We start from the raw sequence: 72,089 nt of genomic DNA, 5'->3' as shown, positions 1-72,089 counted from the left end.
GGCAAAAAGGAGAAAAGGAAAGCAAGAGAAGATTAAAGGGTGCCAAGAATGACATACTCGGCGAGTACATCGGCCTTACTCGGCGAGTACAAGATGAGATGCTAGAAGATATGTACGACTGTTAATTTGAAGACGGATAAGTATTGACCTACTCGGCGAGTTGATTCTGCTACTCGCCGAGTAGCCTCTGTTTTGAGATATCTTTATAAGACGAATCCTTATCACAGGGGACGGAACCTCTGGCGAATTTTGGAGAATTAGCTGCGACTAAAAGGTTCAGAAGGCGTTGAAGAACCCTAAGCTTCAAGAGTTGGAAGAATTCAAGCAATTAGGTTAATTCTACCACTTAGACTTAGGAATTAAACATGTTTGCTTTCAAAAACTTTGTTTCTTTGCTTGTTTCTACTGCAACTATGAGCTAAACTCGTTGTTGTTTCTGTTTGGGGAATACCAAAGAACTCCTATGGTTTAATTATTGAATTTTGTTTAATTGTCTATTGGTGATTTGTTAAATTAAGTTTGTTAAAGAACCTTATGTGTTAATCACTACTATTCTCTGTTAATTGGAAGGCAATTAGGTTGCATGAACATCACTTAATTGTTAACCTCATATGTCTATGTGAATGCTAAAACATATGCTTGGAAGTAATGATTATGAAACTAAGATTAATAAGAAAATAGGAAGATTAATGTGTGAGCTTGTTGAGAAACCATCAACAAGAGGTTAATTGAATTAATAACTTAATTGACCATTACAAATCTTATTTAACCCAAATAATTAATCTAGGGAATTAATTAGTTTAAACACTTGATCAACGCTTAAATTAGTTAATTGTCTAAGGGTTAGGAGTAATGAACATGAACCTAACTATTATCATTGGTAACCAATAGCAATTAATCTATCTTAACTTAAATAACCATAGGAGTGAATTGGTTGAACCTAAATAGAAACATCTTTATCAAATTTGGTGAATAGTTGTTGCTTTAGTTAATTAGTTAAATTTAGTTTGTTTAAGTTTCTAGTCTTGCAAAACTAGAGAAAAACCATTTACTTTTATTATTTGTTTTAGTTAAAATTAGCTATTAGTTTAATTTCCGTTCCCTGAGTTCGATACCTTACTTATCAATCTATACCACTTAAAGACAGGTTCACTGCCTTTGTGTGCTCAATTTATTAAAAAAAAATAGGGATAAAACTAGTTGAATTTACACACATCAAGTTTTTGGCGCCGCTGCCGGGGAACGGTTCCAAATAATTAAGCTAATTCCTAATTTTTTCGATCCTTTGTGTGAGTTTACTTGCATAAAGTTCATTTATTGCAGTTTAGTAAATAGTAATTAGGTTTTAGTATCTGTTTTAGTTAGGTTTAAAACTTAGAATTTTTTTTTGAAAAATCACTGCTACTCGCCGAGTGCACTCGCGCCTACTCGGCGAGTAACAGCTTATTTAGGACTTTTTCTTTTAGTTGTTTGCAATCTTTTTGTTCTTTTTACGCTTTTATTTGATTAATTTCAGGACTTTCATGACCAGAGGAGCAAACACACCACTGGTACCCCCGTTTGAAGACCCCGAATCCGAATTGAAAAGAAACAAAGGGAAGGACGTGGAGAGTTCAAGCACACCAAAGAAATCACCATTGTCCAACTTGAAGACTGTTTTCGGGAAAAAGAAGAGCAGCAAATCAGGAGCTCCAAGAGCTTCCTTAATAATTGAAGAGCCAATTCAAGAAGAGATTAGATACGAAACCGAGGAAGAAGACGAGGCAACTTACGAGCAAGACACCAAAGCGGAGGAAGAGTTAGCATTCACTATGGCTAACATTGATGAAATTCCCATGGGAGAATGGAAGAAGAGGATGCGCGACGACCATGGCCCGGGACTTGTGCAACCCGCAATTCCCGCAACTGCCACCTTTGAGCTAAAGGGTCATATCCTAGCTTCACTCAAGGAGATACCTTTCTACGGGAAAGATCATGAAGATGCCTACAAACATTTGGATGAAGTAAATGATGTTGCTGATTACTTCAACATTCCAAATGTCACCCGCGAAACTCAGCTGCTTCGGATGCTTCCGGTAACCTTCAAGGGTGCTGCTAAAGACTGGCTCAAATCACTTCCTCCCGGGTCAGTCACTACTTGGGCCAGAATGAAGGAAGAATTTATAGATCACTTTTGCCCACCATCAAAGATAGCCAAGCTCAAGAAGGCCATTGCAAATTTTGAACAACAAGCTGGAGAGTCGTTATATGAAGCATGGGAGAGGTACAAAAGTTTGCTACGAAATTGCCCACACCATGATCTAAATAGCCAACAAGAAGTGTCCATCTTTTATGATGGAGTCAATGTTACGACCCGGCAGCTGCTAGACTCACAAGGCCCACTTACGAAGAAGCCACCCCCGGTGATCAAAGAATTAATTGAAGAATTCTCTAAACACTCTAGAGAATACCACAACCCAAGGAATGATGTCACGAGGGGAGCCGCATATGCTGCTACTGAAGATTTATCCGCGGTCATGGCCATGTTAAAAACCATGGATAGAAGAATGGATAAAATGGATCAAACGATCCATGCCATACGGGTGGGCTGCGAGAATTGCAATGGACCTCACCTCACTAGAGATTGTGATTTGGATGAGCACGGCAACAAAAAGGCACAAGCATGCTATTCGAGCGGTGACCGATATGATGAAGACTGGCGAAAACAGAAGGAGTGGCTGCCTTATGAAGAGTACAAGAAGGCCAAGGAGGAGAAGTATAGGCAAAAAGGGAGAGGATTCTACCAAAAAGAGGAGCCGGTGCAAGAGAAGAAGTCAAGCTTGGAAGAGATGCTAACTAAATTTGTGGCTGCTTCCGAGAAAAGACACAGTGACCACGATGCTGCTATCCAAGAAACAAGAACAATGCTCAGGAATCAGCAAGCATCCATCCATAATATAGAAACTCAGCTTGGGCAACTCGCTCAACAACTAAACCAAAGGTCACCGGGTGAGCTTCCTAGCAAAACCGAGAACAACCCACGAGGCGCGCAAGTGAACATTATTACCACAAGAAGTGGGAAAGTTATTACTCCCCTGGCCCCCATTCGTACTGAAGCGAATAAGGACTCACAGAAGGAAGGAACGGAAGCACGAGCTGAAAACCAACATGCACAATCTGAGAGTCCTACTCGCCGAGTAGGACCGATGAACTCGGCGAGTATATCTGAAAAAACGTATAATCAGCCACCCTTGAAACCACACCAGCCTCCAATGCCGTACCCAGCCCGAGCCAAGAAGGAGAAGCAGGAAGAGGAGTATCAGAAGTTCCTCGATCATATTAAAACTCTTCAAATAAACATTCCTTTCATCGAAGCCGTCATGCAAATGCCCAAGTACGCAAAGTTCCTTAAGGAACTCCTCACTAATAGAAGAAAGATGGAAGAGGTGCAGAAAGTAGTATTGAATGAGAATTGCTCCGCCGCCATGCTAAACAAACTACCAAAGAAGAAGGGTGATCCGGGGAGCTTAACTCTACCTTGCCAATTTGGCAACTTGGCAGCAATTCATGCTTTAGCTGATTCGGGAGCGAGTGTAAACCTTATGCCATACTCGTTCTTCAAAAAGCTGGACCTCCCGGAGCCAAGGCCAATTCGGATGGCAATTCATTTGGCAAACAAGACGGTTACTTTCCCAAGAGGCATATGTGAAGATCTATTAGTGAAAGTAGACAAGTTTGTCTTCCCGGCTGACTTCATCATTCTCGATATGGAGGCGGATCCGCAAGTACCAATCATCCTTGGAAGACCCTTCCTCAACACCGCTAGCGCCATCGTAGACATGAGAGACTCAAAGCTCACATTGCGAGTTGGGGATGACTCAGTAACATTCGGGGTAGACCAAGCCATGAAGTACTCAAGGAGTAGTGACGACACGGCATTCTCAATCGACATGCTTGACGAGTTATTGGAAAAAGACATACCTGAAGATTCCAGCAAGTTTGCAGCTTTGGAAGAAGTGGTTGATCCAGAAAAAGACTTATTAGAGATTGAAAGACTGTTGGAGGAAGCAGAATATGAAGAACTCAAAAACCAAGCTGAAAGCCCTACTCGCCGAGTAGACCCGATCTACTCGCCGAGTACACCTGAAGAAAAGTCAGCAGTCGCGAATGCCGCCATGAACTCGCCGAGTACCATACCTGCACTCGGCGAGTACGCCACTATGCACACTAAATTGGAGCTCAAAACACTGCCTAACCATCTGGAATACGCCTTTCTGGAAGAAGGAAATCAGAAGCCAGTAATTATAGCCTCAGATCTCTCCAAGACAGAAAAGGAAGAGCTTGTACGGGTACTGAAGAAAAGGAAAAAAGCCATCGCATGGAGCATCTCCGACATAAAGGGAATAAGTCCATCCTACTGCTCTCACAAAATACACTTAGAAGAAGGAGCCAGGCCGGTGGTGCAACATCAAAGAAGATTAAACCCGAACATGCAAGAAGTCGTCAAGAAGGAGGTGGTAAAGCTTTTAGATGCAGGAATCATCTACTCCATCTCCGATAGCCCATGGGTGAGTCCGGTCCAAGTGGTGCCCAAGAAAGGAGGAATGACGGTCATTACCAACGAGAAGAACGAGTTAATTCCAACGCGAACGGTAACCGGTTGGCGAGTGTGTATCGATTATCGCAAGCTAAACGATGCCACTCGCAAAGACCATTTTCCCCTTCCTTTCATAGACCAAATGTTAGAGAGACTTTCGGGCCATAGCTATTATTGCTTCTTAGACGGGTTTTCCGGGTATTTCCAAATACCCATAGACCCAATGGACCAAGAAAAGACCACCTTTACATGCCCCAGTGGGACCTTCGCCTATAGACGCATGCCATTTGGCCTATGCAATGCACCTGCGACATTTCAAAGGTGCATGACCGCCATATTCCATAATATGGTGGAGAAATTTATGGAGGTCTTTATGGATGACTTCTCTGTATTTGGATCTTCTTTTAATGACTGCCTCACAAATCTTGACTCGATGCTCGCTAGATGTGAGAAAACCGACTTGGTCCTAAATTGGGAAAAGTGTCATTTCATGGTCAAGGAGGGTATAGTATTGGGACATAAAGTCTCTAAAAAGGGAATTGAGGTGGATCGGGCAAAGATAGACACCATCGCTAAATTACCCCCGCCAACTAATGTGAAGGGCATTAGAAGCTTTTTGGGACACGCAGGTTTTTACCGGCGTTTTATTAAAGATTTTTCTAAAATTACGAAACCTCTAACACAATTATTATTAAAAGATGCACCCTTTAATTTCACTAAAGAGTGTTTAGAGGCATTTGACTTTTTAAAAGAAAAATTAACTAATGCCCCAATCATTATAGCACCAAATTGGAACTTACCCTTCGAGATCATGTGTGATGCGAGTGACTATGCACTAGGAGCGGTCCTTGGACAAAGGGTTGACAAGCATTTTCAACCCATTTATTATGCAAGCAAGACCTTGAATCCTGCCCAAGAGAATTATACCACTACTGAAAAAGAACTGTTAGCCGTAGTTTACGCTTTCGATAAATTTCGCCCTTATTTGGTTTTATCTAAAACCACTGTTTTTACTGACCATTCGGCTATCAAGTATTTGTTTTCCAAACAGGATGCCAAGCCAAGACTAATACGATGGGTGCTGCTTCTTCAAGAATTCGATATAGAGATACGAGATAAGAAAGGAATGGAGAACGTAGCGGCCGATCATTTATCTAGGCTCGAGAACCCGGCATTGCAAGAAGATAAGGATGGAGACGACTTCCCGGATGAATACATTATGGTGTCCGTGGGAGAGGAACCATGGTTTGCGGATATAGCTAACTATTTAGCTACCAATTACGTCCCGAAGGATTATAGTAGTCAGCAAAAGAAGAAATTCTTTTCGGAGATCAAATATTACTTTTGGGACGATCCATACCTCTTCCGAAGCTGCGCGGACGGGATTATAAGAAGATGTGTGTTCGGAAAGGAGAGTCGAAAAATACTAGAGCAATGCCATAGCGGACCCACGGGAGGACATCATGGAGCACACTATACCGCGAAGAAGATCTTTGACATTGGGTTTTATTGGCCTACAATCTTCAAAGATGCAGCCCAATATGTCAAAGAATGTGATGCTTGCCAAAGGGTGGGAAGCATTTCCTCCCGTAATGAAATGCCACAACATAGCATTCAAGTGTGCGAGGTGTTCGACGTGTGGGGCATAGACTTCATGGGGCCATTCCCCACATCCAAAGGAAACAAGTACATTCTCGTGGCGGTGGATTATGTGTCAAAATGGGCGGAGGCGCAGGCTTTACCTACAAATGACGGACGGGTAGTGGTACGGTTCTTGAAAAGACTATTCTCCCGGTTTGGTGTTCCAAAGGCCCTAATTAGTGACCGTGGTACACACTTTGCCAATGATCAATTGGACAAGGTGCTCAAGAAATATGGGGTGACCCATAAGTTCTCCACATCATACCACCCGCAAACGAGTGGGCAAACGGAAGTTACCAATCGAGCTTTGAAGCGTATCTTGGAGAAGTCGGTGGGAAGCAATCGCAAGGAATGGTCGGATAAATTGGATGACGCGCTATGGGCGTTTCGTACCGCTTTCAAAACACCTATTGGTACTACACCATATAGGTTAGTTTATGGAAAGCAATGCCATTTACCGGTTGAAATCGAGCACAAGGCATATTGGGCGCTAAAAAGATGTAACTTTGACATGGAAGAAATGAAGACAAACCGCTTAATGCAAATGAATGCCCTTGAAGAACTACGAAATGAAGCCTATTCTAGCTCGTGGCTTTATAAAGAAAAGACCAAGAGATGGCATGACCTAAGAATCAAAAGCAAAGACATCCATGAAGGCCAAAAAGTACTACTCTTCAATTCCCGCCTAAAACTCTTCTCGGGAAAACTTAAATCAAGGTGGGATGGTCCATTTGTGGTCAAGACGGTGTTTCCTCATGGGGCTATTGAATTGATCTCGAGAGATGGCACGCCATTTAAAGTCAATGGCCATCGAGTGAAGAAATATGAAGAAAGAGTCCCCCGCAATGAAGGAATGGAGGAGCTCCTGCTGTGCGGAATCGCAAAAACATAGAAGGGGCGGAGTCCAGCTAATGACTCCATCAAAAGAAGCGCTTCTCGGGAGGCAACCCGAGCTTCACGTTTGCATTTTCTTTCCCTTTCTTTATTTTTTCGTTTTTTTTCATTTCTCTTCATTCATTCTACTTCTCTAAGTGCTTGAGGACAAGCTCTACTGAAAGTGTGGGGTGGAAAGGCTAAAATAAAGGAATTCACATAGTAAAATTGGCAAAAATTTAAAATTTTTCAATCTGAGACATATACTCGGCGAGTATGTCGGCTATACTCGGCGAGTAGATGTTCGTTTACAGCCAAAACTTCATAACTCGCGTCCGTACTCGGCGAGTATATCCAATATACTCGGCGAGTAGACAGTTTAAACCCAGTAAAATAAAATCTGTAAAAAATTGCTTTTGTTCAACGCTTCACCCCCATACTCGCCGAGCATTCTCTCTCAGCCGCCTCCTAAGAAGTTCCTCAAGATCTAGTCAATTTTCTTCCAATTTCTCTTAATTCAAGCACCAAGGGAGCATGGCAAGGAGAGGACAATCATCAAGAGGAGGAGGCCATGGTGATATGCCATGGTTATCTTTTCAACATATAACCTCCAAGTCTTCAAAAACCAGAGCTTTAAACAGAGTGGAAGCTTTACGACAGAAGGAAATTCATTTGCCCACGGTAGTAGATTGGGGTTGGATGGGAAATGTTGGTCTAGAAGAGGAGCTCACACCATACTTAGTGAAAGACTGCAATTTGGGTTATGCCACCATCACTTGTGATGGTTGGTTACAATTATTTAAAATCCAAGAGCCCGTCTATGCGGAGCTATGTTGGGAATTCTTTGCTACCATCTCATTCCGAGGTGGTAACGAGTTTTTCAACCCAAATACGATTTCATTTTCTTTAGGGGGAGAGCTGCGGCAATGCAGCATGGTGGAGTTGTCTTGGCGGTTGGGAATTTATGACCAAGACGTAGCGATGACAGACTATTTTGAAGCCTTCTTGGAAAACACCTACAAAGAACTTCCCGAGGGGGTGGTGGCGTCGACTTGGTGGAGTACAATTGCAAACCGGGTCTATATACCTTCTACTGCTCAAGAAGGTCATATTCGTTCGCCAATCCATCGACTTATTCACCGGTTCGTCGCGAGCACAATCAACATGCGAAAGGATGGGGATAAAGTCCCCACCCTTGATCTCTTTTATATGTGGAGTATCATCACCCCCGATGTTTTCTGCAACCTTCCATATTGCATCACTAAATTTCTTGCGGAGGGAGCGGTGAAGGAAAAAATCAATTCAAAGATCAATGGGGGTATCTTCGTCACGCGGCTCGCGCGATCATTTGGGATTTTGGAATTACCGCAAGCCCAAATGCTAACGGTTATCCACCCTCCTCCGTTCAATACGGCACTCTATAGGAGGGCTCGGATAGTGGAAAAATTTGGTGACTCCTTCACTATTCCGAATGAGGACGAGCCGATGGTCCCCGAGGAGCCGGGAAGGCGGGTTAGGCCGAGGAACGAGCGGGTACGTGAAGACCCACCGGTGATTCCGGTGGAGGATAACGAAGGGTGGAATCAAGTGGAGTATCGGTGATACTTGGATGATATAGGGCAAGGAGTCAATTACACCAATCAATCCTTTGATTATCTTTTCCAACAAATGCATATTGCCCCGCGGCCGGGACCCGGTTATCCGTACATAATGAATTGGGACGAACGGATGCAACGAAGGGGTGGAGAAGGTGGAAGTGGAGCTGGAGGAGCCGGGATGGACGAGGAGGAATGAAGATTTTATTTTTATTTGTTTTGTTTGTTTGTGATGTTTGTTTTAAAAACAATTGTGAACTTGTGAACTTGGTGAAGTGGTTTGAATTTTAGTGTTACTGTTAGTTTTCTTTTCAGGTATTGAAGCTAGGATGCATGCTATTTAGGAATGGTCAAGCGAGGAATGAGAGCCTTTAGGAATGCTTATGGAGTTTTGTTCCTAGGGTCGAGTCCGTACTAATCGAGAATTTATTAAAGTGTTGCTGTTTAGAGAGTTCTTGGAGAGTGCATTTATATTGGCATGACAACACTAGAGTAAAGAGAGCCAGCATTTAGACAATTTCTGGAATTATATGCTCTACTCGCCGAGTGCACTAATACTACTCGGCGAGTACATCTGCTTCTGTGCGATCTGCTTGTCTGATACCTCCTACTCGCCGAGTTTACTCGCATACTCGCCGAGTAGCCTGCTGCAGGAGGATTTTTTTTTGATTCGTTCTGGTTATTGTTCATGCGCCATTCATACATTCTTTATGCACTACTACTGAGACTTGTGCAACAACCAATTTTCCTTGGAGTTTTCGAGCTATCAACCGCATGAGACATATGACACCCATGCCATGGATGAGCTGTTCCCATGGTTAAAGTCACTAGAAGATGGAGTTGAAGACGAGAGTGTCAACCTAGCGACTGCTACCCCAGGGGAGTTTGTTCCAACTTTCTCTCTATTTGCATTTTTTTTGTTATAATATGCAATGAGGGCATTGCATAAAATAAGTGTGGGGTAGGGGGTTAGTCACATCTTAGAACACTTAGAATCTTAATTTAGGCTAATGTTTAACTTGTTGAATATTTAAAATGCTTAGGTCTTAAATTAGAAAATTTTGGTAAAAATTAGGATTCCATATTAAAGTTGTGTTAATAATTGCATGAGAACCCAAATGTTTAGTTGAGCCTATACACGTTCTAGTGCATTTGTGGCTTCCTTATTTCAGTGAAATCATGAGACAAAAACACGACCCTGCTCAGCCTGAGGGATGCAATATGTTTAGCAGCCTAAACCTGAAATGTATCCAGGAAGATTTTTATCATTAGCCAATAAAGGTTGAGATTGAGCGCCCCTGCTTAAGCATGTAGGGATTTGAGTGAAAAAAAAGTGAGGAATACATGTAAAATAAAAAAAAGAAAAGAGAGAATTACAAGAAAAAGTTTGAAGAATTTTTGGAGCATCAAAGTCAAATGTCAAATATGAAGATCGGAAATTCCGAAGAAATCCAAAAAGTTGAAGATACCAAAGAAATCAAACTACAAAGGTGGTGAATTCAAAGTTATCCAAGATCAAATTATCAAGCAAGTGAAGAATTCCAAAGAGCTCCAATGTGGTATCATAAATTGTAATTATCTAGATTATGTATGCTTGGGTTGCTCAATTAAAAATACCTTGAGGGTAAAGAGGTTTTCTGAGGATGGATTCGGAGGGTTGCATAAAATGAGCATAGTTCGGGGTGAGTGGGCGAATGTTTATGAGGATTGTGAGTATTTGGAGTATGGGGGGTTTTTAGGAATTAGACACAAATGCATGCGTTGCGGTCTTGGCATAATGGCTGGGAAGGATTGGAATTATTAATGTGATTTTAATGTGTTTAAAATATAGTTTTGCTTGGGGGCAAGCAAAAGTCAAGTGTGGGGTATTTTGATATGTGCATAATTAGTTAATTATTTAACATATATTCTTAGTTATTCTTGGTTAGTTATGAGAATAATTTGGACAAAAGGTACTTAAAATGCTTTGAATTGTGTTTTCAGCCCAAAAGATATGCTTGGAGGCAAAAAGGAGAAAAGGAAAGCAAGAGAAGATTAAAGGGTGCCAAGAATGACATACTCGGCGAGTACATCGGCCTTACTCGGCGAGTACAAGATGAGATGCTAGAAGATATGTACGACTGTTAATTTGAAGACGGATAAGTATTGACCTACTCGGCGAGTTGATTCTGCTACTCGCCGAGTAGCCTCTGTTTTGAGATATCTTTATAAGACGAATCCTTATCACAGGGGACGGAACCTCTGGCGAATTTTGGAGAATTATCTGCGACTAAAAGGTTCAGAAGGCGTTGAAGAACCCTAAGCTTCAAGAGTTGGAAGAATTCAAGCAATTAGGTTAATTCTACCACTTAGACTTAGGAATTAAACATGTTTGCTTTCAAAAACTTTGTTTCTTTGCTTGTTTCTACTGCAACTATGAGCTAAACTCGTTGTTGTTTCTGTTTGGGGAATACCAAAGAACTCCTATGGTTTAATTATTGAATTTTGTTTAATTGTCTATTGGTGATTTGTTAAATTAAGTTTGTTAAAGAACCTTATGTGTTAATCACTACTATTCTCTGTTAATTGGAAGGCAATTAGGTTGCATGAACATCACTTAATTGTTAACCTCATATGTCTATGTGAATGCTAAAACGTATGCTTGGAAGTAATGATTATGAAACTAAGATTAATAAGAAAATAGGAAGATTAATGTGTGAGCTTGTTGAGAAACCATCAACAAGAGGTTAATTGAATTAATAACTTAATTGACCATTACAAATCTTATTTAACCCAAATAATTAATCTAGGGAATTAATTAGTTTAAACACTTGATCAACGCTTAAATTAGTTAATTGTCTAAGGGTTAGGAGTAATGAACATGAACCTAACTATTATCATTGGTAACCAATAGCAATTAATCTATCTTAACTTAAATAACCATAGGAGTGAATTGGTTGAACCTAAATAGAAACATCTTTATCAAATTTGGTGAATAGTTGTTGCTTTAGTTAATTAGTTAAATTTAGTTTGTTTAAGTTTCTAGTCTTGCAAAACTAGAGAAAAACCATTTACTTTTATTATTTGTTTTAGTTAAAATTAGCTATTAGTTTAATTTCCGTTCCCTGAGTTCGATACCTTACTTATCAATCTATACCACTTAAAGACAGGTTCACTGCCTTTGTGTGCTTAATTTATTAAAAAAAAATAGGGATAAAACTAGTTGAATTTACACACATCAAATATTAAGGTCATGTATAGTCTTTTGCATACTAACTCTGTTTTGGACGTTATTTAAATTTTTGGAAACATGGAAACATATACTATGAGACTATAATGTTTGTTTCATTCACAACTACTTAATACGAATTTTCAGGTTTTCAAACCTATTAACTAGGGTTTGAATTTGAGCTGTTTGATTCGTTTGAGATTTCCCACAATTGGATGTAAGATGCCATTTGGTATCTTATAATACTTGTAATGATATTATATATTATTAAAAATATGCATTAAAGCTTAATAGGTTAGATTACAAAGAGGTTCGTGATGAACTGATTGTCTACAGTTTAGACCTAAATTTTGGGTTATCACATTTGAGCTGCTCAGATTAGTCCCTAGGTCATGGCCTTAGGTTGCCACGATGTAGCAACTGGGAATCAACAACTATTTTGGCATTTAGGATGTTGCCAAGGAAGGCCACGACGTGGAAACCTGTTGTCATCAATTTTGACATTAACTTTGACTGTTGACTTTTTGACAAGTTTGACTTTGTGTGGTAACAACATAAATTTTCAAAACCAGTTTTTTTCAAATTTAACACATTTATCTCATTTCCAAAAATTCCAAAAGTGCACAAATATCAAATCATCAAGCACATATTCAAAACTGTATATATATATATCAAATCCAGGATCCGCTCAAATCGTGACTCCAATGCTGGTGTGTGTACAATCAAGTCCACCGCCTTCCCGCGATCATGAGAAGTACCTGAAACACATAACACATAACATGGGAAGCACGAAGCTTAGTTAGTTCCCCAAATACCATACATAGCACATTAGCCACTTTAGCCTATAACCCAATAAGACCCTCCGATCAATATGTCTTAGTGCGACCCTCCGATCCTAATTCAATAAGCTCACAATAATAATACTCGGCATAAATCACAAAGACATAATGCAGAATATTAGGGTACGCAGGTAAGCACATAACACATCTCAATCACACAAAGTTGCCACTCATGGTAAGTATAGTGAGAAGACTCACCTCCTAAGCTAGTTAGTACAGGCCTCGTGCTTGGAAATATCGAACTAGCCTCCGCCTAAAACATAGGATAACCATCTCTAATTAATACTCTATTCATACTCAATTACACTAAGGTTGTTCTCTCTTTCTTTCAAATCCATGAAATGGGTAAAATACCATTTTTACCCCTCCATGATCCTCATAACTCATGTTGGCCAACCCTAAAGTCAACAGTCCAAGTTTGACCTAACTCGTCGAGTGCACTCATGTAACTCGTCGAGTCCAGTCGCCCCTTAGAAGTCTTCGTGAAGGTTCAGCTCGTCGAGTTAACCCCCACTCACCAAGTTATAGTACAGCCAACTTATCGGGACAAACCCTAACCAACTCGTCGAGTCAGCTCCTCGTCTCGGTGAGTCCATTCAGACTCTCTTCTCTTTCAGACGATTTCAAGGCAGAAAACCTTTCTAAACTCTAGATCTACACTATTAAGGCTCGTTTATCACGTAAAGTCACAAGCTTTACATCCATACATGGCACTTAGGGCTTGAAATGCCAAAAACATACTTTAATAAGGGTTTTCACTCAAGAGCATTGCCATGGTTGAATAAAGCAGGGACTTTTGGACTCTAGGGATCTCACATGGCCCAGATCAAAAGTCTAAACATCTATATGAACTCAAAACACTTAACGTCCTCATAATAGATGGAAAAAGCCCTAGATTCCAAAATCATGAGATATAATCAGAAAAATGAGAAAGGTGCAAGCTTTATACCTTTCGCAGAAGCTCTCAAGTGAAACAACCACGGATATAGCAGCTCCTTCTCGTCCCTTGGCTTGGAATTCTTCCCCTCTCTTCACAAGATGCTCCAAACATTCAAAGTTAGCTCAAAGTACTCTCTAAGCTCAATATCACTAAAAAGCTTCAAAACTTGCACATAAGAATTAGGGTTTCAAGATGAGGGCTAAGCGGGATGGAGGTTGGAGGTAAAGAAATGTTTGAGGCCATAAAGTCCATTAAATTTGGTCCAAACCCTAAACATTAGGACCTGGAATCTTTGTAAGTACGCACTGCGTACTCTTACGTACGCCCAACATACGTGAAAGAATCCTCGCCACCCATTAATGATCTATGCTCAGTGTACCAGGAAGTACGCCTCGTGTAAGGACTTTTTTGCAAAGATTTTATACTTAGAGCCAAAAATATGAGGTACGTGGAATATAGATGTTACACTCTTGTATGATATGAGATATTAGGAGAACTATCATATAAAAAAATAAGGGTGGAAAGATCATCTCTAATTCACAAAGGGTAACATAAATGTCTTTCTACTATAGATCTGAATCTTTTAAATCACTAAGCTTCAAATGAATGCTTTTAAAAAACAATCAAAGAATTTTTATTTTATTTTGGATATTTTCTAGTAGCAATCCATAAATTACGATATAAGTTATATGTGTCATCAAAATATGACAATCACGAGACTTCATTCCAAGAATTTTATAGTCTTTCATGGACAAAATTCTTTTAGTGTCTACGGAATAAGTTAATGGAGCGTTGATATCATGTAAACATTGACAAAACTTAATTTTCTTATTTTGATGTATTATAAAGAACATGTGGCAGATACATACGGATGGCTCTCTATTCGAGAACAAAATCTTTATGTATTCCTATCAGTACAATGTCATTTCAAACACTAATCCCATTTTTTTATAATTAGTATCTAATAATAATTCTATCAAGCTCCTGTATACATTTTTTTTGTATATGTATAACATCTAAACAATGTCTCCAATAAGATAAATCCCAAAAGATTGACCTATTTTCTAGAGGGTATCTTTATGATTTATCAACACGATATTTTTTCCCAACATATAATTTATATTTTCAACTCTGGAAAATGCACCAACTTGTTCTCATCATTTTGGTATAAATACTTTCTTCAAACTCAGTCCTGTTCAAACAGCAAACCTTTAGAAGGAATCTTTGATTTTCCAGCATACAAATAGGTCCAGCTCTCTTACCCTTCATTTTTCATACTGACAAGTTACTATATGTTGGAAAATCACTTAGAGTACAAAAAATCATAGTCTGCAATCGAAAGTGTTCTTTCTTAAAAACATAATATACGTTTACACCCAAACTCCAAAAAGTTTCTAAGTCATCAACCAAATGAGACAAATACACATCAATATTGTTACCAGTCTATCTCGAACCCTAAATCAAAATAACATTATAACGATTTTCATTTCATAACCACGGTAGAAGATTGTAATAACATAAAAGAACTAGCCACATACTATGATGAATGTTTATTGTAACATCCCAAAAACACAGTCTGAAATTTTCGTTTAATTTAATAATAAAAACAATAGTTGATAAACCTCATATAAAAATCATAAACAATATATCTAAAAACATTATAACAACTGTCAAGTATATCAAAGTATAAACATCCCAGGATGAACAAATGGTGTGTGCACTGCAATCATCCCGAGCTCCTCTTTTGAAAACTGAGTACTTGAAACCAAAACTGAAAACTGTAAGCACGAAGCTTAGTGAGTCTCCCCAAACTACCACATACCATACAATAACATATAAACAACTATTGGGCCTTCCCCACTACATCGGACCGAGTCTAGAAACTGCATCGGACCAAAGTTCGGAACTGACTGGGACCTTGTCCCCTGCATCAGACCGAAGTCCGGAACTAACTGCATCGGACCGAAATTTGGAACTGACTGGAACCTTGTCCTGTGCATCGGACCGAAGTCCGGAAACTGACTAAGCATAACATAACATAAAATAAAATAATTATTAGCATAAACATATATACTGCATACTGCATCAGACCGAAGTCTGGAACACATAACACAAAGACATGCTTGAATCACAAAGACATCAAGCACACTGAACTACTGCATCGGACCAAAGTCTGAAACTAGTGCTAACTAGATGGGCCGACATTGTGGCCGTAGACCCGTTCCTACTGAAAGGAAAACTCACCTCACATTGCTGAAGACCAGCTGACAAAACCCTAGCTGCTGGATGACAGATTCCTAAATCTGTCAATTATCAAAATAACACCTAATTAATAATTGGGTTCCAACTCATAGTCATAATTCCATGCTTAGGGGTAAAAGACTACTCTACCCATATCTTAGCTTGATTCGAGCCTAACACCCAATCCAAAGGCCCAAAAGTCCAACTATGGCTTAAAGCCTAACATATGGCCCAATTTTTCCAAATAGGGCCCAAACCTCTACATGGACTTCCCATAAGGCCTAATTGTTCAGTCCAGACCAACATGTATCATTCTAAGGGCCCAATGTCATACAACCATCTAAGCCCAAACTATGGCCTAATTTTCCAAATTGGGCCTAATCCTTCATATGGGCCTTACCCTAAAGCCCAACTAATTATTCTAGTTCATTTGATTATTCTTGGATGACCCATTAATAAACCAATTACCAAAGCTCAATCGAAAGGCCCAATTCCAAATCAAGTGTTTAATCTCTTTGGACCAAGGCTCGTAATCCTCTTTATTTAGTCAAATGTTTAATCTATTTCATTAAAAAAAATCCATTTCATTAATATTTATTTAGTCAAATGTTTAATCTATCAAAATATATAATAAGCCCACCGATTTCCTTGAAGTCCATATTATTTAAAGCTCAATTCATCAGCCCATTTATTTATTTCTGTAAAAGTTGAAGTCTAAGCCCAAATCTTCAAGCCCAAAAATTAGATCTAACCTAAAGGTCAAAATCGGTCGAGGCATGTATCTCTTCTTCATCTCATGTAATCAGGAACAATCACCAATTCAGCAAGGAGCTCCAGCCGAGGGTACTCCACCAGAACTAGTTTATAGATCGCCGACGACTCCTTCTTCGACCTCCTCTGCCAACGAAATTCACCTGAGACTTTACCAAACTCAGACCTTTCCTTGCTCATCTAAACATCTCGGGAACCAGTCTTCAATCACGAAGTGTATATGATTCCTCAAACATATAAACACGAGAATGAGAATACACGAGAATGAGAATGTTATTGAATAAATTAAAACCTCAGATCGAGACATGCCTTGAAGTAGTGATTGAAATTGCCTTCTTCAGCACACCGAAAACCTCCTGAAACTTCACCGGAGATCCTTCACTCTTCCGACGGAAACTCCGATAACTGGCAGCAGCTCCGGTGATTGGCAACTCCACCCCTTCTCTCTTTTAGTCCCTTTCCCAATTTCGTTAAGTCTCTATCTCTCTTTGGTCATGCTTCTAACCAGGGGCCCGACGATGTGGAAGTCGGGGATGACACCCTTCTCACCTCTTATTTCTTCTTTCTCGCCCTCATTTGAGTTCTCTACCTCTTTATCGCCGCCAAATGCACACACCCCTCCTATCTATAGCTAGGGTTAAATTCATATATATACTTGGCCGATGCAGGTGTATGGTGCTGCAATCCAAACAAGAGGAGCACATCCCCACCCGCTATGTCGCGTACAGGGGAAACAGAGATCAAATTTTCCATTAATGAGCAGAAGTAGCCCCTTCAGTTTAGTCACTTGGATAATATAACCCCTCAAACTTAGTTTCTATACAAAATAAGTTCGAATTTTACTAAACAACCCCATCTTCTAAAATCTTTACAATTAACCTTCGAAACTAACGCATTGCTCAATTATTATTGATTTTAGGGTTTCTATGCATTTATTTATTTATTTATTTTATAAATGGGGTGTTACATTTATATTCCTGAAAAGATTGATCTAGTTTGAACTAAACCCAAATTGAATGTGTTTTTTTTTTTTTTATCTCTTTTCCAAATTTTGGATATTTCTTATCAATGTTTCTCCACTAAGGTAGTGTTTGTTTTTTGTCTGCAGATCTGCGAGACGTCTTCTGTCTGCGCCGCGCAGATCACGCGCAGACATTAGTCTTCGCAGACTGTTTGTTTTTTTGAAGACTGCAGACCTAAAAATGTCTGCGCGCCCTCTTCTTGGCCCAGATGTGGACCAGAGTCTTCTAACATCTTCAGACATCTTCTAGCTTAAAAAAACATATATATCTTTATTTTTTTTAAGTTTTTTTTTAATTTATATTTTTTCCAACTTTATTAATGATAAACAATATGAAAAAAAAAATTACAAAACTTAAAAAAAAAACATTTGACGATACAAACATGACATTTTTAACAAATTTATAAATAAAAATTTATTATAATAATAGTCGTTGAAGTTGTTTATATAAATATGAAAAAAAAAATCATAATATATTCTTATATTTTTTTGCCAAAATTTTGTAAAACTTTATTTAATAGAGTATCATCAATTTCTCGAGAAAATATTTATCGTACGTTTTTAATAGATTTATTTGAAAAAATCGAAGTTTATTTCCATCTATTTATGTATCAAATTCTTTGATCACTAATTATAATGTTTAGTTATAACTTTGCAATCAAAGTTGTTGGTTTTTATCAAATATATATATGAATTAATACCATTTTTATTTTTATTTTTTATATAATAATACATAAAAGTTGATCTAGATTCGTTATATATTTATAATAAAGTCGTAAAAATATATAAAAAATTCGCTTTGAAGTTTTAAAAAATCAGTTTATTTTAATAGCCCGTAGATGTTAAAAAAACAAACAGTCTTCTTTTTTCAGACTGCAGATGTTTGGTCCACCTCTTCTACTGCAGAGGTCTACAGATGTGGTCCGCAGACTGCAGACATTTTGCCTCAGAAAAAACAAACAGCACCTAAGATGATTCTGAAACCTTCGGAATGTCAATAAAGTAATTTTTCTTGTTTTTTGTTTTAAAATAACATTTTCGCTCACTGTAGAATAGGAAAATACCACGACATTTTAGTTGGTGTTCCATTGTTTGTCACATCATCGTCAACTTCATCCGAATCTTTTTTTGATTTAGACCTCGATTCACCGCAACAAACACAATAATGTTGAATCTCAAATTCCTTTCTATACAACATATAATTATTTAGACATGCATGTATTTTTTCAATTTCCAATCCCATAAGACACATTAGGTTTTTTGCTTGTTATGTCATAATAGCTAATTCATTGTCTTCCATAAACATGTTGTGGAAAAGATCTAATAGACATGTGAAACTTTTATTACTTCATGTGACATCAACTTTCATAAATTTAGAACCTCTATATAACAATGTTTCTATTTCTTTAAATATGCATTGTAATTTTCATGTTCAATATCACCTGAATTAATCTTCATGTCATTAAACATTTTATTGAAATTGTCAATATAACAATGTTTCTATTTCTTTAAATATGTATTGTAATTTTCATGTTCAATATCACCTGAATTAATCTTCATATCATTAAACATTTTATTGAAATTGTATTGGGATCATTTGAATGGGATCATCATCAAGGTATGAATTGTTATTCTATGTATTATCATTAATGTATAAAATAATCGAGCTACTATAAATTAGTGTTTCTTTATATTTTAACCAACAAGTGGAGTTAGGAACAAAACCATTTTATCATTTGATTTCTTCGGTATCATTAAAACTTTTAAAGATTTTACAAACAATGACAACAAATTGCTCAACTTCCTTTATTCACATAAAATGCTAATAACAAGAAAACAGCCATTTAATATATAAACATGTTAAATAAAATAAACAATAATAACAATATATTTACATTTAATGAATAAAATAATTTAATGCCTAGAGAATCTAGATGAAGAAGAACAGTGATTTTGAAAACATGTTAAAAACCCTAACGATTTTAATGATGCGGTTTACAAAAATAGCACAAAAAATTGTAATTTAATGTTGCGAGCTATAAAATAAGCATCAAAATGTATAGTTTTGAAGGTGCGATTTACATGAAACCGCAATAACAAATTAAACGGTACTTTGATTATACAAAACCCTATCAATTAACAAGTTAAATGGTGTGGCAATGTTGAAACCATGCCAACTACAACTTTAAGTGGTACGGTTTCTTTATTTGTTGATGTCAATTTAGTTTTTTGTGATTTAATAATACGGTTTAAAGATCAAACCACATCAAAAAAATCCATCGAATATTAAATACGTTTTGTAGTACCAACGGATCTACTATGGTGCCAAGTGGCACCAGCAACACCGGATTTTTTCAGAGGCAGTGCAAAATTTTTGATTTTTTTAAATTTTTTCTACTATAAAATATACCACTGGCAATACCTACTATGAACCGACAACATCTACTACAGACCAGAAACACTTACTATGGAATCGTACGTCAGTCCCTATTTATTAGATTACAACAAGAGATTACTCAATTACAATATTGCACAATCTTCAAGAAATTCATCAAATAGCAACTTCAAATTCATATCGGACTCAATTTACTAACGTGAACTTCATATTGTATTATTTATAAAATCATGAACCAGACAATCAACTGAAGAAAACGACGAACCACCCTCAGTAACTGCAGCCCTGCTCATTTTGTTCATCTCTTTCACTTTTTCTCTCAACTCGTTATCCTCCATCACCCGCCTTATCCCTCTCTCAACTTCTTTTGCCTTAACAATGGCCACATCACCTCCAGGACTAAACACATTGTTCTTATAGTCTAACTTAATCTCTACAGCCACTACTAGAAACTTGAGTTTCAGCTACGGATTTTGCTACAGATTTATTCTCTAGCAAAAATTTAGACTTATAGCTACGGAAATACGACAGATCTACCATGTTTTTAATAATTATTTTATTTATGTAATATATGAAATATTAGCGAGGATTTACCGAGGGATCAGCTACGGATCTGGCAACTATTTAACGATACATCACTATTCCTCGCTAATCACTCGAAAAATGAAGGCCCTTAGCTAGGGTTCAGCGAGGGATAACAAAATTGTGGCATATGTACGCGTTCAGCGAGAGAACGACGACAGAAAATTTATTTGGGGTGCGCACGTTTTCTTTTTTCTCTCGCTGAAATTGGCACCCAGTTCCATCTTCACGAAGCCAGTGAAACTTTCCTTCCCTCCATCTTTATCACTCTTTACTAAGTGTAATTAGCTTCTGCTTTATCTCATCACCATCTCTGTTCGAACAGATGACGACACCACTCACCCGATTCCGGCAAGCTCCATATCTTTAAATCTGAAAGTATTCTTTGTTAACCTCCGATTCAGGTAAATCTCATCCCTCTTAGGTTAGTTTTAGTTCAATTTCACAATATACTTTGTTAGGGTTTAATTTACCTTGAAACTTTCTGGTTATTGTGTTTCGTAGCCATATGGAATGCCTTCTTCATTATCTGCAAGGTAGTTTCAGGTCTACCATCGATTGCATCTATATAACAATAAACACTTAGAATTAGAACTTGAGTTAGGGATTGATTCATCATAGTTTGTCTTCCAGTTCATGAGAATTTAAGGATTCAGGAATCCTTACGTTTTTAGGTTTTCCCTAATTCTCTTTCATATTTAGGAGGTGGCAACGTGAATTTGAGAAGAAACAGGTGACTTATCCTTCATTATAACAAAGGAGCTGTTCGTTTTCTTACTTAATGGGTACTTAATCTGGACACCTAATGACTGACTTAGTTTTCTTTTTGTGGTCTAGAATTGTATACATATCAATAAACCCCAAATGAATTGATACCCCAAATGAAACCTTCCACAGCAATTCTGTGCTCATACATAGCTGGCAACTAAAATATATATATATTTTGTAAGATGATGTCAGCAAAATAAATGAAGATTAGCAACAATAAAAATACTAAACCTGTCCAATTCTATAAGCATCCAATGATGGAAGCAGAAGGCTAAGGGAGGGCCTATTCCCAGTAAATGTCTGTCAACAAAAAAATGAAATTAGTATTTTTTTTTTAATTTAAAAAAAAAACAAATTTTAATATGAAGTAGGAAGTGACCTTGTAAGGAACAAGATGAGATGCAACATTCTCACTTCGCAATTGTTCAGGGGTCTGGAAAGATAATGTTAGTTGTGAATAATTAATATATTAAAAATGATTAGAAAAACTTATATTGTTCAGGGGTCTGGAAGACTGTATGAAGAAACGATTTCCTGACGTAATGCGAAGAGCACGTGAAGCATCTTTAAAACTTGCCAAAGCTGCAAATGTGAATGCCTCACTAGAAGGTGATTTAAATTTGCTAAAGGACTATCGCCCAAATTGGATAAAAAAGGAGTATTGGGAAAAAATGATCAATGAAGTGTGGACCACATCCAAATGGAAACGTTTATCACAATCAGGGAAAAATAACAGAAATAAATTAGAAGATGGCTCTGTTTCCAAACATACCGGGGGTTCTATATCTATTCGTCAACATAAGAAAAGAATGGTAAGATGTTTGCATCTCACGTTAGTTTCCACTTAGATTGTTGAGTTTTTGTTTTGTTTTTTAATGTATTACTAATGAATTTTGTAGCAAGCAATGCTTAAACGCCCTCCTACAGGAGTTGAACTTTATGCAAGGTTGCACACTAAACGGTCCACTCAAGAGTACATTACACCAAAGGCAGCTAAAGTTAAGGTATTTTCAATTCTTTTGTAGGAAACAAAACTTCCTACTACTCGGGTTAATGACTTTGTTAAAGCAACTAATTGACAGAAAACAAATCTTTCGGGTTAATGATTCATAAGTTGTAATTAAGTGTTTTGTAAGTAGTAATCAACTTTATGCAAGGTTTGAGTATTAATTAATAAGAGGCTTATGAAGTGGTTCATTCTATTCCTTGATTATGAGTTTAATGGGATGGAATGAACCATTCCATTCCTTATTTCATGTTTCTATTTTTTCATATTTTTTTGCTATAATAGGAGGCTTATGAAAGTGCTATGGTGGCTAAGTTTGGTGATGATACTAGTTGCCACCCCCTCTTGGATAATGAAACATGGTGTGATGTTTCCGGAGGAGTCAAGAAAGGAAGAATATATGGATTCGGATCTGTGTCTGATCCAGCGAGCTTTTTGGAAGGAACATCTAGTACAATAACATCCCAAGAGGTTCGTTTAATTTTGTACTTTATAAAAATTTCTTATCATAGCATTGTACTTACAAAGTTTCCTATCATGGCATTGTACTTACAAAGTTTCCTATCATGGCATTGTACTTACAAAGTTTTCTATCATGGTATTATACTTACAAAGTTTCCTATCATGGCATTGTACTTACAAAGTTTCCAATCATGACATTGTACTTACAAATTTTCCTATCATGGCATTGTACTTACAAAGTTTCCTATCATGGTATTGTACTTTAGGTTGTCTATGAACGTGTACGAAACGAGATGCGTGACGAAATGGATGCTAAAGCTGCAGAAATGGAAGCTAAACATCAACAAATGCGTGAGGAAATGGATGCCAAAGCTGCAGCAATAGATGCCAAACAACAACAAATTGATGCAAAATATGAAGCAATGGAGAAGATGTATGCAGCCTTGCAAAATATGATGGGAAATTGAAAATTAGAGGTAATATGATGTTAACCATTGGTATTTGATGTTTTTGAATGACTTGTTAACCTTTTGTATTTGATGTTTTTGATTGTTTTGAATAATGTTTTATAGGAATGAGAACCGAAGATGATTGGATGGACATGAAATGAATAGAGCAGCTAAAATGTTATTGTGAAGGTTAAACTTTTTTCTGTTTGTACCTCTTTTGCATACTTTGGATTTCTTGGTGCTAAAATGTTATTTTGAAGTTAAACCGTTGGGAGTTTGATGTTATAAGGATAGTTTCGTTTTTGGATGTTTTTTGAATGACACTTTGGTAAACTTTGATAGTTTTGGTATTGTAATGCTTGGTTGTATCATTATTTGATGTTCTTTAGTATAATAATTTGATGATTATAGTATTTTTTTTCTTTTAGAATCATAATAAAAAAATGATATTACAAGTTCGTGGTGAGAAAATAAAAAGTATTTTAATGCATGAATTTTGCGAGGGATTAGCTACGGAAAAAAAAAACCATGTCTAAAGTGTGCGACGGATCAGCGACGGAAAGGAAAAAAATTTAATGTATGAATTTTGCAAGGGATTAGTGATGAAAAAAATCATGTCTAAAGTTTGCGATAGATCAACGACGGAAAAAAAATAGTATATGAATTTTGCAAGGGATTAGCTACGAAAAAAAAAAAAAAACTGTTCATGGAAAATTGCGACAGAACAGCGACGGAATGCATTGTGACATTTAGTGACATTTAGCGACGGATATTCTGTCGCTACCTTTGTAGCAAGGAAAAACCGATCTGTCGCTAAAACCCTCGCTGAGAAATTAGCCACCTTTTTATTACCTATGGAGGGAATCCGTCACCGATCCATTGCAAACAACATTTAGCGACGGAATAGCGACGGATTTTTCCGTCGCTAAAACCCATGTTTCTAGTAGTGAGCTAATCCCACCTCTACCACCATTTCAAACGCATTCATCTGTTGTTCGCCATAGATTGGCCATGTTGCTGTTGGTACACCAAACCACAAACTTTCTAGCATCGAGTTCCACCCACAGTGAGAGACGAATCCTCCAACTGCTTCATGAGCCAACAATGACACCTGTGGAGCCCAACCAATCACTTTCCCTGTTCCCTTAGTACGCTCCAAGAAACCATCCGGCAACACCACTCCTGGATCTTCATAATCACCGGGGAGCACATTAAATGATGGGGGAGGTCGACGTAAAGACCAAACAAAACGATGGCCACTTTGCTCTAAAGCATATGCTATCTCCTTCACTTGAACCTCCTCAAAACATCCCATACTCCCAAAACACAACAACACCACCGAGGAAGGTGGCTGATCATTCAACCAACGGATAACATCGATATCTTGGTCTTTTCCAGCAACACCGTCAAGATTCAGTATAGGCCCCACCGGATACACCGGTGGGAAGGTATTGTCGGAAGACAAAGACTTGATTGCATGTGTTTCCAACTCCAAGAAAGTGTTCACAATGATAGCTTTAGCTTCTCTCAGTTTCCGAACAGAATGCATAAGAAAGTCTACACCTTCTTGAGTTTCGTACAGCTCCGGAAAAACCTTCGTCGGAACTGGTTTCACGAAGGTCGGAATGAGCATCTCGCCATCTGAGTTGCTCAACTCGAAAACATCTTGGTTTTGAACCACTAGGGACTCGATATACAAATTAAAGCCAAGAAACGCTGCATTTGATGTGAAGAATACGTAGCTTGGGACATTAAACTCATTCGCCACATCTATCATGCCAGTGCTTAGTATATCGAGGACAAACCCGACCACCGGATTGGAATCTGGTCGACTTATCATGTCAGCAACAACATTTCTGACATGTTTGGAATGACTGTTGATGTACTCATAAAAGGAATTCACGAGAGCTTTGGGATCAAACATGGGTGGGGTTTCATCTTTAGGGAGTTCAATGAAGCTTATTCGTTCGATAGCCTTCTTCGGTAACGATTTGATGTAGGTTGTGAGAGCGAAGGCAGAATATGGAGGGTTTATGAGAAGAACGGTTATGGAGAGGCTTTGATCGTGATTAACGAGTACTTTTGCCATCTCAATGGAAGACATTATGTGACCAATCCCTGGAACAGGGATGAAGACGAGCTCTGCTACTGTATTCGCCATGAATAGTTGGTTTAAAGCTTTTGCACTGTTTCAGTATTTGTAAAGATAATATTTATAGTCGATGGATAACCTCAGTTGAGTTGATGTCATTGCGTTGCTGGCACTACTTGGAGTCTTATGGCTTCGGGACCAAGTTCTACACCACAATTATCTTCGGTTATAATTGTCCAGTTAATATTTTAATTACAAAGGCCAAATTTAACGTATTTTTGTAAAATTATTGCACTTAGTAGTTTTCTAATATTTAATTAAAAGAATGATATGAGTACTTTGTCAAATTAGATTCAAAATCAACAAAAATATATTTACAATCTTTTAATCGTTTTATGTAAAAACACTTACTGTTTAATTTTAACACTAGTATTTATAATTATGATTTAATATAATTATTTTTCTAGTACGTATACCAAATAAATAGACAAAACATATTTCGATAAACCTTGCATAAACCGTTTCGGCATGCATGTCCATGTCCAAAAAGTATACTAATTAAGTAAGCCGTTATTAATTCCCATTGAATCCTCTATGGCTCTATACATTAATTATTATTTATAAATTTGTTCTTACATATTTATGAATAGTTTATTATAACATATAAAGACGGGTATTAATATTTTATTAAGGCGTTATTAATTCCGATTGAATTCTTTACGGGAGTATTATTTAAAAACGCAGTCTTATATATTTTAAAATATTTTAGTAACACTACCTTATTATCGGTTAAAACTAAGGTTACTATTTTTATAATCATTATATAGGCAAAAAATAAAATAAAATAAAAAATCAACAAAAATATGTAACGTAATTTTGATTGCAAGAAAACAAGAAATAATATGAAGTTTTATAAATTACAATAATATATTTTCAAAGTACATTGCTATAAGTTGTAATAGTGTTTTTGTTTAAAAAAAAAAGAAAAAAAAAACAATATAGATGACATTTTTATAAATGACATCGGTTTTACTATCCAAAATAAGAATAATTTTGTTGAAAAAAATGAAAGGTATAAAATGCTTCTTTACTTTTTGTGTGTATACAAAACAAATAGTTTCATGCTCAAAACAGAAATAGTATTATACTTTCATGGGTAAAACCAAAAATAGCATGTAGTTTCATGCACAAACCAAAAATAAAATTGTATTTTCTATGGTTAAGAAGTTATTTCCAAACTTAAACTACAATTATGAATTTGTACTTAAAAATTACAATGCTTAAACAAAAATAATGTGAAACGAAGACATTGGCACTTATTATTTTGATAAACGCATAAGTTCATCCTTTGAACACACTATGCAAATAATCAAGTAAAGTATAAAAGAAGTAATTATAAAGTACCGGTAATAACCCTAAAAGTGGCATGAATTAAATCGCATATAGAAAGTGTAACATTCCGTTTAAAATAAAATAAGTAAATAAAAATAAATAAATGAAAAGTCCTAAACCCCGATATGTATTTTATATATTATGTTATTTTAGCCCTAAATCCGTAATAATTTACCGGTGTTAGCCATAGGGAGTTAAACGATATAATTTCCTAAATTTTGGGTCAATATTGTAACATTAGGACTTAAAATGTGAAGAGAGCAAGGACTATTTGGTAAATTATGGTCTTGAATTGAAAAGAATAGATGGAGAGGGGCCATAATTGTCAAATGATATAGAGTTTGAACATGGACGGGGTCTAATACTCGTCACCTCCCTTTGGCCTTGGATATCACCAAACCTTAACCTAAAGATCTCAGTCGCCACCACCTTATTCCAATCGTTGCCATCCACCCTCTGTTGTGCTTGACCACTGCTACTCCTCTCGTCAGCGTCGATGAGGGTTATCGGGAGGATCCATCAAGACCGAAGAGGGGCGACCTGCAAGTTGATGCTATTACATTAAGGAGGCTGGAGAAACGAAGTTGTGGTTATCGTCGCTGGTGTTCTCGGTTGAAGATGCACAACCTTTCTCCTCTCCTTCTTCGTTTTGTTTTGATGTACCATTGTCGCTATCTTGCTGACTATGATACGCCACCACGAGGGTGGCTGAGATTTGGTGTACATTTCGTTGTTGAACTCGTGTTTTGAGTGTGTGTATGTGTGTTGGCGTGTATTTGCTTCAAAAGAAATCAAAAGAGAACCCACCACCACCACCGTGAGGTGGTGGCCATCATCTCCAACTACCGCCTGCCACTACATGGGTGGTTGTGTGTATGTCATAAGGTGTGTGTGTGTGTGTGAGTGCATTTCCTTTAAGATGAGATATTGTATAGGTGTTCTTGTCCGGAGAAAAATCAAGTAAAACCCCCCCACCACCACCGTGAGGTGGTGGCTGCCACCTCATACCGTCGTTCTGATGTCACCAGCTGCCATCATGGGTGGATGTGTGCTTACGTGTATCTTTGGACCTAAAAATTTATAACTCCCGCCATAAAAAGGGTAGTTTACACCTTGAACCACCACCGACCACCACTGCCCGAGGTGGCAGTGGGTGGTGCCCGATTTATAAGCATAGATATATTTATTTAATTAAATAATTATCTAAGTTAGGAGTTAGAAAACCCTAATGTCAAGAAACCCTAGCTTTTGGAGTTGGTCTGGACCCATGTTAAAATTATTAATTAAGCTTAAAATAATACTTAATAATGCCCCTACAATTAACCTAATGCAATACTGGGCTTAATGGATTATGTTCTTAAGGGGTTAAGTGTGGACCACCAACCCTAGTTATCATTTTATGTGAAAACCCTAAAATCAGGGAACTTTATTTGGATAATGAACGGGCACGCATTTGGGCCATTGGTTGGATTATTATTGCACCCGATAATGACTAAGTCAAACCTTAAATTAGTCATACCCGTAAGTGATTAAGTCCTTAATGGGCTAAGTGTTCTTACCTAACTCTAATTGTCATTTTATGTGAAACCGTAATCGTCATTTTATGAGAGGTGGTCACTGTTGCGAGTGACTATGACCTAGGATTGAGTATTGACTCAAGTATCTTCCTATAGGTGTTTTAAGATGCAACTGGTAGAGTCGTTCTTTGCTACAGTGGTCATCTACACGCATATTAAGGTGAGTTTCGCCTCACTATACCTATGGCTCGAAGGCACCAATATCGGCCCACTAGTTTTGGTTATCTGCTAGTATAGGGATGCCCTAGGGAGAGTGTATAGTCATGTAGGATAGACTGAGGACTCTTGATCTAGGCTCTCTTACTTGTTCCTTGTTTGGTTGTGGATCTAGAGTAGGATCACCTGTCCGAGTGACTATCTCACTTCTGAGTATATACGGCCATGCATTCCTTGGATTGTTGATATTTAGTATGATGATATGTTGTAGTGATCTGTTAGATTTGTGTTCTGGTATTGAGTATGTTGATATATTGTAGTAATCTGTTAGATCTGTGTTCTGGTATTGAGTATGTTGATATGTTGTAGTGATCAGTTAGATATGTGTTCTATTATTTAGTATGTTGCTATGTGGTAATAACCCGTGGAATTGTATGTTATCTGTGCTTGTTGGTTATCATCTATGGAGTGCCTTTAGGGATTGTACATGGTCATGTAGGATAGCCCACGAACTATTAGTCTAGGCTCTCTTGCTTGTTCCTTGTTTGGTTGTGGCTCCAGAGTAGGACCATCTGTCTGGGTGGATATATCACCTCTAGTTACTTATGGTTACACCCTCTATGGGGGTTAGCTAGTAGTGGGACTGTATGTTGTGAGAGGATTAGTAGGCAGTAGTGAGATGCATGATTTCTGTTTGCCTGTATTATTTTTTTCCCATGAAACTACTTTTTTATATAAATTTAAAATCACTGTTAAAAACAAGGCATTCTAATATACAAAATTTAAGATAAACTAAAAGTAGGGTGTTATTAAATAAAAAGTAGGCTGCTATTAGATAAAAAAAATGAACAGTAATATTCCATACTATATGCATTATCGTATAGACAATTAAATAAATTTAACACAATTAATTTTCAATAAAAGGGTAATTATGTGCGACATCCCTTATATTTAGAACTAGATAAAAAATTTATCTTTACACTTTGAAATATCATTTCGTCTTTGTTGTGGAAAAATCTTAATCTAATAAAATATTTAGAGATAACAGATATTGTTTCAAAATACTAAAACACAAAGGATGTAATAATTAATATCCAATATAGAACATAAAGTCATATGGTCTTGAATACTATAGGTTTGTCTATTATTTCACTCGACATCTTATTCAGTTTTCAGCAGCCTTAGTACCACTACCTATGATGTATATAAATTGAGTATGTCAGAAAAGCTATGCTGACAAAAGGAGAAAGCCCTTGGAATTCCAGGTTGGTGACCGCGTATTGTTGAAGGTCTCACCCTAAAAGGGCATGATACGCTTTGGAAAGCATGACAAACTGAATCCAAGGTACATAGGACCATTCAGGATTCTTGCCAGAATCAGTCCTGTAGATTACAAACTTCGACTACCCCAAGAACTAAGTAACATTCATCCTACCTTCCACGTTTCTAATCTGAAAAAGTGTCTATTTGATAAGACTCTTGTGATCCCACCCGTAGAGATTCTAGATAGGGAAGTTAAGAAAACCAAACAAAGTCGTATCCCGATAGTGAAGGTTCGCTGGAATGCAAGACGGGGACCTGAATTCACTTGGGAGCATGAGGATCAAATGAAACTTATGTATCCTCGTCTTTTTCCCTAAGTCTGTGTGTATCTCTTAAACTTAATTTTGGGACAAAAATCCCTCAAACAGGGGGATAATGTAACAACCTGATATTTCAAAATCAATATAATAGTGTAAGTCAAGCATTGTAACTTATTTTAATGAAAACAGTGTCAAAAATACATTGTTTAATAATTTTTATTGGGACGAATAATGTAGTAGATATTGCAACAAAGTTTTCAAAAATATAAAGAACACTAAAATCCGAGTTATAACGAAGAGGTTATAACCAATCGAAAATTCGTGTTAAAACCGGTAAAACACTGTTAAGTGTAAAAAAGTGAAATTTCAATAAAAATGAAGTCAAAATTTGTCGATGGAGTCTAAACGAAAGTTGTAGAACATAATCTCACCTACACGTGAATATAAAGAACGTCAAAAACGGAGGTTGTAGGCAAAAGTTATGAATTTCTGAAGTTTGAAAAATCATTATAGAAGGATTACGCCCGGCATACTAGAAGGCTCGGCCTCGGATTGGCCACGTCGACCCTCCGTCACCCCTCCCTCGCATGCGTGCCATGCAACGTAGTAGCTTCGACGCGTGATCAATAGGTTGGGCACGTACGCTACGCCCAACGTACTTTGAGGATTCAACCTCCTATAAATAGGAATCGAGAGCTCCGGGTTTAGGTTTCAAATTCACAACCTCTCTCCTACTTTTACACACTTTCAATCCCTTTTAACTACCCCGATGCCCCAGTAACATATCCACGCTGCGACGAAAGCCCGAAGCCCCGAGATTCTCAAGAAGCTAACCTCTTTCCAGTCGAAGTACTGCCCACGTAAAGCTCAACTTTTCATCAAATCGTCAATCTTACGAAGTGAGTTCATACCCCCATATTTTCATGTTTTTTACTGTTTTAGGGGGGGATACAATTCTAACACAAGGATTTTGTGTTACAAACAAATGATTTCAAACTGTGATAAAATGACATTAAGTCATCAAAAGTATTTCAAAATGTTAAACTCTTTTATAAACTTATATTTTCCCCCAAAATCATATTTATATATATCTAATTATATAAACAAGATTTAAAAGACTTAGAACTGATAACTCACTTTATTTCCTTTTCGTTATTTGGATGTGGTTTAGGGTATCGGTTATTTGTCCGACTGTCGTTTCAATTTTAGTTATATATCTTGTGTGTGTGTGTGTGTGTGTGTGTATATATATATATATATATATCTTGTGTGTATATATATATATATATATATATATATATATATATATATATTAAAGTTATTTCATTTAGTTTCAAATACCCTTTGTAACATGTCGAGCAAAAGGTTGCATTCATGAACAGTTAGTATCAATACAAAAAATACATATAGATTATAATATGTATAATTTATGATTCAAAGAACATTAACTCATGAGTCAGGTATACCAGAGTACACCATTTTACAAGAACATAGGTTTATATTATTGTACAAGAACAAGAGTTTGATTCAAAACTAAACAAGAGTATACAACTTTCAAGTACACTTAGAGTATACAAAACAAGGGAAAATACTATCAATCATTTATTTCAGAATTATTGGGTTTTCATTATACACCTAACGTTTATATGTTTTTTATGAGACAATATGTTTAGAATGTTTATTCATCTGAACAATACAGTTAAAGTCCTGACATTCTAACCAGAATCTCCAGCCAGGGATCGAAACAAGTGTGTATAGATATATATTGGGAATTAACAAACCTGCACTCAGGTTACTAGCTATAGTCGCACATACACGCCTACGAGTGACAATTGTTATCAACAGTTTAAATGCCTTCAAAGTGTTTGTTTCAGTCCATCCAGTCATAGTACAGTTATAATAACTCATTAAAAAGATATTAACAATACGTTAGTGTATATTCAACTAAACATGAGTATATTTTCAAAGTACTAGTTTACAGAGATACAGTTTACAATAACAGCTGGTGGAGCCAAGAATATTCACAGAACAATGGTTTACAAACAGAATGGTTTTATGGGATTAAAACTCCATTTTGTACATAGCAGAAAATATAGGATGTTCTGGAACAATTTTACATATTCAAGGAACACAAAACATACTTTTAAACATAAATACTTATGCACTCACTAAAATATATGTTGACACTCTCTTTTCAAATTACATGTATTCTCAGGGAAACAATAAACAGGTACTGCCCGAGCTTTTGAGAAGATGAAGCCTTTAGAGTCATAACTATTGTATTTTGTTGCAACTATTTTGGTGTCAATATACAGTGATTGAACGCATGTAAATACTTATACTTTTTAAATACAATAGTTTTTTCTACTTTGATTACTATGATGCATGTGTTGTGATACTACAAATGAAGTCCTCCACCCCCTACGTTTCTGTCGTCTGGTTTGGGGGTGTGACAGTATAACATTGTTGTTATGGGTGAGATATATATTATACTAGTTGTGAGACCTATGTATTACGTGAGTTAACTTTATATATATATATATATATATATATATATATATATATATATATATATATATATATATATATATATATTAGGATATAGATCCGGTAAGAAATTTTTTTTGGTAGGAAGGTAAGAAGTTTTTTTTTCTACATATTTTTTTGACGAACAAAATAAATGAATCACTAGATGATTCATTTGTAAGATGATTCGCAAGAAAAAATTCCAAAAAAAAACATTTTTATGATTCATTTTTAAGTAAATTAAGAAAAAATTCATTTTTATGATAATTTTAGTGAATAACAACAAAATCATTGTATAAATGAATCATCGAGATGTTTTTTTGAGATTTTTTCCTTGTGAATCATCTTACAAATGAATCATCTAATGATTCATTTTGTTTGTTCGTGAAAAAAATATGTAGAAAAAAAACTTCTTACCTTCCTACCAAAAATTTCCTTCTTATTTGATCTTGACTATATATATATATATATATATATATATATATATATATATATATATATATATATATATATATATATATATATATATATATATAAGGTCAACGTATTTAAGAATTTTGAATTTATAAAAAAATAAGAAAAAATAATGATTTATTATAATGGAAATGTTTTTTATCTATTAAATTTAAACAAATAATCTAAATAAAGAAAATAAACTAATAAGTTTTAATTTTGGGAATTTTAAAATTAAAATATAAGTTTATTAGTGAAATTAATATCCGTTTATTACTACATTTATTGTAATTATTATATTAAATTATTATGTGGAATCTAATTAAAAAAAAACTCATAAAATGACATGTGGAAAAAAAATTAATTCAAAATAACCACAAAATCACATTTTGACAAATTCAATAAAGTTTGACACGTGTTAAAAAAAAAACAATCATTTATTAGAGAGAAAAATTGTCTATATCAATTTAAGGAATAAAACATGTCGTATCCTCCAACTCTCGGGGTTCTAAAACTTATAGTAAATTACGTGGATAATCTCTATGGTTTGACTAATTTGTACATTTGATCCCTAATTTGTTTTCTAACTCATACAATTCTCATGATATGTTTTTATTGCATCTATAGTCTTTAGTGCTTAGCAGACATGATTTTTTTTTTCTAACTTGAATAGTTCTCATTAGTAATATGCACGTTTAGTCTTAACTTTATTTTCTAACTCAGACAATTTTCATGGCATGTTTTTATTGTGTCTATGGTCCCTACAAATAGTAAAAAAAAATTATAAAATATAAAATATAAAAAAAAATTCTAACTTGGACAGTCGTCATGGATAATTTGTAATTTTGGTCTCTAACATTTTTTTCTATTTTTCTAATTCAGACAGTCTTCATGGTATGTTTTTATTGCATTTATAGTTCTTAACAGACATAAAAATACTTTTTTTGTCTAACTTATAACAAATTTCATGGATAATTTACACATTTGGTTTCAACTTTATTTTTTTTAACTCAAATAATTTTCATGGTATATTTTTATTGAGTCTACGATCCCTACCAGATATAATATGATTTTTTTTCTAACTTGGACAATCCTTAGGGGTAATTTGGAAGCTTGATCCCTAAACACAAATAAAGGGTTGTTTGGATAGAAAAAAAAATATGATGTTTATTGGTTACTGCTTAATCCCACTACAATAAACAAATTTAAATGTTTGGATAGGAATCTTTAAAAATCAGCTTATTACGGTAGGAATAAGCAAAATAAACTGATTTTAATAAACAAAAGGAAAATGCTTATTGCTTATTAGTTATTTTACTCATATAAGTTGTTTTGTTTGCCAAACACTTAAAATGCTTATTGTTTATTGCTTATTCCCACCGCAATAAGTTAATCCAAACACATTTTAAAAAAATAATTATTCACACTGCAATAAGCAAATAAACATTAAGCTAAAAACTATTTACCCCTAAATCAAGTAATAACAATCTTACATCCAAATTCCAATACAAGTAAACATATGTTACATAATATTTCATTTAAAAATGAATCCAATAACACATATAAACACACTAAATACCCTAAAACATTCATCTTGTTCTATCATTTATATTTGATCCTTGACCTTGGAATCCTGGTGTGGGTCCCACATAGGTTTTCTTTGAGAATTGGGTGGCAGCTGTTCTTGCTCCTTCTATGGCTGCTGTAAGAGATGGAGAGGAAGTCTGATTGGATTGAGACGTGTTTGATGTTTTTTTAAGTGAGCCTGGTTTTAAAGAGAGTCGATTTCGAGGGTCTGGAAGTGGAAATTTAATAGGTAATTGGGCTTCAACCGGAGAAAGACCTCTAAGTGCTCCTTCGAGAATCTTTCCACAAAAAAAATAAAAAAATAAAAAAAATAGAGATTAGAAAAAGTTTTTTTTTTATAAATAAAATTAAATGACTATCGGTGTGATTGGTTGTAAGGAATTGAATTTACGAATTGCTGATATAAAGGTTAAAGTCTTAAAGATAATCAAATGTCAAAAAAAGAAACAAATAGTTTTATAATAAAAAAAGAATATTTACAGGTAACTTTTGGAAGATAAAATTATCATTTGATAGAAATCATGAATTTTAGTATATTATATTAAGGTACAATGTATTTTAACTCTATTGTATAAATTATTTAATTATAATCTAGACTTGTTTTTAAGAAAAATTCAAAAGTAAACATAATACAAGCTCATTTAAACCCAAATAAGATTATAAATAAAAATTACATGTTCAACTTACTTTTTACAAAATAAAATTAAAACCATGGAATTTTAAAATTAAAATGTGACTAAAAATTACATAAACAAAAAGTGTATATTGCAATTTTTATTCAACTCCATTCTATCAAAAAACATAGCTTCATTCCATTCCATTAGAAAAAACAAATAAAAAATAAAAATAAAAAACTTTTAATTTTCCAATTCTATAAATACCAAACACCACCCAAGGCTCAAAGAAAAATGTTTATTATGTGTTAGAGCCAAATTTCCATTCTTACCCTTTTTTCCAAGTTATAGACCCCTTGATATCCACGCATTTCAAATGGTATAAGCAATTTCTGCATAAATTATAAAAATTAAGTTAAAATACGACATTTAAATTTCAAAAAAAATTCTTTTTTGTTGCATTGAAAACAAAGTAAAAAGCACACCTGTGGTTGTTCACATAGCCAACAAAAAGGTGTTAGCCCTTCCAGCCTCACCTGTAAGTAGATCAACAAACTGGATCAAAAGGGGTATTTTTGTAATAAACTAAATAAACACAACTCCAATTTATTTTACAAACTCATAATTACACATTTTCCAAATTTCAAAAGAGGGTGAATGAAAGAAATAGCAACATTCATTGCTATTTCTTGCATTTAACACTTTTTTTTATACCAATTGTAGTAATAAAAACAAATCATTTGAAACTAAAATTTTCCAAATTTCAAAAGTTAACAGCAATTTTTTTTTGTAGGAGTGGAGTTTCAGATGATTACCCCTTGAGGAATATCTTCCCATGATGCAAGCTCTTCAGATGTAACACATCCAACAACTTCAACACAACCTAATAATCTTGAAACTGGATAATGTTCTGGAAATTTGAGATCAGTAACTCCATCTAATGCATATAACTGTCTGTAGAAGTCTTCCATTGCTTTAATTGTTTCAGGATCCGGAACCTTCCCAGCAGCATGAATCCAAAGTCGACCTTCGAAAGATTTACAGAAACATAAAGCCATTGAGGAAAAAGCAGTCATCGAAGAATACAATGACAGTAATTGTTTGATAAGCAGTGATAAAATCCACAGCATGATTCACTTCAGACTGAGAAGTAAAAGCGTGGAGTAACATCAAGACACTTATTTTGTCGATTTACCAGATCAATTCCACGTTTGGAAGTGAAAGATTCGACAAGTATAAATGAATTTGTAGCGATTTAAAAAGGAGAAAAGAAAAAAGGCGTTTGGGATTATGAAGTACCTGTAATTGGAGAAGGCCAAGATCTTCCTTCGATACGTTTGATACCATATACAAGCAGAGAAGCCCATGGCTGATGCATAGTTAGACATGGATTTCGGTAATTTCCGTCGCCTCTGCTTCTACTTGCCATCGATTTTGTCTGTATTTACAGTCTCGCGATCGAATTTCAGGTTGCAATTCAGAAAACGAGCTAGGGTTTATAAAGTTTTTGCCTCCCCTAACGATTCCTTTCTCTTGTTATGTTTTGTGGAAGCCTTTTGTGTTAATCGGGTATGAAGAAACTAACCTTCTGTTTTGTGCTAATAGCCAATAAATAAATAAAATAAAATAAAAATTCATTTTTGGCCTTCTGTTTATAAATTTGTAAAACAAACTTTAAGAATGAATTGCAAAATAAATAAATAAATAAATAAAGCTTACATATCTTTTATAATTTTATCCTATCTATGTTTTTCAAATTTGACATAAAACCACTTAAAATTTTCTAATTTAATCGATTTTATCACAGATAATTTGCAAAAATGATATATATATATATATATATATATATATATATATATATATATATATATATATATATATATATATATATATATATATATATATATATATATATATATATATATATATATATATGAGGGTAGGTTATAATGTGGATAGTAAATATTATGTGGATGTAGAGATTGATATAGACCAAGAGTTTATAATATATATTCTAATAGAATATATATTCTGATTGAATACATATTATGACAGAATAGATATTTTGATTGAATGAATATTTTGAATAATAACAAATTTTTGAACCATGAGTTGAACAATAACAACGCTCCTAAAAAATAACCATCAATTATTAATATTAGTGAAGAATCTAAGGTAAAAAAAAAAACAAAAAAAAAACGATTTTTATCGTCACATTATATAAAATTACAATGTTATTTTTTGAATTTTTTCCCACGTTCTATTAGAATATAAGCTTTATAGTGAGTAATTCTTGAAAAAAATATATTCATTCGATAAGAATACAATATCATTCATGAAAAAATCTTCATTCTTCCACAAGGTTCACCACAAGAATGCGGGGTTAGATATGGATCGGAAGTTGGTTCCTGTCTTTTTCCACAGAAACAAACAGGACAGATATCTTTTGAGGATGTGAGCTGAACTGATTGACATCCAGGGCATCACCAATTGAATCCTTGATTTTTCTCTGTAGATAAGTCGATGGAAGTAGGTGCTCTAGCCTACTTCTTGATACAATGTAAATGGAAGATTGAAAAACAACTTGAATAGGACCAAATAGGGGCAGAACGCCTCACCATATCATAACATATCATGCATTCGATCGTCCCTTTTAGAAGTTTGTCTTCAATTTCTTGAACAAGTTGAGGTAAAGCTCTTGTCGTGCCTTTTGAACCTCTCTCCTCGCGAGGAGCATCCTTTCTTCTATCTCTAGTCTGATTGACCCGAGGTATATGTTGTTGCCTTCTTTGTACCCCAACATTTCCTCTATTATGAGCGTTTTGAGGCAGTGGATGTGACAACCTGAAATTTCCATTATGTACAACATATCAAGTCAATAGAAGTCAGAACAGTTACTGTTAATTTTCAGACTATTTGGGATAAGTTTGAGTATTTTATGATTAACACTTTAGGAGATGCCAGGAGAGGGGATGCTCTAGGGTTTATTGTGCAACAATAACATTTCATACTACAAGAAATTGGAAATTTACGACCCAAACATGGAGTTTGCGGTCCTAAACCCCAAGGGGTATATATATGGTCCTTAGCCATATTTATTAATTTGTTCCATTTCCAACTAGAGAAAAATCTGATTCTCTCTCAAGGATCTTCGACCTTTCATCCCAAATCGGGAGTGCTTCTATCTAAGAGTATAATATGGCTTGTTATATGTCTAAACACCAAGAAGTCATAAGAAAACAACAAGATCAAAGAGTTTACGGCCCAAGAACATATTGGACCGTAAACCCTTCTTTAAGGGCCAAAAGTGTGCCCTAGTCCCTTCCTTTCCTTATGAAACTACCCTAGACTCATACCTTAATGTGTGTAGGACTTGAAAGCACAAAAATACCATGTCCATGAGAGATTACGGCCGTAAACCCTAAGGGAATTGGTCTAAGGGCCATGAACTCCTCAAAGGAGGTGAAGGGTGCCCTAATATCTTCCATGGACTAAACCATCAAGTAGAAATACTTCTAAGAGACATGTAAGGCTTCAAAACATCAAATGGTCAAAAGCTTAGGAGATTACGGCTGTAAACTCAAGGGTTTATGACCGTAAACTCATTGTGTTATGGTCCTTGGGGAGTAAACTCAAGAAAGGGGTTCTTTGGAACCCTAAACCCAATAGCTTTGTCCTACAACAACTTAGATGAAATCCTTAGGACTTATAACACTTATATAAGGTGTTTAGTATGTTCTAGGATGTCTTAACATTGTCAATTAGCTGTTTAAAGACTAATTGGATACATATATGTGTGATTATATGTTAATTAGGATCTTGAGTGTGTACAAGTCTTCACTTGACACTTAGCAATCCTACATCGTTCAGTTCATCCAAACCACCATCTACAGGTGCTTTCATACTCCTTAATCAATGTTTTAAATGATTTTAAATGCTTTAATGGTGGGGGGGGGGAATACAAGTAGAAAACAGCATGCTATAGAAGCAATCGTATGTGTTTCATGATTGTGTTTTCATCCAACTGATTTCACATGCTTTAAAATGTGATGCATGAAATGGTTTTCTATCTTAAAAATACTTTGTTATCAAATGTAAAATGACATCAAGTCATTGTTAGTTATTGTTCAAAACTCTTAAATGTCTTACAAAACCATTTTCGTCTTCTTGATCAAAACTATATCCATACACTTATGTTCTTTTATATATATATATATATATATATATATATATATATATATATATATATATATATATATATATGATAGCTTTCATCCTTTATTCAGTTCCCACACTCTTGTGTAGCAAGGGTGTATAAACTTTCTTGGACATCAATTACCTTCCAGTAAACTATTATAGGGATAGTTAGGGGATACAAAATATTATTCCTATTACAAGCAATTACACAAGAGTCAGTTCATTCATGGGCCTATACTAAATGCTATATGAAGAGATACACTTACATGGATACTTGTACCTTGATACTATATGATGAGATACTATTACATATCATACGTGTAGTTTAGTTCTGTCTATCCTAGTACAAAAGGATATCATATGGGTGTAACGACCCAAAATTTAAGACCAAAAATTCCTTTAATAAATCATTACTTAAAGTAACTTCATCATTCCAAAACATAATATGAGTATAAGTTTTCAAAACATATGTTCGTTATCAGAGTAAAAATTCCCAGGCTGTCTAATATATGGTGTGTGCCATGCGATCACCCCGAGCTCTTTCCTCCGCTACCGGAAGTACCTGAAACCAAAACTGAAAACCGTAAGCACGAAGCTTAGTGAGTTCCCCACCCTACCACATACCATGCATAACCACATACTGCACATACTGGGCCACGCCCCCTATCTTGGGCCTCGCCCCTACCTCGGGCCTCGCCCGCTACAACGGCCCCGCCGCTCCAGGCCCCGCCTGGCTTCGAGCCCCGCTCGGATACATATCTGTTTTACTTAGGCCTCGCCTGTCACAGGGCCTCGCCCGTCAAATAATAATAATAACACATAAACATTTCATAACACATAACTAACACATGTAACTGGTTCGGTCCTAAGGCCTCACCTTTCCTGGGCCTCGCCCATGTCCTGCTACTGAGGAGTCATGGAACCCCATCCATGCTCCTAATGGTAGTGAGGTACGGGCCTAGCCCACTCTCACTCCTGTTCTAATTCGGGCCTCGCCCCTAATCTGCTACTAGTGAGATATGGAGCCCCATCTACACTCACCTCCCTACCAGGTACATACATGTATCACACAGACAACAAGTATAACTATCATATGTAAACAATTCCGTGGGCGCCCGCCCGCTATTACTGGACCTCGTACTGCAAACAATGCTAGCATACTATGCCTAGGGCTAACCCCCAGGTCTTCTACTCATAACTACATGGGCCGACATTGTGGCCTTAGACCCATCCACACAAAGGGAAACTCACCTGAACTGGCTGAACTTGCTGATGATCTCACTGGCTGCTTCCCGACCACTCACGGAACTCCTGCTCCCCTTGCTCCCCGAACTACCAATATCAATGTAACACTGAGTCTAACTGACCCCCGAAAGACAACCAAGTACACCCTAGTCCAAGGTCAAAGTCCTGGTCAAAGTTAACCTTCCAGGTCAACCCTACTCGCCGAGTCACCCTACTGACTCGCCGAGTTCATAATATTCAGGTTCCTTCCATTCCTGACTCGACTCGTCGAGTCTACCGATTTCTGAGTCCAGACCTGTCCAACTCACTGAGTCTCCACCCGACTCACTGATTCGAGTCACAACTCGAAAGGTTTGGGGGTTTCGCGACCTGACTCGCCGAGTCCAAGGCAATCTTCATACGACTCGACGAGTCGTTCATCCCACTCGTCGAGTTTCTCCAAAACTTCATGCTACTCGCCGAGTCCACTCAAAGGACTCGTCGAGTCCCTTCAGATCTCCTTACATGCAGAGGATTTTTGAGTCATGCATGGACTCCAAACTATAGATCCACCCTTCCCAAGCCTATTCCACACGTAAAGTTGCAAACTTTACGTGTAGAGAAGGAGATCTACGCAAGATACGCCTTTAACTAGGGTGTAAGGCCAAGGGACTTCAAAATCGACTCAATGGCTGATACTTTATGCTCCTCCAGGCCCTAAAACACTTGAATCTGAAGTAGCAACTCCAGATTCGGCCTCTACCCCAAAATAACAACATTATGGCAAAAGAGCCCCACAACCACATGTAGATCTAGGTGCAAAAAGAGTCCAGGAACTAGTTTATTACCTCCAAGTGCTCAGAATAAACTCACAATCCCAGATCTAAAGCTCCTTCTTGCTCCTCCAAGTTCCTTCTTCCTTTTCCAAGCCTTAAAGCACCTTCCAAGGCTCAACTAGGAGATATGACGGCTAGGGTTTGACATCCAGGGCTAAAGAGGCAGTAAGGAACCCTAGGAAGAAGATTAAGACGTTTATATAGGCCCCAAGTCCCGAATTTAGGGTTTTCCATGCACAGACCAGACTCGCCGAGTCACCTTGGCCGACTCGCCGAGTCGGTCACTTACACCTCGACCCGGATCCCGCTCGGACTCGCCGAGTCAGCCCTTAAATTAGGGCTTTTCTTTCCCTTCTTGGCCTTTGAAACTTTGGGTGTTACAACGGGACTAACCATTCCGGCACCCACCTGTTAGCAACAGAGGTAATGAACATCTACGGATGCCTACGGTTAATACTTATACTAGGGGTACCTTTACGGGACTAACCATTCCTTCGACTTGCTGTTAGCTACAGAGGAAAATGAACATCTATGGATGTTCAAGGTTAATACTTTTCGGCAGTCGTGATGTCGTGTTTATCCTAATACAAAAGGATAATACTTATATGGCTATGTTTTCCCTATTACCTTTATTTTGTAATACATTCACATAAACGATGAGGTAGACTATATATTGTTAATAGTAGTCATAAAAAGGGAAAAACCATCTTTTGTTACTTTCATAACATTCGGGTCTTGGTAGAAGACTACTTTTATACTAGTAGGAAATATGGGATTTTCTAGGGTTTTTATACTTATATCAAATGTTCATTCAGAGATTTACATGGCATTCATAACAACTTTCCAAAACAGAGGAATGACAATTAAATACTTATGAATTCACCAGCTTTATGCTGATCTACTCTTTCAAAATAACTTGTATTCTCAGGTCATCAGTAGACAGGTACGATGACCAGGTTTTGAGAAGACGGAGCACATACAAGAGTCATCTTTTATTTTGATTACATATTTTGGTGTCTTATTACAATGAAAGAACACACATGTATTAAAACTTTACTTTTAATGAAATTGATGATGTTGTTGCTCGTTTACTACTTTACACTGTTATGATACTTCACATGACATCCTCCACCCCTGAACGTTTCCTCCGTTCTTGGTTTTGGGGTGTGATAGTGGACCTGATCTAATATTAGGTTCCCCACCATTTGCATATGGAATTAGAGCAACTGTTGATGAGGAATTAGCATCCACTGCAGTGGTGGTGATCGTGGTAGTGGATCCTCTGGGAATCCATTTTTGATGACGAGGAAACCTAGGTATGTTATCTTTTTTATCACTTCGAACGTGAGAGCTCATATCCACCTATTAAGATTCGTTAGAGTTAGATTCATGCATGTTTGTTTTCAATGTAGATAAGGTATAAATAAAACCTAAAGCAAATCAAAGGCAGTTTAAATGAGTCGATGAAAGGAAAAAATGAAACCTAAAATTCGGAAATCCAAATTGAAAAACCTAATTTGAAAAAAGATTGAACATGTCTAGCAAGAAAATGATAGAACAGTTTATCTGATTGGAAGGCGGAGGCAGGTTTGAAAAAGAAATTGTCGAGATTAAATCGGCTATAAAAATAAACAAATGAAGATCGATAGCTAAAATATCAAATCTTATGAACCAAAGCTAACTTCACAAACTGGTTTTCTTGATTGAAAACTTGAAATGATAACCGGAATTGGCGATGGAAAAGAAGAGTTTAGGAGATGAAAATCGAAATTTGTTTAACCTACCGATGAGGTACGAATTGGAGCGGTGAGCGGAATTATAGGGGAGACTGACAAAGAGATCGTTGATTAACGCTTGGGGAGCAAGCGAAGCGAAGGTTTCGATAAAATCGTGTATCGATTGGCCAGTTCTTCGATGAAAGCAAATAATTTACATTAATTTCTAACTAATGGCGGGGGATAACAGAAAAGATGGTGGTGGGGTGAGGTCGTTTGGGGCCGAACATCGATGGAGGCAGGAGGGATACGGTTTTGTAGGTGTTGATGGAAGAGGCAATAAGGTTTTAAATTATTTATTAAAATTAAATAATACTTGGTTCATATTAATCCCTACATCAACACAATATTTGTTCATCCATAGATCACAAATCTTTTTTTTTTTTTTTTTATTATTTTATATTCTTAAAAACCGTAGTTTTTTTTTTTATAAATTCGTTGAAAAAAAAATAAAAAATCCATTATATATATATATATATATATATATATATATATATATATATATATATATATATATATATATATATATATATATATATATATATATATATATATATATATAGGGAGAAGTGAATATACCCTTAAGGGTATATAACCTTAGGTATCCAAACCCACCACAATACGTCGTTTTATTTAATATATTCATTATAATGTTCTTAAACTCCAATCTCCAACTTGATTTACTTTCAATATTTTCAAATTTTCACTATTATTTTCCTCTTACATCACATCTTTTCGTCGAACACCTATTAAGCTATATATATTATAGTTGAAAGTTAAAATTATGTAAGCGGATGATAAATATGAAATTTATAAAAATCTTGAAATTAAATCAACTTAGAAGCTGAAATATAATAATATTGAACAATTACAATGTATATATATGATACAAAACGATGTATTATGGTGAGTTTGGATACGTACAAAAAATCAATGAGAGACAAAACAAAATTTTACAAACTTAAAAAACTTAATATCAAAAGCCATTTGCATAAATATATAGTAATTTTCACATTTACATAATTTTAAAAAAAAAATTACATATACTCCAAAAAGCGATTCGAGATTTCTAACCCTTACACTTTATCAAATAACATTTTTCATCATATATTTTTGTAAAATATATTTTGATCCTCACTGATTCACTAATTTTGTACTTCTTAAAATATCATTTTCACTATTCTATTTTTATTTTGTACAATGTTGTGATTCTTATATTTTGATCCTCTCAACTTTGAACTTCTATAGATATAATTTTAACCCATTTATGTTTTAAACTTTCGTGTTTACCATCATGGTATATATGACCTGATTTTCTTATCCATCACCACTTTCTACACTCTACTTTATAAAATGACATTTTCAACCCACTTTACTTTTTTAAATGCTGTTTTATTCTCTTCAACTTTGAATTTTCTAAAATGTTACTTTCATCGTTCATTTTCTAAACATTTGCATTAACCATCGTTAGTATATAGAAACTCATATTTGACGCCTCGGCTTTGAACATTGTAAAATTCGTTAACTTAGAAAAAAATTTAAAAAAAACAATTTGTTGTAAACTTATTTTTATATATGTATCGGTATAAATTCAAGTTGGTCAATGTTTCAACGTGAATTTAGATATAAAAACTGAATAAGTGGATTTATTCCAACAACATTTCTAACCCTTGTGCTTTATCAAATGAAAATTTTCACCCTATATTTTATAAAATGTTATTTTGACCCCCTCAACTTTAAACTTTTAAAAATGTCACTTTCGCCACTCGATTTCTAATTTGTAATCCTTATATTTTTTTTAAGTGCCATTTTGATCCCATTAACTTTAAACTTTTAAAAATGTAACTTTCATCCCTTTTACTTTCTAGACTTACATGCCCCCCCTCCCCACACACACACTCATACACACTCTCATAGTATATATAATTTGTGTAATTATGGAAAGATATTATGCAAATTGAAGGTCTACTCATCGAGTCCAAGGGGGACAACTCAACGAGTAGAAATAAGTTTTTAGTACGTGGGTTAAGAAACCAACTCGATGAGTTGGGGAGGACCAACTCGACGAGATGGTCTAGGTTTGGGAAACCCTAGATTCGGGGTTTTGCACCCTATTTATGCATCTTATTCCCGACCTTATGGCCTCATTTCCAGCCTCTAGTGTCCAAACCCTAATCCACGAAACCCTATAGCTTTGTGTGAGCTTGTGAGCCATTTTGAGTGATCTGTGTGTGTTCTTGAAGCTTGATGTAACACCCGGACTCTTAGGTATAAATTTAGAGTTTTATTTTCATTTTGAGAGGTCAACTCGACGAGTTGGATACCCTGACTCGTCGAGTAGGAAAAAATTTGGCCGTGTGATTTAAGTGACCAACTCAACAAGTCGGAGGAAACGACTCGATGAGTTAGAGCTGGAGGATGAAACCCTAATTTCCAGGGTTTTTCACTTTATTTAATGGGTCATTTGCCCCCTTAGCCTCCCTTACAGTCCCCTCTTGAGTCCAAAAACCCTAAATCGTTGCTTACTATCAATTTATGTGATTTTAAGGTTTAAAGGCCGTGAATCCGAGTCCTACTTCATCTTAGCATCATTGTTGAGGTAATGTTGGGCTTTATAGATTGCGTCTTTTGGGCTCGTCTAATTATGCTATTTTGTATTCCGGTTTGGGCCTGTCCAACCGTGAGTCTTTTATGCTTTGTATATAAGCTAATGCTTGCAGGCATATTAGGTCAAGGTTTAAGAGATCTGCGTATAACGATTTTTCCAGACGACAAAAGGTTTCTTTGATCGTTCTTGTAACCTTCCAGTCCTCTACAGTTGATGTTCTTAATCGAGATCTTCTGAGGATTTTGTTTTAATCATTCGACACGTTTGATTCAATCTTGTCCTGTTCTTTTATTGTGTTCATATTGTCATTGTTTACTTACTTGTTCAAGATCTAATCGATCTTCATAGATTAAAAGAAAGTTTAATCTCATCAATTGGTATCAGAGCAGGAGGCTGTGTAGTTGATACACATCTTTTCTGTGAAAAAGATTTCCATTAGGGTTTTTCCGCAATCATTAATATTTATTGAGCCGTCATCTCTTTATTGACGTATCTCGATATTTATTACTTTGCCCTAATCTGCTTTATTACAAGTCTGATCTTTGAACAGGTTTTTTCGATCATAATGGACGCGACACAATCAAACGTTATTAATATTTCCAACAACATTGGTTCGACGACAAATATTCCGATCTTATACACCCACGATTATGAAGTATGGGCACATCATTTCGAAGACTATGTTATTGGATCTGAGGAAAATGGGTATTTGATTTGGGAAGCCATCACCAATGGACCGTTTTCTCATTCTGCAACGTCCAGAATCATCAAGAGTCAAAAAGAATACAATGATCTGTTAAAGGACGTGAAAGATATTGCTCAAGATGAAAAGGATAAGTTCCAATGCAATATCAAGGCATTAAGATTGATCCGGTTCGCCCTTCAGTCCGATACATTCAGATTGGTTAGTTCATGCACAACGGCAAAGGATGTTTGGGATAGACTTCGCGAACTGTATTCTACAGACGAAGATCTTGAACATTCTATTCAAACTCTACTTCTATCTGAGTTTGGAGAATTCAGACAAGGGGCTGAAGAATCTGTGACCCAGACGTTCGATCGCTTCAATCATCTTCTCAGCAAGATGATTAAACATGATATTGAAAGGAAGCTTATCGAACAGAAGGTTACATTCCTGAATGGTCTAAGGTCTGAATGGAGAGCAGTTGTTTCCACGGTTAAAGCCCATGAGCAATTTAAATCATATTCTCTGGCGAAACTGGTGGGAATTCTCAAGTCTCAAGAGAAGATCGTGGTGCAAGAAAAGAACGTCGTTTCCGGTCTTGGTTCGTTGGCCCTCCTGTCAAAAAGTAAAGCTGTTATGGAGGATGAAGACCTCAGCCTGGAAGAATATGATCTCACATCAGAAGATTATGCCTTGATGGTGTCCAATCCCAAAAGGTTCATCAAGAAGAGATTCCCTAGCAATAAAAACCGAAACTGGCAGGGGAGTTACAGCTCTGAAAAGGCGGTTAATGAACCGAAAGCTAAGGAGCACAAGAAGGAACCGAAGGCGGATGGCGACTCTGGAGTGAGCTGTTTCTATTGTGGTGGGAAAAATCATTATGCTAAGGACTGTGTCCTTAAGAAAATGGCTGAAAAGGATGATGGGAATGATGAGGAAGCCGTGTTGCAGAAAAGATTGGATGAGTTGAGAAAGAAGAAGTCTGCTGCTAACCCGCCTATTAATGCTCTTATTGTGCAGGGTTCCGTTCTAGGTGATGAGTTCGGTAGCACGGAAGTTTGGTCTACCGACTCAGAGGACGAGGAAGTGAGGCAGCCTACTCATGGAAAGGCCTACTTGTCTAAGGAAGAAAGCAGTGGTGGAAAATGCCTCATGGTTTCTGATGTATCTCAAATGAGGGGATATAACACCGATGGAGGTATTGATGGACAGAAAGCAAAGGAGGACATGTGCTTTACAGCCAAACCGCTCAGCCAGCAGTTCAATGAGCTCGATGAACTGATAAAGAAGGTACAATCTGTTTTTATTTCATGCAAAGTACCATCATCCTCTTATGAGAAAGAACTAAAAACCGTCAATACAAGAATATCTCATCTAGATAGTAGCTTAACTCAAACTCGGGTCACAAATTCTAACCTAACTGATCAATTGAGCAGGGCGACGTCGAAGAGTGAGGAGCGGAGAATGTGGATAGAGTTAAAGGAGTCAGAATTAGTCAAAGTTAAAGATGTTTTTTGTTTAATTGCTAAACGTTTGTACTCTAATATTACTCAGCTTCACTTGGATTGTGAAATAGGCCAAAGGATTCACCGCATGATTTTGCCCTTCCTAGAGTTTAAGGAAGATGAAATCGATGCTGAAGCTTATAATTGTGAAAGTGTGATATCGTCTGATGATATTAATCCCACCTACATGTATGGACTGGACAAAATTGAGTCTTTCATTAAATCCAAAGACCACAAGCTCATGCTTAAAAATCTTTTGGATGAAAATGACAGACTTAAACTGAGAACCGAAACCATGCAAAAATTTGACTCTTTAAACGTCAACATAAGCTCAGAAAACAAAATTGACGTTGAAAATACATCTGAGCTTAACGAGGACGATAACATGAGTGAAATTTCTGTAGAGGACACGGTTGACTGCTCAGAATTTATTAAAACTGAGCCAGAAAATCACAAGAATCTAATTTCTGAAAATTCAGTGGAGTTCGCTCGGTTGTCCCATCAAAAGTCCCCAAAATTAGTTGAGAAAGCAGTTGTGTATCAAAAGGTAAGGACCACTCCAAATCAAGTTTACAAGGTGACAGGAGTAACCGAACATCAAACAGCTGAACTTGTAGCCATTGTAAACGAAGACAATGCTGATGGCTGTGATGAGTACTTCTGGGAAGCTCCAATTGATAATGCAGACGAAACCATTGGTTTATCTGAAAGAACTTCCTGGAAGAGCAAAGGAAGATACATACCTGAGCCCTTGAATAAACCGAACAACTTCGATGAGCCGAGCACCAGTGGTACAAAAAATATTCCTCAGAAGAATGATCACTCGGCAAAAGCAGACATTCTCTCGGCTCCTTCGGCTCAAAGTAAAACTCCTGCAGTTCAAAAGGAACCGGCCAAGGAGTCACCAAAAACGAAAGCGAATGTTCATCATCAACCTTCTCAGATGAGGAATAGGAAGATAGAAAGGAACAATAGATACAGGAAGAACCTTTCTGAAAGGAAACAATTCTGGCGTTCCCAGAATGCATATTTCTCTCATCAAGACAAGAATCTAAAGTATGAAAATATTCCTGTAGAAAAGCTTGAAAGTCACAAAAACCGAAAGCCAAGGTTCGGTTCACAAGAAGATATCAACCGAAGGCAGAAGTTTGGTTCTGAAAAGGACTTCAACCGAAACCAAAGGTTCGGTTCCAAAGACAGTTCCAACCGAACGCAAAGGTTCGGTTCGGAAGTCAAAAGAGAACAAAACGCTAAGGTCATTCCCTCCAATAATCAAAAGCAAAAGGGTCACCTAGAGCCTCAAGCCCGGAACTTCTCTCAATCCAAATCCTCGTGTTCAAATTCTTCTCGTTCTTCTAATTCCTTTTCTTGGTCACATAATTCTTCTACTCCCACCGATTCGTCTCCATCTTTCCCTAAAGCTGATTTCTCTTGTTCTCGAAGATCTCATTCATCAGTTGAGCAAAAATGGAAGCAGAAGGTCAATAAATCCACACCAGAGTCCAAATCTAATTCGCCTAATCTTAATAAAATAAAGGTTTACACCATTAAAAGGAAAGATAAAACAACTCTTGTAAAAAGAACTTATCTTGTTGATGTCTCTCTTATTGTTCCCATTCCCATGCAAAGCTCACGTGGACCCAAGAAATTTTGGGTTCCTAAATCTGTCTAATTTTTGCAGGTTATAAGTGACGAGCAGTTTGACGAAGAATGGTACATCGATAGTGGCTGCTCACGTCACATGACAGGGAGGAAAGAGGAGCTTAGGGAATACAGATCTCTTGCAAATGGTGGCAACGTCAAGTTTGGAAACAATTCATTCGGCACTATAAAGGGATACGGGATGATAACCAATGGGGACTTCTCTATAAGGAAGGTGGCTTATGTGGAAGGACTCCAACACAACCTCATTAGTGTATCTCAGCTTGTTGGAGGTATAGGTCTCAAAGTCTCATTCGATGATGAAGGTTCTGAAATCATAGAGAAAAAGTCAAATAAAGTAATTCTCAAGTCAGAGCGAAAGGGTGAAATGTTTCCCTTAAACATCAAACCCATCAAGGGAAATCCAGCTATATGCTTGTTGTCAAAAGCTCAATCCGACGAAAGCTGGTTGTGGCACCGAAGATTATCTCATCTTAATTTTAAAGATATCAACCGTCTTGTTACTGGAGGTCATGTAAGGGGTCTTCCATTGCTCAAGTTCGACAGGGATCATCTATGTGCTGCATGCGAAATGGGAAAGCAAAGTCGTCAAAGTCATCCATCGATAATCAACACAAAAATTGTTGAACCACTCGAATTAATTCATATTGATTTGTGTGGTCCTTCATCTATCGAAAGCATCGGTGGTAGCAAGTATATTCTTGTTATCGTTGATGACTTTTCACGATTTACATGGGTGTTCTTTCTAAAGCTCAAATCTGAAGCGACTCAAAAGCTGAAAATGTTTATCAAGCAAATTGAAGTACAGCTCAAGAAGGTTGTTCGCAACATCAGAAGCGACAATGGTCTCGAATTCAAGAACAGGGAGTTTGAAGAGTTTCTTGCAGAAAAGGGAATCAATCATAATTTCTCAGCTCCCTACACACCACAACAGAACGGAATAGTCGAAAGACGAAACCGATCCTTGTGTGAAGCTGCCCGAACAATGCTAAGTTTCGCTTCTTTACCTCTTTATTTTTGGGCTGACGCTATTTCTGCTGCCTGTTTTACACAGAACAGGTCATATCTCAACAAAAGGTTCGCACTCACTCCATATGAGATACTGAACAACAGGAAGCTAAATGTGAAATTTTTTCATGTGTTCGGCTCAAGGTGTTTCATCTTCAACTCTAAAGAACACCGCAACAAGTTTGATGTCAAAGCCGACGAGGGAATATTTCTAGGTTACTCGCTCACATCCAAGGCATACAGGGTCCTGAACAAGCGTTCGAGAAAGATTGAAGAGACGTATTATGTGACCTTTGACGACAACTATGTCAAGAAGCTACAGGCTAAAGAAGATATCACTGGGGAAATCTTTCCTCTGGATGGCAAGATTACACTCTCAGTCGCCAACCTATTCGAGACATTTCTGGAGCTCTTTGACGAACCAGAGAATGCTTCACTTTCCGAAGCAGGTGCAGCAGACAACAAGGTTGATCACATGGAGCAGATTGTCGAAGACGCTGCAAGGAGAATGTATGAAGAAGCATCAATCTCTAACGACTCTCCTTCCAACAACGCTCAAGTCGAGGGGGAGCCAAGTGTTCAAATAGAAGGGGAGCCAAGTGCTCAAGTCGAGGGGGAGCCAAGTGCTCATGTCGAGGGGGAACCAAGCGCTCAAGTTCAGGGGGAGCCAAATTCCACAACTTCAACTGAAGAGGACTTAACATCAGGAAGCTCAGGACCACTAGAACCACATGATCCTCATGTCTTCCAACGTACATCAACTGAGGTGGAACATAATAATGTGACACTTGGTTATGACAGCCAATCTGAGCTAGACGAAATAATCAATGCTGAACTAGACCCAACCTTTGATCCAAATTACCCTCCTCTTGTCAAATGGACCAGAGATCATCCCGTCTCTCAAGTAGTTGGGGATGTATCTGAAAAGGTTCTGACCCGATCACAACTGAAGGCAAAACAGACTTCCTTATTTTCAAAGGTTGAGTTTTGCATGTTCAATTCATTCGTATCAAAAGTTGAACCAAAGACAGTCAACACTGCTCTCGATCACTCTGATTGGGTTCAAGCAATGCAAGACGAGCTGAATGAATTTGAAAGGAACAAAGTCTGGCCCCTAATTCCAACTCCTCCAGATGCTTCGGTTGTTGGTCTCAAATGGGTATTTAGGAACAAAATGGACAAGGAAGGTAATGTTATACGGAACAAGGCTCGTCTGGTGGTAAAGGGTTATTGTCAGGAGGAAGGGATAGACTATGAAGAGACTTTCGCTCCAGTAGCTCGGCTAGAATCTGTTAGAATATTTCTGGCTTATGCTGCCCACAAGAACTTTGAGGTTTTCCAAATGGACGTCAAGTGTGCATTTCTCAATGGAGAACTTGAAGAAACGGTGTACGTGGAGCAACCTCCTGGGTTCGTGAACGAAAAGCATCCAAATCATTGCTATATTCTGGATAAAGCTGTGTACGGCCTTAAACAAGCTCCGAGAGCCTGGTATGAAACACTTAAATTTTTTTTAAAGATGTCTAAATTCAAACAAGGTTCGGTTGACCCAACCTTCTTTCGCAAAAAGGAAGGTAACCACCTTATGATAGTTCAAATTTACGTCGATGACATCATCTTTGGCTCCACGAATCCCAGCTTAACAGCTGAATTCAGAAAGCTGATGAAGACTAAGTTTGAAATGAGCTCAATGGGTCCAATTAACTTTTTCCTTGGTTTAAACATAAGACAGGGACCCGAAGGCATCTTTATTAATCAGGAAGCTTACACGAAGACTCTCCTAGCAAAGTTTGGAATGAAGGGAGACTCAAAAGTTAAAGTCCCAATGGCATTCGGCACCAAGCTTACCCCATCCCTAGACAAACCGGCTGTTGATATCACGCTCTATCGCCAAATGATTGGCTCATTAATGTATCTAACCGCCAGCAGACCTGATATCATGTTTTCTGTTTGTTACTGTGCTCGATTTTAGGCAAACCCACGCGAACCTCACATGGTTGCAGTGAAGAACATCCTACGCTACCTCAAGCGAACCACCTCCTTAGGTCTATGGTATCCTTCCAACTCAGGCTTCTTTGTTCAAGCCTATTCTGATGCTGACCTTGGAGGATGTGGACTCGACCGTAAAAGCACAACTGGTGGCTGTCAATTTCTTGACGGGAAGTTAGTTAGCTGGCAATCCAAGAAACAAACGTGCGTGTCGCTATCCACTGCCGAAGCGGAATACATTGCAGCTGCATCATGCACGTCACAAGTGATTTGGATCCAAAGTCAACTTCGAGACTATGGACTCAATATGAAGAAGATCCCACTATATTGTGACTCTGAAAGTGCAATTAGGATCTGTCATAACCCAGTGCAACACTCCAAAACCAAACACATAGCACTAAGGTATCACTTCATCAAAGATCACGTGGAAGATGGAAACGTCGAAGTTCATTTCGTAAGAACCACTGATCAACTGGCTGACGTCTTTACAAAAGCTCTTCCTGAAGCATCATTCAATAAAATATTGCAAGGACTTGGTATGATGGAATCAGAATCAGTACCTCACACTACTTCTCAAACTCAAACATAACAACCGAACGTTCGGGTGCGTTTCAACTATCTAACCCTCTCATTTCTTCAAAGATAGTTTCTCAATGTTGTGTATTGCTTGTACAATTCTGTTTTTCCTCGTTTGATTCAAAAAAAAAAAAAAATTTCTTAAGAACCGCAACCGACCAACGGTTCAGGTTCGGTTTTTCAAAATTTTTTAGAACCGAAACCAACCGAAGGTTCGGGTTCGGTTTTTCAAAATTTTCTAGAACCGAAACCAACCAAAGGTTCAGGTTCGGTTTTTCAAAATTTTCTAGAACCGAAACCAACCGAAGGTTCGGGTTCGGTTTTTCAAAATTTTCTAGAACCGAAACCAACCGAAGGTTCGGGTTCGGTTTTTCAAAATTTTCTAGAACCGAAACCAACCGAAGGTTCGGGTTCGGTTTTTTCAAAATTTTCTAGAAACGAAACCAACCGAAGGTTCGGGTTCGGTTTTTCAAATCTTTTATCAACCGAAACCAACCGAAGGTTCAGGTTCGGTTTATCTCAAAAATTCCAAAATTTTTTTGTGTTAGTTTATAAGGATACATTTGTTGAAACTCCTAAATGTCCCTAGAAGCATGCTGCTGTATGTGTCTCAAGCCTCATAAGATTTTGAATAAAGGCCTTCATGACCTGGTATACACAAACCTTGTCTTCCCAATAAGGCCAATTCATTTATTCTAATCGTGAGCTACCTCACTCTTTTCTCACATGAGTTAAGAATTTCCTGCTTGGTCCTTCTTTTCGCAGTAGAGGTACTTTGTTCTCTTACACCATCTCTACATTACTTCTCCACTACACTCATTCCATCATGGTAACCCTTGAGACTCTCAGCACTTACCACTGAGGTTTATGGTTGCACAACATCTGCGTTTATGATCTTAGTATTGTGTCACTACGAACTAAGTGAAACCCAAAATTCAACACCTAACGAATTGACGGTGAACAATTAAATTGCTCAAGTTTTCACTAAAGAATTGATGAAAGTACCCTATTAAAATCTCCAATTTTATGCGATTCCTATGAAATTGTTACAAACCCATAACATTTCTTCCCTTGGGATCTTGTTCTTATTTTTCTTTCTGAGATTTTATTTTAAAGCCAGTCGTTTTTAGCCTAATTAAAAGAAGCCTTTCAACATTTCTCTATAAATGGTTGATCGTAATTTTAACGGACATTCTTTTAAATCCTAAGTTTTTTTTGTCCTGTGGCATTCAATGCGCGTGGTTAAACAGTAACAGCTTGTCCCTATGAAACGGCGCTTATTGGGCGGCGTGGTCCTAGGAATCTGACACTCTCTCTCCTACGTGATCATCGCCCGTCCCAACTATCATCCATACGAGATTTGAAACGATCTTTCTCTCTCTTCTCACCAACTATAAATAGCCCATTCCACCTCCTTTTACCTCTTTACCACTCTCAAAATTTCCAAAAAATCAAACACTCCCATACAGTTTCCTGTTCATCATCTTCTTCACACCTGCATCAATGGCTGACTCCTCTTCAGTTCATGCTACCTCCCAGATTCTTCCCATTCGCCCACAGCAATGCTTGGTCATTGATCTTAACCCAAAGGCATACGACCCTTACATGTCGCCGGTCATAGAGTGCTTAAAGTATTCACAACTCGTACCAGCTCTTTCCAGGATCGAATCGGTGCCAATGGAGGCCCTATCGCAGGTCTACGCGACTGCATATTATGACAGGGCTGTCGACCGGGTATTTTTCGAGACTGGAGACCACAAAACCTCCGTCTCCCGCCCATGTTTTTGCTCGTTGCTCGGATTTGCTTCTGACCCATCCAGAGTTCATCCGGAGTCGATACAGATTGGTCATCTGTATAACATGTTTTACAACATGGGATACACAGAGGTTCTTACATCAGTTGCAAGATTCAAAAAATCATGCTTGCCGCCTCAATGGAACGGTTTATTTACAGTCCTTTTCAAGGGACTGTCGGAGAGAAGTTCAGGTTCAGACGGTGCAAGTCGTCTGTTCCTCACCATCCTGTACGGAGTTTATAATGGGATCAACCTGGATTACGGGTTTGTTCTATGGCAACAACTTATTCAAAGCCTCTCCTCTTCATCCAGACACTCTGAAGTTTCGTTGGCTCGATTCTGGATTCTGATAACTAAATGGGCCATGGACAGATTCGACGTTCCCACTGCTGAAGGTGTATCGATGTCTTCTGTTGGTACTTTCCATACCAAGAAGATCATCATCTCAGATGCATCAAAATTCACCTTTATTGGTTCAATTCCGGAGTCCATGTATGGTGCTGTCCCTTCGGATAGTAGGTTGATTCGGAAGCTCAAGGAGCTAACACCGTCTGGTCCAAGGGATCTGACCCCGGATATGCTCAGGTCTATTCATGACGCAGATAAACCGGTGAGCAAAGGTAAAAAGGCGGAAAAAGGAAAACAAGCCTCCAAAGCTTCAAAGGGGCCTTCTCCTAAAAAGAGGAAACAGCCAAAAGCTGCTCCTTCCCCCCCACCGAAGAAGAGGAAGACCCAACCGAAGCGAAAGCTTGTTATACCCTCCTCTTCGAGTGACTCTGAGGGTGAGAGTTCGGGTTCTGACGACTCTCAAGGGGATGCATTTCCTCAACGAGGCAATACACCACCTCGATCCCCTACCCCAGAGATTGAACTACCCAATTCCCCAATTCCTTCCCCTCCACAAATCTTTACCACCACCACTGAATCACCACACATAACCGAAACTCCTCAACCCAAGACCCACACAACCGAAACTACTCATATTCAACCATCAACCGAAACTACCCATACTCAACCACCAACCGAAACTACCCATACTCAACCACCAACCGAAACTATACCTTCACCAACTCAACCTTCTCCTACTAAACTCTCAACACCCCCAACCTCTCCACCCTCTTCATCTCATGGCAATGCAACTGAGGGTGAAAACCCTTATCTCGGGGGAGAAAACATGATCTTTGATTCGGTCTACTATAGTCTGTTTCAAGTTCAAAGTGACGAGGAGGATGATGCCCCAGTAACTAAGAAACATCTCAAACAACTCAACGAGAAGATTGATCTACTTCTCGCCTCCTCGTCTAACCAACAATCATCCCTGTCTGAAGCTGCACTTCAGAAGATTGTTGATGCCTTCACCAGGGCTCAACATGATTCAGCAGCCTCAGCAACTGCTGCAATTCAGGCATCCACCCGGGCATGTGAGGCTGCGACCGAAAAAGTCGATAAACTATTTTCTGATGCCTCTGTCCTACTGCAGTCCATGCAAGAAAGTGCAGATGCCACAAAGGCATCTTTGGAACCAATTGTCCAACAATTGGTCACGTTTGTCTCATCGGAGTTGTCTTCGTTCGCCAATCTACGTCAAAACATAAGCGACGACAACTCGGCCTTTACCGCCTCCATTGAAGCTCGCCTCGTCAAGCTACAAGAAGATCTGCCAACCGAGCGTTCTTTAATGGACGATCTGGCTTCAAAAACAACTGCACTTGAGGTCAAGACCACTCAACTCTCTCAATCCCAACAAGAACTGGAAGATCTTCGCTCTGAACGGGAGGTGGTTAAGACATGTGTTTCGGATGTCCACGCTGTTATCTCAAACATTCTGGAAGCACATGATCCAATTTTAAACTTTTCGGTGAGGCGATCCCTTGCTGAAAAGCTCTCTCCAGCCATCGATCTACTCAACAAAGTCGAAGGCCTCCAAAGTTTTGTGTCCATTCCGAAACAAGGGGGAGATGAGAAGACAAGTTCAAAACCACCTCCTTCCTCCAAAGCTACTCACACAACTGAACCATCTTCAACTCATCAATCTTTAGGTTCGGGTGTGAAGAACAAAGGCAAAATTATAGCTGAGGACGAAGATGAAGAAGGCGACAAGGAGACTATTGCCGACATTTTAAAACGAAAGAACAGTCGCAATGTTGGTGAAGATGCCAGTCGTGTGGCGCGTGAGGCTGCCGAAGCCGAACGCAAACAAAAAGAAGCCCACGATCTCCTTGAGAGCCGAAAGACTCTCTTCCCTGCCTGGACCAGGGAACGCTTGATCAAAGAGGCCATTGAAACACCCAACATATTATGGCTCGAGCAGGTTATATCGTTCGACTGCAGCAACACTGTCGATTCGCAGTTCGATATGCCGCTGACTCGAAAGGCGTTCATCTTCCACGTCTTCTCTAATATTTTTGAAGTCCCTCACCCGAACGCTGAGCTTGACAGGGAGCTCATTGACTTCTATCTAAAGGCTGCTCGTCCACAATTCCTTACATGGAGCGCCCAGAAGATTGTAAACGTTCGGGTGCTAAAACCATATACTGAAGGACGTTTTATAAACGTTCGGTTCAAATTGATTTGGGGATCTGCAAAATCTGCTCATCCTATCTCTCTGGCAGATCTACCGAATCTAAATCCTCATGATTGGATCATCCTGTATAATATCCTTTTGACCAATGAAGCTGAATATGGTCCCATTCTAGACCATGTCAAAAGGATGTTAATCTGCTACATCATGGAGGTTGCCCTTATGGATCAGGAGGTCGCCACAGTCTTCAAGAAGAAACCCAAAATTGCTCCTGTGGGATCGGCCAGTGATCTCAATCAAATGCTGTTGGGCAAGATTGACTCAAGACGTAACACAGTTATGTTCACTCGAGCGGAAGGACAGAAATGTCTCTTCGCTTTAGCTGACAAGCATCTTTACACCACAACCTGTTTGGAGCATGTGCTGTTCATTGTCAAACGGTGTAAAGAGAACTCGGCCGATGATGTCAAGTATTTTGAAGATATGATTAACTGGTACATCCGGTTTAGACAGACCATTCTTTCAATCACCAAGTGTCTGTTTAGTACCGTGAAGAAGGTACCGGTTTCGGCTGCTGGCCCAAGTAATTAGTAAATGTCTCACTCCAAATTGACGCAAAGGGGGAGATTGTTGGGCTTTATAGATTGCGTCTTTTGGGCTCGTCTAATTATGCTATTTTGTATTCCGGTTTGGGCCTGTCCAACCGTGAGTCTTTTATGCTTTGTATATAAGCTAATGCTTGCATGCATATTAGGTCAAGGTTTAAGAGATCTGCGTATAACGATTTTTCCAGACGACAAAAGGTTTCTTTGATCATTCTTGTAACCTTCCAGTCCTCTACAGTTGATGTTCTTAATCGAGCTCTTCTGAGGATTTTGTTTTAATCATTCGACACGTTTGATTCAATCTTGTCCTGTTCTTTTATTGTGTTCATATTGTCATTGTTTACTTACTTGTTCAAGATCTAATCGATCTTCATAGATTAAAAGAAAGTTTAATCTCATCAGGTAACAAGTCATTACCTTGACCTTCTTCTAACTAGATCTATTCATGTTTAAGATTTAGGGCCATTTTAGCAATGTTGATGATTCATTTTGGGTATTAGGTATGATCTAAAGTTGCAACTTTAGATCTAGGCTCATCTTGGCTCTTAAAGTCATAAAGCTTCAGTAGTTAATAAGTTAATGCATTTTCCTCACTTAGAACCTCATTTTTAGCTTGATCTTGTCCCTTAGCACCTTGCATATATGTAAAGTTTGCAACTTTACGTAAGAAGTATGCCCTAGGAGCTTAGATCTGTGATATGGAGCTTTGGGGTGTCTTACAAGCATCTGAATGAAGAAAGGACTGAAGGAACTCGGCAAGTTGCATGGCCAACTCAGCGAGTCCAGTAAAGATTAAACTTTGAGGACTTCTGCATGGACTCAGCGAGTTGGCGAGACAAATCGATGAGTCAAGAAGGGTTTTCGCGATATTTGGATACACATGGTCTCGACGAGTTATCTGGAAACTCGACGAGTCAACTGGGAGTTTTACGACTTTTTGAGTTCTGGAAGGACTCGACGATTCAGTGATCTACTCGACGAGTTGGGTCATCATGGACTATTGACCTTGACCGTAGACCTTGACTTTGACAGGGGTTGACTAGTTTGACTTCTGGGGATATTTTGGCAAATTGGAAATTTATGGAAATGGTCTTACGGTAAATATAGGTGGTAGAGTTTGTGGGTGTGATTTGAGAGTTTGAGTTTATCACTTCAGTTCGACAGTTTTGAGGTGAGTTGTCCTCACTATACTAATAGGGTCGAAGACACCAATGCCGGCCCTTTATGGATTTTTATCCGGGTTGTTGCATGATATGTTTATTGGTTTACATCCTAGTAGTTAGGATGGTGAGATGCTAGTGACCTGGTTAGGTCGGTATCCTGGTATATAGGATGATGCTATATTAGTGATTGGTTAGGTCTGTATCCTAGTAATATGATGTTGCTATGATTATTGATTTGTTAGATCAGCCTGACTATTATATATACTAACATATGATATTTATGTGCACATGTTTGTTTGATTGGGGGTTGGGTTAAGGTGGTCTTGCTTTGTGCTGAAGGCCAACATACCCAGGGAGATATGGATACAGTGAAGGCCCTGTAAATGGGTTCAATCACATCGAAGGCCCGAAAAACGGTTCAGATAGGCTGTACGAGCCAATCACCAATCTCCACTAACCCTCTGCTCCTGATTAGAGAAGGTTCATGATGCACTTAACCTTCTAGTCAGTAGGTGTAGCATCCCAAATTTCAGAAGATTATGGTAAGGGATTAAAGTGTAAATTGAAGAAGGGACTCGACGAGTAGGTATACTTACTCGTCGAGGCGGAGCGGGTTGTGGTCGCGAGTTAAGTGACCAACTCGCCGAGTCGCCAGCTGGACTCGACGAGTTGGTGCTGAGAAGAGAAAACCCTAATATTAGGTTTGCACCCTATTTAAAGGACTTTATGTCCTCCCCTCAGCCTCCTTATTAACCTTGAGAACCAGAAAACCCTAAGAATGAGTGTGAACCTTTGATGTGACCTTGGAAGCTTTGGAAGCAGGTTATAGCTAAAGAAACTTGTAGATCAAGTGTAAAGCACCAAGGGATTCGTGGAGATCTGGAATCAACTCCATCTTGGGCACATTTATGAGGTAACGAGTTGATTACCTTGAGCTTTTCCCTTCTAGACCTATTCATGAATGAGATTTAGGGCAATTTTGGTATGTTTGGGATCTATTTCGGGTTTGGAGTTTAGATCTGAGGTTGCTACTCCAGATCTAGACTTGTATTGGTCTAGAATGTCATAAAGCATCAGTCAATGAGTTGTAGGTGAATCCACTTTGTCTTAAATCCTAGCCCTAGAGTGATTTGGACCTTTAATTCCTTGGTTTCACGTAAAGTTTGCAACTTTACGTGGGAGTTATGCCCTAGAAGAGTGGATCTGCAGTTCGGAGCCCTTGCATGGCTCAAAAGACTCTGTATGGATGAAGGACTGAGGAGACTCGGCGAGTTCCTCGGGTGGACTCGACGAGTCATATGAAGATGGGCATGGACTCGACGAGCTGGAAGAACAACTCGGCGAGTCTGCTGAAGATTGCCTTGGACTCGGCGAGTCAGGTTATAGAACCCCAACCTCTCTGGGCTGAGCTTTGGATCTGTGAGTCGGTTGGCGACTCAATGAGTTGGTCAGGATGGAATTCAGAGATCGTTGAACTCGACGAGTCCTGGGGCGACTCGGCGAGTTTAGTCATGTTATGGAATTTCAGAGTATAAGAACTCGACGAGTCGATGGGTTGACTCGACAAGTAGAGTCAATTAGGAAGGTTGACTTTGATCAGGACTTTGACCAGAGTTGACTTAGTTGACCTCGGGAGGACAGTTTAGTCTAAATGTTGTTATTTGTATTGGTTGCTCCGGGAGCTAGAGGAGCAACATTTCGGAGAGTTGTCGGTTAGCAGCCAGAGGGTAATTGGTCGAGTTCAGCAGTTCAGGTGTGTTTTCCTTCCAATAGGAACGATTCTACGGCCACAATGCCGACCCGTCTAGTTAGTAGTAGTTTCTGGAATTTGGTCCGATGCAGTAGTTCAGTGTGCTTGATGTCTTTATGATTCAATCATGTTTTTGTGTTATGTGTTCTGGACTTCAGTCCAATGCAGTATGCAGTATATGTGTTTATGCTAGTAGTTATGATTATGCTATGCCATGTTCAGCCAATTAGTCCGAACTTCGGTCCGATAGAGTTAGCCAGACTTCGGTCCGATGCAGGGGGTAAGGCTCCAGTTAGTCCGGACTTTGGTCCGATGCAGTTAGCCGGACTTCAGTCCGATACAGGGGGCAAGGCCCTAGTTAATCCGGACTTCGGTCCGATGCAGTTAGCCGGACTTCGGTCTGATGCAGGGGGAAAGGCCCCAGTTAGTCCGGACTTCGGTCCGATGCAGTTTTCGGACTTTGGTCCGATGCAGGGGGCAAGGCCCCAATTAGTCCGGATTTCGATCTGATGCAGTGGGCAAGGCCCATTATGTGCTTTATATGTTATTGTATGGTATGTGGTAGTTTAGGGGAGCCCACTAAGCTTTGTGCTTACAGTTTTAGTTTTGGTTTCATGTACTTCCGCAAGCAAGGGGAAGAGCTCGAATTGATGGCATGGCACACACCATGGTTGCAGTTTATTCATGGGATTTTTATTTAGATATTTTGATATGATATTTACTTCAGTTTGGAATTGATACATTTACTACGGCATTTTGAGACATACGATTCATGGTTTTATTATCTAATAGTTGATGTTGCGATTTTTAGTAAAATTAAAACAAAAAATTTTGGGTCGTGACAAGTTGGTATCAGAGCCTTGGTTTGAGGGATTCAAGCATACTTTCGAGTGTGTCTGAACTCAAACTAAGGAAATGGTAAAATGTTTTCAAAACGAAAATTGTTTTCAAAGGAATTTTTGAAAAAAAAAAGCTTAGAGGAAAAGCATTTTTGAGAAAGAGAAAAGGGTGTGGTGCATGCGATCTGTCGAGCTCAAGTAAGTACTCCCAAATTACCCATACAAGTTTATGTTATGATTATCAGTTTCAGTTTCAGTAGAACAACATGCTACAATAGGAATGAGGATCTAGGGAGGATGCCTTATGTGCTTGCTATATATGTGTTTCAGTTTTATGAGAATTGCATGCTAGTATTGAGTAGATAGTAGTAGGATAGCCTATTTAGGTTATGCCTGATTGTATGAGCTTAGCATTGTATGCTAGTACAGTTTCTCTTTATGTGAATAGATTTGCTTGAGTAGTTCCTGTGTCCGAAAGTTGCTTGCTTTGTGCTCTGTGGGACTCTAAGTGATGGGAGTTAGCTATTAGGTGAATACGTCACGTCACATGTGATCCGAGTGAATAATCTCAAAGTGCTGGATTTGGCGCTACAGCGCAACTCTTGTCTGAGTCTAACCGTTGTAGGGATGAGTCCCTTACTCGAAGGATTATCCGAGCCTCGTTACAAGTGATGGTATTCAGGTGATGGCTAATTGGCATTATAAGGAGGTCTTCAGCAACTGAGGACTGGTTTGGGTAGAGTCAAAGATTTCCCTAGGGCAAGCCTAGGATGAGAGTAGTAGAGATCAGTAGCAATAAAAGGGACTTGGTTGAGTTAAGGCAACTCTTGAGGAAAGTACGGATAGATGTGGAAGGTAGTATGGGCCCGTACTACCGAAAGCAGAGGATCCGTACTCGATTCAAGAGGGTACAAGACGAAACCGGGGAATGGTGGAGTATGTGTGAGATCCCTTAGTAGCTATGAGTATTCTGACGGTTATTGTGATATGTTTTCAGCATGGTGACATTACGCGAGGTATCAGTTGGCAGTTCAAGTGCCGGGGAGGGATCTGGCTCAGGCTCTAGAGCCGGAAAGTTTGATGATCAGATGAGAGATGTCATTTCCGCAGAGATTATGTGCAACATCATTGATCAAATTCCTGTGATATTCGGTTCAGTTAGGGGGGCCATCGTGGAGCTTTTGGACAGTCGTCTTCAGGCCTTTAGGGCTGGGATAGTTTCCGGGCAGTTTGCGGCTCGTCTAGAGCCCAACTCTTATGGATCCTAGGGATCCATCAGGGAGGGGGATCCCATTTTTAGCTCTTTCCATCAGGGGTCGGGAGTGAGTGGGCACCCTGTCCCCAGGAGAGTCCCCTGTATGATTTGGTCGTTGTGGAGGTATCACGAGTCGTTCGCAAGGAGCTGATGGGTTTTAGCCATAAGAACTTTCCTATGTGCGCATGCAAAACCCTAATGCTTGGATCTAGGCTTTCTAATTAAACATGCTTTGAATCCAAGAATTCTAATGGCTAATTAGGTTAACATTGAAATAGATCTAGAATCATACCTTTGGATTCCTTGTTGATCTTGTTGTCTTGGAGCTTCTAGAGTCACAAATGTCACTCCTCTAATGGCTTACAAACACCAATAGCAAGCAAGATGATTTAGGAGAGAGGAGAGGGGAGGAATTCGGCCAGAGTATCTCTACTTTAGATGGTGTGTCGAATTCCCTCACCCCTAGGGTCTAATTATACTTGTAGACTCCTTAAGGATTACAACTTTAACCCTAATTGGATAACTTAGACTTTAAGTTGATCCATATCCTTTCCTTGATAACCCTATGGACGATTTTGGCTTATCCAAGCCCTAGAAATCGTCCATCCTATCATGGATAAGGATTTATAGTCTAAAGTGTAACTATCAAACAATTGACAGTTTATACCCTCTTATTTAATTAATCTCTTTAAGTCACCAAATTAATTCCAATTAATCTATGACTTATATTAATCAAATAACCATATATTATTCCTTATAATATTCACTCTCTCTTAACAAATCATCCATCAAGTTGCTATGGTGAAGGCAACCCAAAAGGACCATGCACAACCGGATCAAATACTTGCCTAATATAGTTGCAACCTTAGACACTATTCCAACAGTCTCCCACTTGGATAAGTCTAGTAACTATACAAGTACAATTCGGTTTGCAATCATAGCTCTCAAAGACGCTATCAAACTCTGATCTAATCAATCTTGTCCTTTAGATAAGGGATCATACAGTCCTTTGTTGGATATCATGCTGACAATCCTATGGAATGGTTAGTCTAGCATTTGATTTCTCGATCTCCGATTTATTCAACATAGAACTTAATCAAACACATCAATTCAGTTCTGACCGGGCCCGACACATAAGTCAAATCAAATCATCGAGTGGCCAAGATATCTCTTCTACCCTCTTAGGATAAAATTTACAGATAAACTTCGACTTATATGCATTTACTTATTCATTAACCAACTATACACAACAATGCGTTTTATAACACCAAGTTACTGATGCGTTTTCGCATTATCAGTGTACAATCAATTAACAAATAATAAACCATATATCTAGGTTTTAAGACTATATGATATTATTGTCTTGCGATCACCTTTTATATCGTATTCCATAAAGTGATTCCAGCAAGCGCGGGTTTATTCCAATGCTCAAAACCAATTCATAAGCACTCATGAACGTTGCAACAACCCTTGCTATGTCTAACACCATTTAGACAATCTACACACCAATTCATGACAATCTTTATTCATATCTACTTCCAACATATGAACGATTGTGGACAATTTGAATAATTCGATTATTCCTAAAAAACTCAATTATTCTGGAAGTCAAAACATGCAAAGTGAAACAATAGTTAAACAATTAACATATGACAGTAACTTTACTCATAAATAAAACTCATTTATTTAATCATCAAATGTTAATTACATTTATCTATTATACGTTTCTAAATACTATCTAATCTATACTAATATCATTCTTCAGCCCAATACTCCTAGCATGCTGCAAGTGCTTAACCCTACTCAGTCCCTTCGTAAGCGGATCTGCTGGGTTATCCTTTGATGATATCCTCTTAATTATGAGTTGTCCTTCTTCTATACGATGTCTAATGAAGTGATATTTTCTGTCGATATGTCAAGATCTACCATGATCCCTCGGTTCCTTGGTCAAGGCAACCGCACCTTCGTTATCACAGAAAATCTCCATGGGCTCCTTTATGGCCGGCACAACTCCAAGATCTCCAATGAAGTTCTTTAGCCATATTGCCTCCTTCGACGCTTCGCTCACTGCGATGTACTCTGATTCGCACGTTGAATCAGCTATGGTTTCTTGCTTGGAACTCTTCCAAGTTACTGCTCCTCCGTTTAGGGTAAAGACCCAGCCCGACTGCGAACGGTAGTTGTCCCTATCGGTCTGAAAACTGGCATCACTATACCCTCACACCTTCAAGTCATCACTCCCTCCAAGAACTAAGAACCATTCTTTCGTCCTCCGAAGGTACTTAAGGATGTTCTTCACCGCAATCCAATGTGCTTTGCCAGGGTTCCCTTGATATCTGCTAACCATGCTCAAAGCGAAGGCTACATCAGGGCGAGTACAAGTCATAGCGTACATGATTGAGCCAACTGCGGAAGCATATGGTATTCGGCTCATTTCTGCTATTTCAGCTTCGGTACTCGGACTTTGAGTCTTACTCAACTTGGCATTTCCTTGTATCGGTAGTTCTCCCTTCTTTGAGTTTTCCATACTAAAACGTTTTAGTACCTTCTCTAAGTAAGTATTCTGACTAAGTCCAATTAGTCTCTTACTTCTTTCTCTTACTATCCTTATTCCCAAAATGTAAGAAGCCTCTCCGAGGTCCTTCATAGCGAAACACTTCCCGAGCCAGGACTTGACTTCCTGCAGAGTCGGGACGTCGTTTCCTATGAGTAATATGTCATCGACATATAGAACGAGGAAGCTTACTATACTCCCACTGGCTTTGACATATACACAAGATTCGTCTTCGCTTCGTACAAATCCAAACTCTTTGACTTTCTCATCGAAGCAAAGATTCCATCTGCGAGACGCTTGCTTAAGTCCATAAATGGACTTCTCAAGCTTACACACTCTATTTGGATGCTTCGGATTCACAAACCCCTCTGGCTGATCCATGTAAACATCCTCAGCCAACTTTCCGTTAAGGAAGGCGGTCTTGACATCCATTTGCCAAATCTCATAATCATGATATGCGGCAATTGCTAGCATTACTCTAATAGATTTAATCTTCGCAACTGGTGAGAAGGTCTCATCATAGTCAACTCCTGGAGTTTGAGTAAAGCCCTTCGCAACCAATCGCGCTTTATACGTGTGTACGTTTCCATCCACGTCGGTCTTCTTCTTGAAGATCCACTTGCACCCAACGGTCTTACGTCCGGGCACATAATCAACCAAATTCCAAACTTGGTTATTATACATGGATTGGATCTCGCTATCCATTGCCTCTTTCCATTTCGCAGACTCCGGGCCTGCCATGGCTTCCTTATAGCTATTAGGTTCATCAAGATTTATTAGTGTACCATCACTAATATACGTGTCCCCTTCGGTAGTAATATGAAAACCATAAAACTAGGGATGAACTCTAACTCTGTCGGAACGTCTAAGAGGTAAGGATTCATCAATCGGTTCAACCGGAGTTTCCTCCTCGGGTTGAATGCCAGCGGTAGAGGTTCCTTCATCTATTGACTCTTGAATCTCTTCAAGTTCGATTTGCCTCCCACTGTCTCCTTGGCTTATGAGTTCTCTCTCTCGGAAAACTCCGCTCCTCGCAACAAAGACAACATTGTCTTTCGGTCTATAGAAGAGATATCCAAAGGATGTCTACGGGTAGCCGATGAAAATACATCGCTCACTTCGAGGTTCAAGCTTGTCGTGAGTATCTCGTCTTACGAAAGCCTCGCAACCCCAAACCTTGATATGTGCCAACGAGGGAGCTTTCCCCGTCCACATCTCGTGAGGTGTTTTGTCAACCTTCTCAGTAGGGAATCGGTTAAGGATATGGATGGCAGTCTCTAAGGCATACCCCCAAATGAAGATAGGTAGTGAAGCACGACTCATCATAGAGCGAACCATATCCAATAAGGTTCGATTACGCCTTTCTGCCACACCATTCAACTGCGGTGTCCTAGGAGGTGTCAATTGCGAGACTATTCCACACTCCTTGAGATAATCGTGGAATTCAAGACTTAGGTACTCTCCTCCTCGATCGGATCGAAGCATCTTGATTTTCCTGCCCAATTGATTCTCCACTTCATTCTTGAACTCTTTGAACTTTTCAAAGGTTTCTGACTTTTGCTTGATTAAATAGATATACCCATATCTACTATAATCATCGGTAAAAGTCACATAGAAGCGGTTCCCATACTTCGTGGTTGATCTAAAGGGTCCACATACATCGGTATGTATTAGGTCCAATAGCCCCTCACCCCTTTCACAAGTATTCGTGAAGGGTGACTTAGTCATATTTCCAAGTAAACAAGACTCGCATGTGTCATCTTCCCTAAGGTCGAATGACTCCAACACTCCATCCTTTTGGAGTTGGGCTATGCGTTTCTTGTTGACATGTCCAAGACAGCAATGCCACAAGGATGCTTTATCCAAACTAGTGGAAGAATCAATATTCAAAACATCATTTCCTAAGTTATCAACACTCATAACAGTTTCATATATTCCATTACATGGTATAGCTTCAAAGTAAAAGACACTATTTAGATAAGCCATAATAGAACCATTCTCATTATTAAAAGAAAATCTAAATCCTTGTCTATATAAACCATGAAATGAAATGATGTTTCTAGCCATTTCTAGTGAATAGCAACAATTGTTCAAATCTAAACATAAATTATTCCTAAGCACTAAAGAATATACTCCAATCTTGGTAACAGGCGACGATCTTCTGTTCCCCATGATTAGACTGATCCTTCCTTGCTCCACATCCCTACTTCTTCTTAGTCCCTGCACATTTGAACAAATGTGATAATCACAATCGGTGTCAAGAACCCAAGAAATAACATGATTAGAATCGTTAGATTTAATTGTGTATATACCTGCGAAAGATGGCTTGATCTTTCCTTCTTTGATTGCTTGCAGGTATTCTGGGCAGCTTCTCTTCCAATGTCCTATCTTGTGGCAGTGGTGGCACTCTGCCTCCTTCGGGTTAGGATAGGTCTTAGAGGGATCAACTTTGGTCCCACTAGAAGAGGCACCATCTCGGGCTTTTACCTTGCGATAGTTCTTTGATTGAGCCTTCCTCTTCTTTCCCTTTCCTTGACCAATTGCCAAGACAGGAGCAGCAGACGGATTGGGAGTAGGTGCAACAGACTTGTCTTTGAAGTTGCTCTCAGCGACTCTCAAAAGACCTTGGAGTTTGCTTAGGGTAACCTCCTCTTTGTTCATGTGGTAGGTCATCCTAAATTGGTTGTACATCGGAGGCATAGAGTGAAGCACCATGTCGATCACTAAGTCTTCCCCAAAGTCAACATTTAACTTGCGAAGGCGATCGACATACCTTTGCATCTTTTGCAGGTGCACGGTAAGAGATTCTCCATGACCCATCTTAGCGGAGATCATGTTAGTGAAAATCTCATAACGCTCTTGTCTCGCGTTTTGGTGGTATCTCTCCAACAAGTCTTGATGCATCTCGTATGGATACATGTCCTCGTAGGACTTTTGGAATTCGGAGTTCATGGTGGCAATCATGATGCAATGTACCTTCGTTTCATCTTGCTCATGAGTCTCGAAAGCGGTGATTTCAGCCGGAGTAGCGATTTCGGGGTTGATCTTCTCAAAGTTTTCATCGAGGACATACTCCTTATCCTCGTAGCGAGCAATGGTGTGAATGTATCTTATCCATTCGCTAAAGTTCGTTCCATCGAAGGTGACCTTTTGGCAAAGGCTCATCAACGTGAAAGAACTCGCAGCAGCGTTGTTTGTGTTCGACATCTATAGAAAGGACAAAGATAGATTAGAATAAGAATCCCTAATTATCACCCAATAAGAAAAATTAGGGTTAGGATCCAACAATAACATTTACATATTAGAAAACGGATGCCGTAATCTAACATGAAAATAAATTGAAGGTAAGTGAATGACGATTCACTAATTCTCCATAACAAAACCTAACTATTAGTCCTAAGTGTATTGAGAATTCCTAGGTTCGGATGAGATTCATTAAACTATTCAACGGCATGTTTAAATCTTGATATGCCCCTCTTGTTTGTGACTGGGATGCCGAGGATCACAAAGCGGGTGTGAATTACCATGCAAATTCACATGGTGCCTTCATTGTAACGATCACCTATTCGATGTGCCGATAAACCACACACGCTCCATCGAACTATGATAAACAATGAATCACCCTTTGCCACCTTTGCTTAGAACCAATTAGTGTGCCGGTAAACCACACACGCTCCACTAAATTCTTAGCAAGGGTGCAAAGTGTAATTTCATGGGATTGCATCAATTCACTTTTCCTAAAGTAACTACGATTGGGAAATTTTTAAAACGTGTAGTTACTTTGTATTTATTATTATACTTTTAATGAGAGGATGAGGTTGCCCTATCCTACCCGTTCGGCTAACGACCCTCCACCAATCAAGCAAGCGGTGGGTATGAGTGTACACCCATTAAGCGCCATTTTATAGGTCGTAACCTTATACCCACCTTATAGATCGGCTTCGTGAATGAGGCCTACTAACGGTAAGACTAGCATTTAGTTATACATATATATATATATATATATATATATATATATTATTCTAGTAATATCATATTAGTATAAGGTTGTGTTTTAAACCTTTTAAAACGTAGGGTTTGAAATTTAAGTTGTCTAAATTAAAACCTTTTAATCACAAATATAAATTTCAAAACTTTAGGGCAAGTTTTAAACATTTTAAAACATGGAGGATCAAATAACAAATAATTCCAATTAACAATTAATATCCTAATTATCTTTATTTGATTTATCCAAGATTTCTTTTAAGATAATTATCAAAATAATTAATCAATTATCATATAAGGAAACTAAATATTTTATTAGATGATAAATATCTTTAATTAGATCAAGATTATAGTCATATATATCAAAAAAATGGATTAGGGTTGATCTAATATGATTAAGGTAAGTTTCCATAAGATAAACACGAAAAAATCCCGGTTTTGCCTAATCCTGACGCCCGGACTCGCCGAGTACACAAAGGGACTCGCCGAGTCCACTTTGGAACTCGCCGAGTCCATGACTCATAAACCCAAAATCGAATTTTGCAGGTTTGTTTCAGTTAATCAAGCAACAATTTAAAGAAAACCAAGCTAAAGCTCTGATACCACTGATGGGTTTTAGCCATAAGAACTTTCCTATGTGCGCATGCAAAACCCTAATGCTTGGATCTAGGATTTCTAATTAAACATGCTTTGAATCCAAGACTTCTAATGGCTAATTAGGTTAAATAACAACATTGAAATAGATCTAGAATCATACCTTTAGATTCCTTGTTGATCTTGTTGTCTTGGAGCTTCTAGAGTCACAAATGTCACTCCTCTAATGGCTTACAAACACCAATAGCAAGCAAGATGATTTAGGAGAGAGGAGAGGGGAGGAATTCGGCCAGAGTATCTCTACTTTAGATGGTGTGTCGAATTCCCTCACCCCTAGGGTCTATTTATACTTGTAGAATCCTTAAGGATTACAGCTTTAACCCTAATTGGATAACTTAGACTTTAAGTTGATCCATATCCTTTCCTTGATAACCCTATGGACGATTTTGGCTTATCCAAGCCCTAGAAATCGTCCATCCTATCATGGATAAGGATTTATAGTCTAAAGTGTAACTATCAAACAATTGACAGTTTATACCCTCTTATTTAATTAATCTCTTTAAGTCACCAAATTAATTCCAATTAATCTATGACTTATATTAATCAAATAACCATATATTATTCCTTATAATATTCACTCTCTCTTAACAAATCATCCATCAAGTTGCTATGGTGAAGGCAACCCAAAGGACCATGCACAACCGGATCAAATACTTGCCTAATATAGTTGCAGCCTTAGACACTATTCCAACAGGAGCTTCCTGACATCATCAAGAGGGTCACCGATAGGTTGACCGAGAAGCTTCAGAATCAGACAACGGTTGTTCAGACGATTGATGGGGACGATGGGGTAGCGCAAGAGCGAGAGATTGACCGGGAGTTAGAAAAGAAGAGGAAACCGGATGAGGTTCAGTGGCCCATAGATTCGGGTAAAAGAACCAAAGGGCCGAGTTCAAGATCAAGAAACTTCCAGGGCCACAGCCGATGCGGTAATTGTGGTAGGACGCATGAGGGGGTACATGTAGGAGTAGTAGAGGTGGCGATCCTGGCTGTTTCAAGTGCATCCAGATTGGTCATTTTAGCAGAGATTGTACTACTACCATCGCCCAAGGGCTTGACCCAATATGTTTCCATTGCAGTCAGAGGGGCCACAAGAAGGACCACTATCTGAGTTTGTATACAGCAGGGCATGTGACAATTCCTGCCCCTAGGACTCTGAGAACCACCAGCAGACATCAGGGTCAGTCAAGGGCACCCACGGATCAGAGCAGAGGATTCTGGTTGATTTCAGCAAGGATTCGAGTAGTATAGGATGTTGGAGGTGCGTATCCTTTACCTTCCTGTCAATTATGATTTATGATGTTGTTGTATGTTATTGCATCGATTTAGTAAGTACTCATATTGAAATATTATATTACCTAATTAAGAGTGAGTCATATGCCATTTGCATACCTTGGATTCTAGAATGATAGTTGAGGATATTCCCTGTAAAGCAGGTTACTTCAGATGTAGTAACTGTATCAAGTATGAGTGAGACTCGGTAGTAGCTCACTACCTTCGGGAAGGTGTCATTCGGGTATAGATCAGTTTTATTCCAGCACGAGGAGCACCTAAGG

General features: G+C 38.0%; 2 protein-coding genes, 1 long non-coding RNA gene, 1 other non-coding gene and 1 pseudogene across 6 annotated transcripts; 1 reads left to right on the top strand and 4 right to left on the bottom strand.

Moving 5' to 3' along the window:
- Positions 1 to 2,195: 2,195 nt before the first annotated feature.
- Positions 2,196 to 2,302, bottom strand: LOC145038132 (small nucleolar RNA R71). Its single transcript, XR_013679198.1, has one exon. It is a non-coding gene; the product is annotated as a small nucleolar RNA R71 (small nucleolar RNA).
- Positions 2,303 to 15,240: 12,938 nt separating this feature from the next.
- On the bottom strand, positions 15,241 to 17,393 carry LOC145034079 (uncharacterized). Of its 3 annotated transcripts, none has more exons than XR_013677871.1 (3): positions 16,666 to 17,372; positions 15,917 to 15,975; positions 15,241 to 15,694 (listed from the first exon to the last, which is right to left on the bottom strand). It is a non-coding gene; the product is annotated as an uncharacterized LOC145034079 (long non-coding RNA). The 3 variants fall into 3 exon arrangements; XR_013677872.1 differs by having other exon boundaries at positions 15,241 to 15,690; XR_013677870.1 differs by lacking the exon at positions 15,917 to 15,975 and having other exon boundaries at positions 16,666 to 17,393.
- A 4,571-nt stretch (positions 17,394 to 21,964) lies between these two features.
- LOC145037628 (uncharacterized) lies at positions 21,965 to 23,738 on the top strand. Its single transcript, XM_078986328.1, has 5 exons — positions 21,965 to 22,262; positions 22,350 to 22,454; positions 22,742 to 22,927; positions 23,185 to 23,394; positions 23,491 to 23,738. Exons 1-4 carry the CDS (start codon positions 21,969 to 21,971, stop codon positions 23,383 to 23,385), a joined length of 786 nt encoding a protein of 261 aa, XP_078842454.1. The 5' UTR covers positions 21,965 to 21,968; the 3' UTR covers positions 23,386 to 23,394; positions 23,491 to 23,738.
- A 313-nt stretch (positions 23,739 to 24,051) lies between these two features.
- On the bottom strand, positions 24,052 to 25,531 carry LOC145037627 (UDP-glucose flavonoid 3-O-glucosyltransferase 6 pseudogene; annotated as a pseudogene).
- A 9,055-nt stretch (positions 25,532 to 34,586) lies between these two features.
- LOC145037626 (RNA-binding ASCH domain protein) lies at positions 34,587 to 36,929 on the bottom strand. The gene is made up of 5 exons (XM_078986327.1): positions 36,647 to 36,929; positions 36,163 to 36,374; positions 35,833 to 35,883; positions 35,680 to 35,739; positions 34,587 to 35,011 (listed from the first exon to the last, which is right to left on the bottom strand). The coding sequence occupies exons 1-5, from the start codon at positions 36,774 to 36,776 to the stop codon at positions 34,736 to 34,738; spliced, it is 729 nt and encodes a 242-aa protein (XP_078842453.1). The 5' UTR covers positions 36,777 to 36,929; the 3' UTR covers positions 34,587 to 34,735.
- Between the last annotated feature and the right edge of the window lie 35,160 nt (positions 36,930 to 72,089).

This window comes from Lactuca saligna, chromosome 3, assembly GCF_052625555.1.
Source record: "Lactuca saligna cultivar CGN05327 chromosome 3, ASM5262555v1, whole genome shotgun sequence".
Classification (NCBI taxonomy): Eukaryota; Viridiplantae; Streptophyta; class Magnoliopsida; order Asterales; family Asteraceae; genus Lactuca; species Lactuca saligna.
The sequence above is the reverse complement of the archived record's forward strand: the minus strand, read 5'-3'. Positions and strand labels throughout refer to the sequence as shown.

What these genes read in the sequence shown, in the direction of transcription:
- LOC145037628 (XM_078986328.1), top strand. Translation starts at nt 21,969, where the DNA reads ATGAAGAAACGATTTCCTGACGTAATGCGAAGAGCACGTGAAGCATCT. An exon ending in GTCAACATAAGAAAAGAATG is followed by an intron (nt 22,263 to 22,349) that starts GTAAGATGTTTG and finishes TGAATTTTGTAG; the next exon opens with CAAGCAATGCTTAAACGCCC. An exon ending in GTACAATAACATCCCAAGAG is followed by an intron (nt 22,928 to 23,184) that starts GTTCGTTTAATT and finishes ATTGTACTTTAG; the next exon opens with GTTGTCTATGAACGTGTACG.
- LOC145037626 (XM_078986327.1), bottom strand. Translation starts at nt 36,776, where the DNA reads ATGGCAAGTAGAAGCAGAGGCGACGGAAATTACCGAAATCCATGTCTA. An exon ending in TTGGCCTTCTCCAATTACAG is followed by an intron (nt 36,375 to 36,646) that starts GTACTTCATAAT and finishes AATCTTTCGAAG; the next exon opens with GTCGACTTTGGATTCATGCT. An exon ending in GGCTATGTGAACAACCACAG is followed by an intron (nt 35,740 to 35,832) that starts GTGTGCTTTTTA and finishes TAATTTATGCAG; the next exon opens with AAATTGCTTATACCATTTGA.